We start from the raw sequence: 72,089 nt of genomic DNA on the forward strand, positions 1-72,089 counted from the left end.
TCCTCTGTGGTTATGAGAATTGTAATGTGCTAATTGCACATAAAGCACTTAGAACTGCACCTTGCTAACAAATGGAATCTATTTTCATTAGTATTTTTCTAATATGCTCTAGTTTCAATAAATTTGTGGTAGTACAATACTGAACATTATTACATTAGTTATATTTTTATGAAACTATCATCTTAGAGAGGAGGTGAGACATACTAGCAATAAATTTCAGAAAACTGGAAGAGCTGAGAAGAGTTAATAATATGAGCCAACACAGATAGCTCATGTATCAGAATTCAGGAAGCTTATTAGCACAGTTCCACAAATGAACGATGACCTATTGTTGATCTTAATTCAAAACACCTGTTCTCAAAGGGAGACTATTAAGGATTGGAAGGGAGATGGGGTTGAGTTGGCCTTTGTCCTTGAACTGATAGACTGCTCCTGATAATGTAAAACAAGTGAAACGTCTTATTAAAACTAAGATTCAGAAAGGAAGGTGAAAGTTGTAGGTAGGTTTTTTTCAGTCCAAATGTGGTTAGAGAGTGGCTATCCTATGCTAAGGAGACTTGGGACTTGGTAAAGCTCCTTATTACATTTACCAAATTTCTTAGCATTGAAAACCATTACTTTCTAAACTTATCCAATTTATTCTGTGTAATGAAATGAAGAAAATCATACTTACCAAAATTCCTCTCAGGGAGACTTTGTATTTATTCAAAAGAAATTACTTTCTTTGGAGTATGAGACCCTAAGGAAATGCTCAAGTAACACAGTACAGCAATAAAAGGATGAGGAAGTTTAACAAGAGAGAATTCTGGAGAGGGAGAAAGGGGCCAGTGAGGCATGTAGATGAGTGGGTGAAAAGAGTAGGAGGGAGAGACAACCCCTACTGACTGAGTGGCAGAGAAGGGAATTAAGAAAAGATTCGAGAGGTGTTAGGTTGTTTGCTTTGAGTGTGCAATGTAAACCCCTTCTTCTGCTTCCCCTAAGAAATCTTCAAGAGTGCCATCTTTATTGCTCACCTGTGATCTTATGGATTATTTTGTAGAACTGAAGAAGGTCTGAGTTCTGTGTTTAAGTTAGCACAGGGAGAAAAGAAAATGTTCCTGGGAATCATAACTTAGAGAACAGTGGGGATGGAGGAGGGAGAGCTAATTTCTAAGTCAGACATAATCATATTTCTTTATGGTTTCTCATATTTTTCATGAAGTTTTTTTTTTAAATTACCTCATCTGTACTAATATATGGAAAATTAAGACCAGAGAGACAGGAGAACTCAAAGTGTGATCCCAACTTAGAAGGTGGAGTTCAGGGAATAGTTCTGTAGCCTTCCCAACAGAATTCTCCCCACTCTGCCAGAGACCTTTCTAGCTTATCCCTTGGAGAATTTTATACTTACTTTATCTATGGCAGTGCTGTCCAAAAGAAATATCATGCAAGCTGTATATGTAATTTTAATTTTTCTAGCAGCCAAATTTAAAAAATGTAAAAATAAAGAAGTAAAATGAATTTTAATAATACATTTTATTTAACCCAATATCTCTAAAATATTACTGTTTCACCATGTAATAATCAGCACAAAATTATTAATGAGGTATTTTACATTTTTTACACAAAGTCTTTGAAATCCATTCTGTACTTTATACTTACAGCACAGTTTAACTCAGACTGGCCACATTCGAAGTGCTCAATAGCTACATGTGGCAAGTGGCTACCATTCTGGACAGCAATTAATTTAAGGTGTGAATTCTATACACAGTTATAATTTCAGACAAGTAGAGGTCATTTCCAACTGTACCCATGGACAAATTGATAGTGAATTCATGTTTGGAATATTAATTGTATAGCATTTGGACATGGAAAATTTATTCTTGAATTATGAGTAAGTGGTTTAAGTGAACCAAATGATTATTGCATATTATTACATGCAGCTACTGAAATAGGCACTTCCACATACTACCACATTTAATCATTTCAAAAAACACCTGATAAATGATCATTATTGAGATTGAAACAGTAGACCTGTGCCCAATATCCACTTCACCCTTCTTCTAGTTTGCCTTTCTGAAAGGCAGAGAGTGGAACACTGAACACTGTGTTTCCCAGACTCTCTTGAAACTAGGGTTCTCAATGTGATTTAGATTCAGCCAATCAGATACACATATGTGAGATTTGAAGGCTGGAAGTGAGGCAGAGACTGCATTTGGGGGGGGTTGCATTTTTGCCATTTCTACAGGCACAGGAACCGATTTTTTGGCAGCAGAATAAAAGACATGCCACTGCCCAGTCTCTATCTGGATATTGAGAAGCAAGGTCCTGGGCATCCATGTTGCTCAGGCAGATAAGAGCAAATACAGCATGGCTCTGGAGGAGGTGGCAATAGTGGCAGCGTCTTTCTAATTAAGTAAACTTCTGAAAGTTGTGGTTTCCCAAAGACAGCCATAAATTCTGTATGCCCTAGAGCATTCTGCATCCTAACTGTGAAAACAAAAACAAAAACAAAAAGCAGGAGTTTCCTGCATGACTCAATTCTGCAGTGTGAATGCAGAAGTTATTCCTCAGTGCTCATGGCTAGGTTCTGTTCTTCTCTCCCAATGGCTCCATAAGCCATTTCCACAGACTACCACCCTCACCCATCACATCAATGATATGTTGATTAGGCAGGGTGAGTTCAAGATGGATAGCAAACTTGAGGGCTTGGTAAGACACATGTACTACAGAGAAAGACAAATAAATCCTGAATATTGAGAAATTTGCCATTTCAGTTTGAGAGGTCCATTGGTCAGAGGTATGCCATGACATCCCCTCCAAAGCAAACAACAAATTGCTATATCTTGTATCCCTTACCACAAAGTAGAAAGCAGCGATGCCTGCTATGCCCCTTTGAGTTCTGGAGGCAATACAGTCCCACATGGGTGTAATGTTCTGGTTCTCACATTACATGAGAAGCTTCAAACTTTGAGCAGGGCCTACAATAGGAAAAGGCTCTGTTGCAGATCCAGGTTGGGGTACAATCAGCTGTCACTTGGGCTATACAATTTGGCACATCTTACTGTGTTGGAGGTGTCAGAGGTAGGAAAAATGCAGCGGCGAGTTTATAGCAAACTCCAGGAAAAGGATCACAACACAGGTCTCTGAGGTTCTGGAGAAAGGTCATACCATCTAGAGCAGAGAATTACACATTTTTGGAAAACCAGCTCCTGGCATTCTACTTGGACACTAGTAGAGACAGAATGTTTGACAATAGGACACCAAGTGACCATGCATCTAGAAATGTTCTTTAGGAGCTGGATTCTGTTTGACCCTCAAAGTCAAAAAATCAGTAACAATCCATTGTAAGATCCAATGGTACTTATGAGATTCAGCACAAGCAGGACCAGAAGGCACAAGCAAGCTCCCAAAACATGTAACCTAGATCCCGATGTCATCCACCATGGTTGCATCAGCATCACCCTCCCTTAACTCACTCTGATGGTTATGGTAGGGGGGTTCTGTATAGCCAGCTAAAAGAGGGGTGACAGGAGCCCCAGCTTGGTTTATGGATGTGTTGGCTCAATATGTGGGTGCAAGTAAAAAATACGTGATGACTGTATAGCATCACTCAGGAGTGGCCCTCATAGACGGTGAAAAAGGAAAGTTTTCCCAGTTGGTGGAGCTTTGGATGGTGCATCCAGTCATTCACTTTGTGCTTAATGAGAAATATTCCAACGTTAGACTGTAAATGGCCTCATGAACATAGCAAATAGTTTAACTAGTTGGCCAGGTACCTGAAAGGAAAAAGACTACAGACAAGGAAGTCTGGGATAGGGGCATGTCAATGGACATACAGGAATGGGCATCAGGTGTGAAGATCTTTGCATCACACATTTATGCCCACAAGAAAGCATTAACCATTAAGCAACCAAGTAGACAAAATGACCCAGCCAGTTGATATTAGCCAACCTTTGTCAGTGGCAACCCTAGTCCCGACTTGATGGGCACGTCTGCCACTGTTACTGATGTAGAGGTTATGTATAGGCCCAAAAACATGCGTTGCCACTTACCAAGCCTTTTGTAACTATGATCTCCTCTGATTAACCAATTTCCAGTAACTGAAACCAACAATGAACCCCCAGGATGGTACTATTTCTCAAAGAGACAAACCAGCTATTGAGTAATAAGCTAATTATATCGGGGTCTTACTTCCTGGAAGGGCAAGCACTTTGTTCTCACAAAAATAGAAGTTTATTCCAGCTAAAGGTTTGCTTTTCCTGCCTGAAGGGCCTCAGCTTCCACCGCTACCAGGTGATTTACAGAGTACTAGATCCACGAGCATGGAATCCTGCATCCATCCTGTATCCATTCTACACAGCATCCAACAATTAGACCTCCCTCACAGCAGAGTAGGTGCAGCAGTGGGCCCATGACTGTGGGATCCCCTAATTGTATCACATACAATTCAGAAGCAGCCTGACAGAACACTGAGATGGCCTGCCACAGATATAGCTGAAGTATCAGATCAGAAGTAACATTCTCCAAGGACAAGGGACTTTCTGCCAGAATGCAGCATATGCACTGGATCAGAGACTTCTATACAGTACCATGTCCCCAGTAGGAAGAATGCATAAGTCTAAGACTAAGGAGTGAAAGCAGAGTAACCTTACTTACCATCCTTCCCAGTGACCCCCTTGGGAGAATTTGTGCTTAAGTGTCTGTTTTATTCTGAGCTGAGGACCGTTGGAAGCCCTGGTTCTCAAAAGGGGAACATCCTGCAAAGGATACAGCAAGGGTGCTATTGAATTACAACCTATGATGCCACCTGGACTTTTTGCATCCAGAGACTAGCAGGCAAGAAAAGGAGTCATCCTGGTTGGGTAAATCAACCCTGATCATCAGGAAGAGGTAGGAATGTTTTTACATGATGGGGACAGGGTAGAAGATGTGTGGAACTTGATGATCCACTTGGATACTTCTTAGTACTCCCTTGTTCAATTGTGATTATAAATGGACAAGTCAGCAACCCCCTCTCTGTGAAGGATTTGATTACCAGGGACTCAGAGATCTCAGGTGTGGAGGTTTGTTGACATCAAAAGTAAGCCACCAAGACTATTAGAGGTGATAGCTGAGGATGAGGGAAACTTAGAATTGATAATTAAGGAAGGAAATGATTAGTATCAGCTGTGGCTCCAAGACCAACTGCAGTGATGAAGGTTGTAATTTTTTTCCACTAGCCTCCATCTTCTAGGTTTCCCTTCAAGAAGAGAGACTGAATGGAACCTTTGATGAGCTACCTCCTGAATGTACATTGAAAATGGATCTGTGCAATATAAGGGGTGGACTGTGGCAGACATGGAGATAGACTGCTCAGATTTCCCCTTCGGGAATGGATTTGTCACCTGCATTTGAGGAGTATAGATAGCTGAGAACCTCAAAATGTTAACTCCTTCAGATCCCCCTGGACTTGTGAGTCAGGGTGACACTCTTGTGGGGATCCATCCAACCAACACTGTGGTACAGTGGCCTAGGCATTTCCACCAATGTGGGATTCCTTTAATAATCATTAAATTCTCCAGTGTTCCCCACTGGGCTGGCAGAAACTGTCAAATATAATCTATGATGTGATGACTCACCCTCCCCAACCTTGCTTCTTCCCTTTTCCTTTCATAGATGTTTCTCTACAATAATCTTTTGCCTGCCTATCTCCAATTCAGATTCTGTTTACTAGAAGATCCAGCCAAAGCAAAGGGTTATCTTCTCTCTTGGTAGAGAGAAAGCTTATAAATAAATACATAAATATAAAAATATAATGTTAAAATGTGTTTTCTAATGAAATAATACAGGACAAGGAGACTGTGAGTAATAGAGGTACTATTATTAATGGGCTGGGCTTTTAAGGTTTACCTGAGAAGATAGGATGTGAGTAGAGACCTGAATAAAGCACAGATATGTAAGACATACAAATAAATATTTGAAGATAGAAAGAGTCTGCTTGTCTTCTCCCACATTCATCACACTGAATTTTCCCAATCAACCTTAGCCCTGTTTACTCCATTCTTAGCTAATGGTCTGGTATTCTGCATTACTAAGACTATTTGACATGGATTCCTTCAAATCACTTCTCTTAACTCAAATATCTCTCTGCATCCTTATTCTTTCTTTCTTTGCCTGTGACCATCTCTCTGGGGATGAAGTGTCTGCTCTCATGGCCAACACTAATCTCTCCATTTGTAACCAAAGACAAGCAATGTAGTGGTGTTCTCAACTGCCAAGAAAAAAAATATGCATTTCTGCCTCCAGGGAACACTGCCATTTTCACAGAGTGTGAATCAGAAACTGCTGATGCTTCATAAAATAAAACAGATGAATCTCAGCACCACACTGCAAAGGACATGTTCATTAAAGTGTTCGTTAATTCATCACGTAGTGAGCACCTGTTTATGTGCCTGGTTTTAGCAGTGATAATAGAAAGATAGCCAGGACCCCAAATCTCCCACCAGCTGTCTCCTGCTATAGATTCTTAATAGGGTATATTAAGAATTCTTAATAGGACATATTCTTATAGATTCTAATAGGACATATTTTGCACAGATGACACTCTAGGGAAATGCATACAATACCTTATTCTGATGACCTGGGTTGCCTCACATGTGCTGCCTGCAATATCCTTCAGCAAATCTAACTTAAAGTCTAGACTTAAAGCCTTAGAATGACCTCTTGGCTTTTTTTTTTTTACCAGGTTTACTCTAGGAATTTGACTGGATGATATTCTTTAATGGAATAGTACAATAAAGGACAGAAAGATGATCTTAAGCGTGAGAACCTGTCTTCCTAAGGCCCAGAGAAAAATGACCTAAGGAGCTCACTCTAGGCTTTCCTCTGTGCCCAGTACTGTTGGCCTTTACTTGTACAGGGATGATCCAAAGCCAGGGCAAGTGGATGCTATTGTTGGTCCAGCCTCATAGGAAATAAGACAGAAAGCAGCAGTAATAATCTCAACTCACAATCTTCTTGACAAAACATATCTAACCTCTTTGATCCATCTGTTGTAAAATAAACCGGTAAGATAAACCCACTCTTATCTCTCCAACATCAACACTGAATCATAGGTCCCCAAGAAATTTAAGAACTTCTTTTATTTTTTTATGGCTGATAGCTACACCTGTTGTCAAGGATTTATCCTGCTTTTCATGACCTGTCAGAAAATAAATATCCATATGATAAACAATTGAGAAAGCAATATTATATGAAGTCCAGTATTTTCTATGTCTAAGTGGATCAGAATTTAAATTCAGTTAGTACTCTTGCTATTGTTGTCTGGATCACTCTGAAGGGTGGCCTCCACTGACAAACATCACCCACTTAAAACCTGCAGCTCCAGCTTCTTCCTCTCTCCCACAATGACTTCATCCCTATTTCTGAAATTGTGACTTCCTGCCATTGTGGGAACAACGAAAACTTTGGGAACCATGGAGATGAACTCTTAGAAAACCTTTATCCACTTCACAACTGGATGAATCACTTTCTCTAGTAAAAAAAAAAAAAAAAATCAAGTCTGCTACTTGTCCAGAATCCAAACAAAGCACCATAAACTTTAAAACAATTCCTTCAAGTGTATAATACACAACTTGCAATGTGTGTCTTGGGCACGATGTCTACTCTGATCCTAAAAAATCTTGTGAACTGAGCACATTAGGAACTATTAGCTCCATTTTATTGAAGGGAAATATGGTACACATTTTTGTGAATCTCCCAAACTCCAAATTCTTTCCTCAGGGTAACTGCCTGAATCCCCAATCTCTATGGTCTTCTCTTCAAAACCCATCTTTGTATAATATGGCGCTATCACTGGTCAAAGTTGGTTGAATTAGGAAAGATCCCAACTGGATCATTCTTATTCCCTCTATTAGTAATCTGGAACTGGGAGAGAAATGGAGATGGGGAGAGAAATGTGTAACAGAAATGGAAACAAAAGAAAGAGAGAAGAAGTGGTGGGGAAAGATGAGAAGAACCTGTCCATGTAGGTGGAACTGTAACATTACATTTGAGGGCTTTCATCAGAAAAACAGTCATGGGGGGGTGGGGAAGAATTACCTAGACTTCAGAGAAAAATAGAGACCAAAAAATGAGGAAGAGTGCTAAAACTTCAACTCCATGATCTAATTTCTTCCTGAAGTCTTGACTATATTCTTGTCTGTGAGCTTTATGGGATGTTGCCATAACTCACATTGAACTTTTCCTTAAGCAAGGCCTGATTTCTATATTGGCAACCAACATGAAAAATAAGATTCAGAGTGATTAAATTTATCCAAGATCACAATGTCAGGTAATAGTTCAAAAATTCAAAATCAAAGTCCAGGTCTCAGACTTCCAGTCAATTAATTATGAAGAGTTATTCTATGCTAGAGACATCTATTATACTTACATCAAGAGATAGTTAGCACAGAAAGTCTTGTGTATTAAACTCAGAAGGAGAAAGACAGCACAGAAATGGAAAAAAGCTAAGATGATTGTAGTAGGTGGAATGGTGTTCCCTCAAAGATATGTCCACCTGGAATCTGTAAACGTGACTTTATTTGGAAAAAGTCTTTGCAGATGTAATTAAGAATCTTGAGATGAGATCATCCTGGATTAGGACGGGCCTTAAAGCCAGTGACAAGTGACCCTATAAGAGGAGGAGAATGTGTAAGAAGATACACAGGAGAAGTCAATGTAAAAAGAAAGGCAGATATTGTGGTGACGAATCTATAAGCCAACAAACACCAAGGATTGTCAACAGCCACTGAGCACTCAAAGCCAGAAGAGAGGCATGAAATGAACAAGCCCTGTGGATGCCTGGATTTCAGACTTCTAGTTTCCAGAATTGTGAAAGAATACATTTCTGTTATTTTAAGTTACCAACTTTGGGTAATTTGTTACAGCAGTAAACTAGCAATGATTATAGTCACAGTAAACTAATGCAATGATTAAAAATATAAATAAATATAAAGAATGGAAAGAAATTAGAGACTGAGAAGTTAAGAATAAATTATGGGGGAAGCTTCAAGATGGCGGAAGAGTAGGACGCGGAGATCACCTTCCTCCCCACAGATACATCAGAAATACATCCGCATGTGGAACAACTCCTACAGAACATCTACTGAGCGCTGGCAGAAGACCTCAGACCTCCCAAAAGGCAAGAAACTCCCCTCGTACCTGGGGAGGGCAAAAGAAAAAACAGAGACAAAGAATACGGATGGGACCTGCACAAGTGGGAGGGAGCTGTGAAGGAGGAAAGGTTTCCACACACTAGGAAGCCCCTTCGCGGGCAGAGACTGCAGGTGGCGTGGGTGGGGGAAGCTTCGGGGCCATGGAGGAGAGCACATCCACAGGGGTGCAGAGGGCAAAGCGGAGAGGTTCCCACACAGAGGATCGGTGCCGACCGGCACTCACCTGCCCGAGAGGCTTGTCTGCTCACCCGCCGGGGCGGGCGGGGCTGGGAGCTGAGGCTCAGGCTTCGGAGGTCAGATCCCAGGGAGAGGACTAGGGTTGGGGGCATGAACACAGCCTGAAGGGGGCTAGTGCGCCACAGCTAGCCGAGAGGGAGTCCGGAAAAAAGGTCTGGAACTGCTGAAGAGACAAGAGACATTTTCTTACCTCTTTGTTTCCTGGTGCGCGAGGAGAGGGGATTAAGAGTGCTGCTTAAAGGAGCTCCAGAGACGGGCGCGAACCTCGGCTATCAGCGCGGACCCCAGAGACGGGCATGATACGCTGAGGCTGCTGCTGCTGCCACCAAGAATCCTGTGTGCGAGCACAGGTCACTGTCCACACCTCCCCTCCCGGGAGCCTGTGCAGCCTGCCACTGCCAGAGTCCCGTGATCCAGGGACAACTTCCCTGGGGGGAACGCACAGCGCGCCTCAGGCTGGTGCAACTCATGCTGGCCTCTGGCACCGCAGGCTCTCCCCGCACTCCGTACCCCTCCCTCCCCCCAGCCTGAGTGAGCCAGAGACCCCATATCAGCTGCTCCTTTAACCCCCTCCTGTCTGAGCGAAGAACAGACACCCTCAAGCGACCTACACGCAGAGGCAGGGCCAAATCCAAAGTTGAGCCCCGGGAGCTCTGTGAACAAAGAAAAAGGGAAATCTCTCCCAGCAGCCTCAGGAGCAGCTGATTAAAGTTCCACAAGCAACTTGATGTACCCAGCCTCTCTGGAATACATGAATAGACAACGAATCATCCCAAATTGAGGAAGTGGACTTTGGGAGCAAAGATAAATTATTTTTCCCCTTTTTCTCTTTTTGTGAGTGTGTATGTGTATGCTTTGGTGTGTGATTTTGTCTGTATAGATTTGCTTTCACCATTTGTCCTAGGGTCCTGTCCGTCTTTTTTTTTTTTTTTTTAACTTTAAAAAAATTTTTAATAATTATTTTTTACTTTAATAACTTGATTTTATTTTACTTTATTTTATTTTATTTTATCCTCTTTCTCTCTATTTTTTCTCCCTTTTATTCTGAGCTGTGTGGATGAAAGGCTCTTAGTGCTCCAGCCAGGAGTCAGTGCTGTGCCTCTGATGTGGGAGAGCCAACTTCAGGACAGTGGTCCACAAGAGACCTCCCAGCTCCATGTAATATCAAACAGTGAAAATCTCCCAGAGATCTCCATCTCAATGCCAAGACCCAGCTTCACTCAACGACCAGCAAGCTATAGTGCTGGACACCGTATGCCAAACAACTAGCAAGACAGGAACACAGCTCCATCCATTAGCAGAGAGGCTGCCTAAAATCATAAAAAGTCCAGAGACACCCCAAAACACACCATCAGACGTGGACTGGCCTACTATAAAGACAAGATTCACCCACATCCACCAGAACACAGGCAATAATCCCCTCCACCAGGAAGCCTACACAACCCACTGAACCAACCTTAGCCATTGGGGACAGACATCAAAAAACGGAAACTACAAACCTGCAGCCTGCAAAAAGGAGACCCCAAACAGAGTAAGTTAAGCAACATGAGAAGACAGAAAAACACACAACAGATGAAGGAGCAAGGTAAAAATCCACCAGACCTAATAAATGAAGAGGAAATAGGCAGTCTACGTGAAAAAGAATTCAGAATAATGATAGTAAAGATGATACAAAATCTTGGAAATAGAATAGAGAAAATACAAGAAACATTTAACAAGGAACTAGAAGAACTAAAGTGCAAACATACAATGATGAACAACACAATAAATGAAATTAAAAATTCTCTAGAAGGGATCAATAGCAGAATAACTGAGGCAGAAGAATGGATAAGTGACGTTGAAGATAAAATAGTGGAAATAACTACTGCAGAGCAGAATAAAGAAATAAGAATGAAAAGAACTGAGGACTGTCTCAGAGACCTCTTGGACAACATTAAACTCACCAATATTCTAATTATAGGGGCCCAGAAGAAGAAGAGAAAAAGAAAGGGACTGAGAAAATATTTGAAGAGATTATAGTTGAAAACTTCCCTCATATGGGAAAGGAAATACTTAATCAACTCCAGGAAGCACAGAGAGTCCCATACAGGATAAATCCAAGGAGAAACACACCAAGACACATATTAATCAAACTATAAAAAATTAAATACAAAGAAAACATTAAAAAGAGCAAGGGAAAAACAATAAAAAACACACAAGGGAATCACCATAAGGTTAACAGCAGATCTTTCAGCAGAAACTCTGCAAGCCAGAAGAGACTGGCAGGACATATTTCCAGTGCTGAAGGAGAAAAACCTACACTCAAGATTACTCTACCCAGCAAGGATCTCATTCAGATTTGAAGGAGAAATTAAAATCTTTACAGACAGGCAAAAGCTGAGAGAGCTCAGCACCACAAAACAAGCTTTACAAAAAATCCTAAAGGAACTTCTCTAGTAGGAAACACAAGAGAAGGAAAACACCTACAATAATAAACCCAAAACAATTAAGAAAATGGTAATAGGAACATACATATGGATAATTACCTTAAATGTAAATGGATTAAATGCTCCCACCAAAAGACACAGACTGGCTGAATGGATACAAAAACAAGACCCATATATAATGCTGTCTACAAGAGACCCACTTTAGACCTAGGGACACATACAGACTAAAACTGAGGGGATGGAAGAAGACATTCCATGCAAATGGAAATCAAAAGAAATCTGGAGTAGCAATTCTCATATCAGACAAAATAGACTTTAAAATAAAGACCATAACAAGACACAAAGAAGGACACTACATAATGACCAAGGGATCAATCCAAGAAGAAAATATAACAATTGTAAATATTTATGCACCCAACATAGGAGCACCTCACTACATAAGACAAATACTAACAGCCATAAAAGGAGAAATCAACAGTAACAGAATCATACTAGGGGAGTTTAACACCCCACTTTCACCAATGGACAGATCATCCAAAATGAAAATAAATAAGGAAACACAAGCTTTAAATGATACATTAAACAAGATGGACTTAATTGATATTTATAAGACATTCCATACAAAACAACAGAATACACTTTCTTCTCAAGTGCTCATGGAACATTCTCTAGGATAAATAATATCTTGGGTCACAAATCAAGCCACGGTAAATTTAAGAAAATTGAAATAGAATCAAGTATCTTTTCTGACCACAATGCTATGAGACTAGATATCAATTACAGGAAAAGATCTGTAAAATATACAAACACATGGAGGCTAAACAATATACTACTTAATAACCAAGTGATCACTGAGGAAATCAAGAGGAAATAAAAAAATACCTAGAAACAAATGACAATGAATACACGACGACCCAAAACTTATAGGGTGCAGCAAAAGCAGTTCTAACATGAAGTTTATAGCAATACAATCCTACCTTAAGAAACAGGAAACATCTCAAATAAACAACCTAACCTTGAACCTAAAGCAGTTAGAGAAAGAGGAACAAAAAACCCCAAAGTTAGCAGAAGGAAAGAAATCATAAAGATCAGATCAGAAATAAATGAAAAAGAAATGAAGGAAACGATAGCAAAGATCAATAAAACTAAAAGCTGGTTCTTTGAGAAGATAAACGAAATTGATAAACCATTAACCAGACTCATCAAGAAAACAAGGGAGAAGACTCAAATCAATAGAATTAGAAATGAAAAAGGAGAAGTAACAACTGACACTGCAGAAATACAAAGGATCATGAGAGATTACTACAAGCAACTCTATGCCAATAAAATGGACAAGCTGGAAGAAATGGACAAATTCTTAGAAATGCGCAACCTGCCGACACTAAAACAGGAAGAGATAGAAAATATGAACAGACCAACCAAAAGCACTGAAATTGAAACTCTAATTAAAAATCATCCAACAAACAAAAGCCCAGGACCAGATGGCTTCACAGGCGAATTCTATCAAACATTTAGAGAAGAGCTAACACCTATCCTTCTCAAACTCTTCCAAAATATAGCAGAGGGAGGAACACTCCCAAACTCATTCTACGAGGCCACCATTACCCTGATACGAAAACCAGGCAAAGATATCACAAAGAAAGAAAACTACAGGCCAATATCGCTGATGGACATAGATGCAAAAATCCTCAACAAAATACTAGCAAACAGAATCCAACAACACATTAAAAGGATCATACACCATGATGAAGTGGGGTTTATTCCAGGAATGCAAGGATTCTTCAATATCTGCAAATCAATCAACGTGATACACCATACTAACAAATTGAAGGAGAAAAACCATATGGTCATCCCAATAGATGCAGAGAAAGTTTTTGAGAAAATTCAACACCCATTTATGATAAAAACCCTGCAGAAAGTAGGCATAGAGGGAACTTACCTCAACATAATAAAGCCCATATATGACAAAATCATAGCCAACATTGTCCTCAATGGTGAAAAACTGAAACCATTTCCACTAAGATCGGGAACAAGACAAGGTTGTCCACTCTCACCATTCTTATTCAACATAGTTTTGGAAGTTTTAGCCACAGCAATCAGAGAAGAAAAGGAAATAAAAGGAATCCAAATCAGAAAAGAAGAAGTAAAGCTGTCACTGTTTGCAGATGACATGACACTATACATAGAGAATCCTAAAGATGCTACCAGAAAACTACTAGAGCTAATCAATGAATTTGGTAAAGTAGCAGGATACAAAATTAATGCACAGAAATCTCTAGCATTCCTGTACACTAATGATGTAAAATCTGAAAGTGAAATCAAGAAAACACTCCCATTTACCACTGCAACAAAAAGAATAAAATATCTAGGAATAAACCTACCTAAAGAGACAAAAGACCTGTATGCAGAAAATTATAAGACACTGATGAAAGAAATTAAAGATGATACAAGCAGATAGAGAGATATACCATGTTCTTGGATTGGAAGAATCAACATTGTGAAAATGACTCTACTACCCAAAGCAATCTACAGATTCAATGCAATCCCGATCAAACTACCAACAGCATTTTTCACAGAACTAGAACAAAACATTTCACAATTTGTATGGAAACACAAAAGACCCCAAATAGCCAAAGAAATCTTGAGAACAATAAATGGAGCTGGAGTAATCTTGCTCCCTGACTTCAGACTATACTACAAAGCTACAGTAATCAAGACAGTATGGTACTGCCACAAAAACAGAAATATAGATCAATGGAACAAGATAGAAAGCCCAGCTATAAACCCACACACATATGGTCACCTTATCTTTGATAAAGGAGGCAAGAATATACAGTGGAGAAAAGACAGCCTCTTCAATAAGTGGTGCTGGGAAAACTGGACAGGTACATGTGAAAGTATGAAATTAGAACACTCCCTAACACCATACACAAAAATAAACTCAAAATGGATTAAAGACCTAAATGTAAGGCCAGACACTCTCAAACTCTTAGAGGAAATCATAGGCAGAACACTCTATGACATAAATCACAGCAGGATCCTTTTTGACCCACCTCCTAGAGAAATGAAGTAAAAACAAAAATAAACAAATGGGACCTAATGAAACTAAAAGGTTTTGCACAGCAAAGGAAACCAAAAACAACACCAAAATACTACCCTCAGAATGGGAGAAAATATTTGCAGATGAAGCAGCTGACAAAGGATTAATCTCGAAAATTTACAAGCAGCTCATGCAACTCAATATCAAAAAAGAAACAACACAATCCAAAAATGGGCAGAAGATCTAAATAGACATTTTTCCAAAGAAGATATACAGATTGCCAACAAACACATGAAAGAATGCTCAACATCATTAATCATTAGAGAAATGCAAATCAAAACTACAATGAGATATCATCTCACACCGGTCAGAATGGCCATCATCAAAAAATCTAGAAACAATAAATTCTGGAGAGGGTGTGGAGAAAAGGGAACCCTCTTGCACTGTTGGTGGGAATGTAAATTGATACAGCCACTATGGAGAACAGTATGGAGGTTCCTTAAAAAACTACAAATAGAACTACCATATGACCCATCAATCCCACTACTGGGCATATATCCTGTGGAAACCATAATTCAAAAAGAGTCATGTACCAATATGTTCATTGCAGCTCTATTTACAATAGCCAGGACATGGAAGCCACCTAAGTGTCCATCAACAGATGAATGGATAAAGAAGATGTGGCACATATATACAATAGAATATTACTCAGCCATAAAAGGAAATGAAATTGAGTTATTTGTCGTGAGATGGATGGACCTAGAGTTGTCATACAGAGTGAAGTAAGTCAGAAAGAGAAAAACAAATACCATATGCTAACACATATATATGGAATCCAAGGGAAAAAAAAAAGTCATGAAGAACCTGGGGGTAAGATGGGAATAAAGACACAGACCTACTGGAGAATGGACTTGAGGATATGGGGAGGGGGAATGGTAAGTAGTGACAAAGTGAGAGAGTGGCATGGACATATATACACTACCAAACGTAAGACAGATAGCTAGTGGGAAGAAGCTTCATAGCACAAGGAGATCAGCTCGGTGCTTTGTGACCACCTAGAGGGGTGGGATAGAGGGAGGGAGACGCAAGAGGGAAGAGATATGGGAACATATGTATATATGTAACTGATTCACTTTGTTATAAAGCAGAAACTAACACACCATTGTAAAGCAATTATACTCCAATAAAGATGTTTAAAAAAAAAGAATAAATTATGATAGCCTGGGATATTCAAACTACAATGTCCACATGAGAAGGCGAGGGGTTAACAGTCACTTGATTCTGCTTTTGTCATCTAGCCTTTATTTAACAGCTATGAAATGCCAGGTGCAGAGTGCGTGTAGAGGATATAGAGAGTGGGAGGAAAGCTGGGCCTTGAGGAGCTCACAGTTTGTGAGTCTGTATTGGAGTTGGGCTATTGAGGTCCAGCCTACAAAAGAGTAAGTATTATTCTAAAGGTTTTTTTTTTTTATAAAGGATTATTGAGTTTTTTTCTCTTTTCTTCTGCTATGGCTTTATCAGGAATAAATAAAACATCTCCTTTTTTCTCTTCTTCATTAACACCCACATATATATTATTTGCTCCTCCACCAGTCCTATTACCCCCCCAAAAAAGAAACAGTGAGATGTTTCTCACTCTAGAAGCTCCTTGATGTGGGAGAGGTAAACAGTGCTTTTTGCATAAGTTTCAGAACTAGAAACTTTTGTGTTTCAAAAATGGAGCCCACCACGGTGATCAGAATGGTTTGCCCACAAATAGGAATGATGGAGACTGTGGCTTTAAGGGGAGAATTAGGTGGCACAGCTCCAAGGGAGTTTAATTCCCTAGAAACAGGAAAGGATTTGACTGATTGAAAGTGCTTGATATATGGAAATCTGCATGCTCCGCGTACACAGCAACCCATAAATAGAAAGATCTCAGAGGGAAAACAGTTGTATGAATACCCCTGGAAACTAAACTCTATAAAAAAACAGTTTCATATTATTTTGAAATTAGAATATCTAAGGGCATCCTTTATTTGTTGCTTGCCGAAAGGAGAAAAAGTAGATCATGGGACATGAACGGTTTTCTTTCCCTCCTCTTTCTCTTTTACAAAAAAAAAAAAAAAAAAACAACCTATATGATTTGCAGTGTAATGAGTCAGATTAACATATGGCTGGGGCTTCCCTATTGGCGCAGTAGTTAAGAGTCCGCCTGCCAATGCAGGGGGCATGGGTTCGAGCCCTGGTCTAGGAGCATCCCACATGCCGTGGAGTAACTGAGCCCATGAACAACAACTACTGAGCCTGTGCCCTAGAGCCCGCTAGCCACAACTGCTGAGCCCACATGCCACAATTACTGAAACCTACGCACCTAGAGCCTGTGCTCTGCAACAAGAGAATCCACCACAATGAGAGGACCGCACACTGCAAAGAAGAGTAGCCTCCACTCGCCGCAGCTGGAGAAAGCCCACACGCAGCAATGAAGATCCAATACAGCCAAAAATAAATAAATTAAATAAATAAATTTTAAAAACATATGGCTGATTAGTTCATTTGCAATTGGAATGAAAAATTCAGTCTTCTATAACGTATAATGTGTAACATTTTGTACATAAAATGAACACAGTATGTATTATATGCTCCCCAAGTGATGTTTACATCTCAGGGGAATTTACATAACTTACATAGAAGTTAGGTATTTAATAAAAGAATATTCTGGGATGAATTTGTGACAAATAGCTCCAAAAGAACCTGTGAATATCTTAAGAATCTTCTTGCTTCTTCTTAACCTCTTCTCATTCACCTTACTAAGGAAAGAAATGACCAGCTATATACCTTGAAAATACAAACAACCTGACACAACAGAAATCTTTCTTCCTAGGGTTTTCCATTATAAATTACACTTAAAAATTTTTTTTGATCATAGCTAAATGAAAGATTTTAAGATTATAATTTCTACCCATAACACTAGTAAATAGGGGTCCCTGTGGTCAAGCTGGCACAGACGTGAGCTACTTCAAATTAACTCGCAGGTGAGGCATGAAACGTCTACATCACTGCCCAAAATTCAGTCTGCCCACATTTTCTGGACTGCATAAGACCTGAGTTCAGTACAATCCAGCAGAGGGAAGGGAACCAACTCTGCAACCTCTCATGGGCTTTGATGACTGGGAATTTGGTGACAAATTTAATTTGATTCAGAAAAATAAAGATATGTGACATTTATTGTCCATAGAGGCTTCTGAATTGATTCAAGCCTATTACTGTTGCATGTGGTGGATCTATGCTTAAGAAGGGTAAAAAAGATAATTGGAGCAAAGTTAAACAATATTGAATAAAGACTCATCTTTTGATCTCTCATAATGATTTACTCATTATACTTAATAAAAAAAATTAAACTCTGTTTGATCCGTCCATAGCTTTAAAAACTGTGATCTACTATTAGTCTATAAATTCTCATTGGTATTGGATCTTCTAAGAGCATGTGTGGAATACATACTTCCTTAGTCACCAAGTTTGAAAAGAAAACCCACTGGTACCCAAACCAATTGTAGTAAGCTGGGCCGTCACCCTTATAATTACTGCCACCCCAACTTCTACACACTCTCTCCTCCCTAACAGACCACTAGAGCAATGTGTCATCTCTGTGTATTACGGTGACAAGCACTGGTCACTCTGATCACCAGCTGAGTCTCTCTGGGCCTTGAGCTTAAGTAAATTTGTTTTGTTCATGATTCTCTTCTTCTGGTTGCTGAAAATACAATCCTACAGACTCAGTACTGTGACATTTCCTATTTGCTTCCATTGCTGCTGCTGCTGCTACTGTCTCTCCCCACTATCCCCACTGGCCTTGCTCTCAATATCTAGGAACTGACTCTTAAGGCATCCAAGATCCCAACCCCTATGATCCAAGTCCCACCCCAGCCCCTTTGGTCAGGTTTAGAAAATGCATATTTTATTGCATAAAATATCAGTTGCCTTGAACACAATAAAATCCTGAGAAGTGTTTGTTGCCTAGCCTTTAAAAAGTATACATTTATTGAGCACCTATTGATCTGTTAGTGAAACAAATTTACTGTGCATATTTTGTTATGGGCAAAGAACAAAATGCACAAAGTCTCTGCTATTTTTCTAGTAGATGGAGACATACAATAAATAATTGGTGAATAAATATATAACATGTTAGATGGTAATAAGTGCTAAGGAGAAAAACAAAGTAAGTCAAGGGGGACAGGAAGTGCTAAGGTTGGAGCTGGGGGAGTCCTATTTTACACGGGACAGTTCAGAAAGGCATTACTAATAGATATCTGCAGCAGAAACTTGAAGGAATGAGGAAGCCAACCATTCAACTTTCTGGGGGAAAAGTATCCCAGAAGAAAGAGAGAATCATGTAGCAGAACTGTTCTTGGAATGTTGGAGGAATAGCAAAGAAGCCTGTATGGATGAAAGTCATGTCAAAGAGTAAAGGAGTGAATGGGTTAGGGCAGTGCTTCTCAAACTTGGCTGTGGAGTTTTAAAAAAAACACACTGATGCCTGGGTCCACTGCTTCAGACTGTGATTTAATTGGCCTAGGGGCATGGCATGACATCAGGATTTTTTAAAAGCTTGCCCAAGAGATTCTAATGTATAAGAAAATTTGGACTACACAAATATGGTAAGGTAAGGTTGCTTAGCAATACTTTGGCCCACAGAGGGTAGTGTCATAGAGTGAGATTAGTCAGAGTGGTTGTGTATTTTTCTCCAACTAGTTCTGCTGCCTGTGTTAGATACAAAGTAGTTGGAAAGTTGGATTTAACTAGGCTTGGAGGTTTTCCAGGTGAGTGCAATGGAGAAGGAGAGAAATAAGGGAGATGAGAATCTATGCAAGAGAGTGATTATAATGAGGGACCAAGGAATCTAAGCTGGGTAAGGAGAGAAGTTAGGACTGCAGGGGAGTGAGGAACAGTGTTAAGATCAATGAACCTATACCTCTGCCCCCGATTCTGATGTGTGGGAGTTTTCCCCACACCACAAAGCAATTCCCCACAGAAGCTGGATGTCCAATTCAACCCAATTCTGACACTATCTGCCCAGATAGCATCAGATTCCAAGGTTAAGGGCTCAGTCCCACAAGACTGCTTTCTACTTCAGATGCCAATCACAAGTCCAGGGTGTCACTTGTGCTTTGGACCAACAACCTATAGATCAGAGATTCCCATGACCCATTCCTCACGTTCAATTAATTTTCTAGAGCAGCTCACAGAACTCAGAGAAACATTTCACTTATTAGAACAGGCAGAGGTAAGACATGCATAGGGCAAGGTATGGAGAAAATGCACAGAGCTTCCATGCCTCCTCCCTCCAAGAGTGCCATGCTCCCCCAAATCTTGCATTGTTCACCAATCTGGAAGCTCTCTGAAGCTAGTCCTTTTGGGTTTTTATGGAGGTTTCATTGCATAATAGATTAAATCATTGGCCACTGGTAACTAAACACAATCTCCAGCCCCTCTCTCCTCCCTGGAGGTGGGCGGTGAGACTGAAAGTTCCAACCCTCTCATCACATGGTTGGCTTCCCTGGCAACCAGCCGCCATCTGTAGGCCCTTTCCAAAAGTCACCTCATTAACATAACAAAAGACATCTTTATCGCTCTCATCACAGGAAATTTGAGGGCTTTGGAAGCTCTGTGCTAGGAAAAGGACAAAGACCAAATATATACTTCTTAGTATAAATTACAATAGCACAGAGCTCAAGTCCTATTTGGGCTGAAATTTTGCTCCCTTGGGTACTGGAGAGTTGGAAAGGGAGGCAATGGTGGGTTTAGAGATTACAGAGGGGATACAATAATTGATAATGGAAAGATCTAGTGTACAACCACAGAAGTATGTGATGGAGGTAGAGTGAGAACAAAACTCAATGGGGGCTAAGACAAAAACCAAGGGGCCAGAGTTTTGGAAGGACAGTCTATATGCTTATCAAAATCACTAAGAATTAGGACAGTAGCACTATAGAGAGTGAGTAATCTAGGAGTTAAAAATATTCAAGGAATGGAAGGGAGTAACCAAGAGTGTCTACAAATGACAACAAAGAGATGTCCAGACAGTAGAGTCTGACAGAAGGAACTTCAAAGCTGAAAGGTTTTTGAGGAAGAAGGTGGGGAATTGAACTGGAAGCAGCAATGAGGAGCAAATAACTATCCCATCCCCAAGTTCAATTACAACAAAGGATGAAGGAGAGACAATGCCTGCTACATAAGGCTGCGGAAGAAGCGGTGCCATCAAGGAAGAGCCAGGTTTCAATGTGAGGAAAAAGGTAAAGGAAACATCCAAGAGAAGAGGTTTAACATACAGGGCTTTTGCCAGTGATGGGTCATGGGTTCCCCAAGGGAAAGGTTTGGGAGTTAAAAGCGTGGGAGGGCAGGTTAGACTGTAACTAAAGATCTGGGTCATGAAGGATGACTTGGTTTACTTGCTGTCGGTATGTGTAAAGCCTTTCAAACAGTGCCTGGGTTAGAGTAAGTGCTGTATAAGTGTCAGATGTTATTAATATTATGGTGACTCATTTGAACAGGGATATAGGTCACGATGGCATTAGTCCCAACAGACTTTTGGGATGATGATATTCAGCCATCTATGATTAGGGGTGAAAAGATAAGGATAGAGATCTTTACAAAAGCATGTGGAATTCTGGTGTTGTATCAACAAGGAAAGGGAATGCAGAATACTGGATAACCAAAATCTCATAAAATGAAAGAAAAGCTATTAAGAAAAAAAATCCATAAACCTTTGGCGAAAAAGAATGCCTTCAGGAGACTTGAAATTTTTAGAAATTCCTGAAAGCTAGAAAACAACTGGGCAGCAGAGAGTACTGGATGGTGATTGTAACTTATGTACACACATTCTCTGATACTCCTCCATTCAAAAGGTGGAACTGATTCCCCTCCTCTGGATGGTGGCCCATACTTAGTGACTTGCTTCTAACAGAATAGAATGTACAAAAGCAATGGCATGTGACTTCTGAGACTTGGTCATAAAAGACATTTTGGCCTTCTCCTTGCTCTTCTTCTTGGATTGCTAGCTTTGGAGGAGTCCAACTGCCACATCATGAGGATACTAAGTAGTCATATGTAGAAGCACACCTGGGAAAAACTGAGGCCTTTCTCCAACCACCAGCTCTAACTCACCAGCCATGTGAATCAGCCAACATGGAAGCAGATCAGATGGGCCCAGGCTAACACCTTGACCTCATGAGAGTCTCTGAGTCAGAACCACCCAGCAAAGCCACTCCCAGAGTCCTGACCCACAGAAAATGTGAGATAACATTTATTGTTGTTTTAAACTGATAAATAACTTTTAGGGTAATTTGTTATGCATCATTTGAGGGCCAATATTTTATCTTTGAGCTTGATGTTAGACAGGACTTACTTTTTTTTTTTTTTTTTTTTTTTTGGCCATACCACGTGGCATGCAGAGCTTCCCTGACCAGGGATCGAACCCATGTCCCCTGCATTGGAAGCAAGGAGTCTTAGCCACTGGACCACCAGGGAAGTCCAGGACTTACATATTTTTAAATAGAAATTTTTCCTCTTCCCCTTACTCTCTTTTGGGGGGTATGACACATTATTCTCTACACCCTTAAGCTAGATAGATACCAATTTAGGAACAGGATGGTAGTGGGGTATGGGGAAGAGATATTTTTCTTCACCCACTTACTGAGCTTTAACTAACAGACGTCTCATCCTGAGGTAAGCCATGCCCCACGTTCGGAGAGCAGAAGGTTTAATTTCTTTTTTATAATATCCCTCAAAACATAGAAAAGAAACGAATTTCTTAGTCTAGTAATGCTCAAGGGTTACACTAAGAGACAGTCACTCTCAGCAGTATAAAAGGTCTGATTATCTATAGATGTTTGACCCTGGGGCCATACCTCTTCTGTTGTTTTCATTTCTACTACAATTTATTGAATTTTCCTTTCAAGCTACATACTTGTTGCAGCAAAACAATTGCTACTGTATAAAGAAAACACCAACAATTTTCCCCTTTTGCCCCAGCCCCAAGGCAGTCAATGTTAATGGTTTGTTCTGTATCTTTTTACTCCCTTTCTCTATGCACATGGACAAAGATACATGTTTTCCTTTGTTTTATTTTCATCTGTCCTACACCACATGCACTAGTCTTCAATATGCATTTTACCTTATTTTATAAATGTCACTTCATATTAATACAAATAAATCTAATGCATTGTTTTGTATAACTGCATAATATTCCATAGTATATATTGACTATAATTTATTCAACCATTCTATTGATGATTAAAAACATTTATGATTAAAAATGCAGTACAGGGCTTCCCTGGTGGCGCAGTGGTTGAGAGTCCACCTACCAATGCAGGGGACACAGGTTCATGCCCCGGTCTGGGAAGATCCCACATGCCGTGGAGCGGCTGGGCCCGTGAGCCATGGCCGTTGAGCCTGCACGTCCGGAGCCTGTGCTCCGCAACGGGAGAGGCCACAACAGTGAGAGGCCCGTGTACCGCAAAAAATATATATATAATAATAAAATAAAATAAAAATACAGTACAAAGTTTTAGATATATTTTTACCTACTGGAACGTATATGACTTTAGATCTTATCCTTCAGTGATCTATGAGTCGATGGTAAATTTTAAGTTTTATAATAACGTTCCAGCTAATTGTTAAAAATGTGGTAGCCTTTCACAGTTGAACCACCACTGTGTAGGAGTTCCTGTTTCTCCATATTCTTGACAGGGCTAAAGAGTTACAAAGTTCTGCAATTTGGGGTAAAAATGGTATCTCAATACTCTCTTGATTTCCATTTCCCTATTAGTGATGTTGAACATCTATTTATGTGTTTTGGGACACTGACCATTCTTTTTGTCTTCACAAATTTTCTGAAAGCAGCAATGAGAAGGTAAATGTTTTATTTTGTTTTGTTTTTGCATTTTTAAATTAATAGGCTTTAGTTTTTAGAGCAGTTTTAGGTTCACAACAAAGTTAAACACATAGTACAGAAGTTCCCACATACCCTTACCTCCCCTACACACACACACACATCCAGCCTGACCCACCATCAACATTTGTTACAATCCATGAACCAACACTGATACATCAATATCAACCAAAGTCCATAGATTACATTAAGGTTCTTTGCGTTGTACACAAAATTTTGACAAATTTATAATAACATATATCCACCACTGTAGAATCATACAAAATAGTTTCACTGCCCTAAATAAAATCACCTGTGTTCCACCTACTGATCCCTCCCTCATAACCCGTGTGTATGTGTGTGTGTGTGTGTGTGTGTAATATATAGTATATAATATATATAAATATATTATATACTATATTGTGTCATATAATATATAATTATATATGTATATTATATATATGGCTTATATATATGGTGTGTATACACACACACACACACAAACATACACTTAAGTTTTCCAACACACTTTTAAGAGAAAGTTAGGTTCTGAAATAGACAGATGTGGTGGAAGTGACTCTCAAGGGCCTCAGGCTGTGCTCCCCAATAGGATGGTGCCACTGGTTGGATTCCATGTACTGGATAGACCACAGGCATGGCTTCAGGGTCAGACAGAGCCTCAGGCTGAGCTCTGCAGTCAGACAGGGCCATAGGCTGAACCCAAAGTTGGCTGGGGCCACAGTCTGGGCTTTGCAATCAGGTAGGCCACTGGCGATGCTCCACTGTTGGGCAAGGTCACCGGCTAGGCTCTCTGGTTGGACAGCACATCTGGCTGTATCCTGCAGTTGGGTGGGTCTGGAGACTATTCTTCATGGTTGGGCACGTCACTCTCTGGGCTACCTGGTTGGGTGGGGCCACAGGTTATATGCTCCATGATTGGATGGGTTCATCAGTCGGGCTTTCTGCCTGGATGAAGCCATGGAACAACAAGCTCTGTTCAGCAATCATGCAGGGCCATAGGCTTGGCTCTGAGGCTGCCCAGGGACACTGTTTAGGCTCCCTGATTGTGTGAAACTAGAGGCTATGCTCAACAGTTTGGTAGGGCTGCTGGCTTGGCTCTTGGCTGTAAGATGGGCTCCAGGGCTACCTGGGTTCTCGGGCCAAGCCTTCCTCTCTGATTGGATGGGGAGGCTATGATCAGCAGTTGTGTAGGACTGCAAATTTGCATCCCTGCCTGGGTGTGGCTATAGCATAGACTCCATGGCCAGTAGAGCCCATTGGCTAGACTCTACAGATGGGCAGACAGAGTCACTTGGGCACTGCTACAAACAGGAATATGGTCCACCAAGATATGACTGAATCTCTTCTCTATCTCTATCTGATCCCCAGTGATCCCCATGACACAAGATCTGAGTCGGCCTCCCAGAAAGTATACCCAAAGCTGGGGAGGTAGATGTCCACCTTGCTCTCTGTTCCCAGTGGGGCAAACTTAGATCCCAGGGAGCCGTCCCTCAGTGTGGTGCTGTGCCAGTACAGGGAGGGGTGATGCCGTCAATGTAAAACCTCTCCTCTTACCCTTCCAATGCAGTCCTTCTCCATCTCTGTGTTCTAGGAGGTCACTTCAGCCTTACTCCCAGGGATTTTTACAATTGTGTCCTGTCTATGGATAGTTGATAGTTGGTCTTCTTGTGAAGGAGACTAAAGTTGGGAATGACCTATGTTGCCATCTTGATGTCACCTCCAGGGGCTCCCAGAGCACAGCCAAAAGGGGCAGGAGTCGGTAAGTCCACTTCCAGGTCCACAGCCAAGGCCAAGGTCTGTATGCATATCACCTGATGCACGGGGGGGTATGACTCCTCCTGGGTCCCTTGGTGTATGGTGCTGGTGCTAGAACCAAAGTCAAACAGGACTGTAAGACTTCTCTGGTGGTGCAGTGGTTAAGAATCCACCTGTCAAGGCAGGGGACACGGTTCAAGCCCTGGTCCGGGAGGATCCCACATGCCACGGAGCAACAAAACCCGTGTGCCACAACTACTGAGCCTGCACTCTAGAGCTTGCGAGCCACAGCTACTGAGCCCACGTGCCATAACTACTGAAGCCTGTGCACCTAGAGCTGGTGCTCTACAACAATAGAAGCCACCGCAATGAGAAGTCCACGCACCGTAATGAAGAGTAGCCCCCGTTCACCGCAACTAGAGAAAGCCTGCATGCAGGAACGAAGACCCAATGCAGCCAAATGTTAAATAAATAAATAAACTTAAAAAACAAAACAAAACAGGACTCTAGCTAACTTCACAGGGGGACAGAGCTGTTTCCAGATCTGCAGTTGGGACCACAGTCAGAGAATCAGCCACCTCAGTAAGAGACTGCCTCAGTCTTGGATTGCACTGGGATTTCACAATCTCCTAACTGGATCCGAAAGCTCGCACAAAGGCCCTTTTGTCTGAGGATGGATGCCTAATTATTGTTGTTGAGTAGGGAATATAAATGAGGGATGTCTTACTTGGCCATCTTGCTGACATCACCCTCCCCAACTTATTTTTGAGAGTATGACCTTATATTATAACCTGGCAAGGACAACAGCAATATTTAAAACTGGTAATACATCAAAATCATGTTGTATTTATTCCAGGAATACAAAATTGGGTTGACACTTCAAGTCAATCAATTTATTTCACCACAATTACAGAAATAAAAACTGTATCATCATCTCAATGGATGCAGAAAAAGCCTTTTATGAAATTCAGCATCCAATCAGGATGAAACTCTTAGTAAACTAATACCATATGAAAATATTGAAAATACATTGTAGAGCACAGATTTATTTTGTGACATCATTCTGGCTGTTTGAAATGTATTTTGGTTAACTCCTTAATTTTCCTTTCTTCAGGGAAATGAAGAACTGATTAATGAAGAGCTTAATAATTATATGTGAAAGAATTGTTTACACAAAAAAAAGCATTTCACAAGCTTGACAAGGCATTTGAGAAATTAACTGAGTTGAATGGGCAACTTGAAACATAAGCAATGCAAAAAAAGTATTAGAAATATAAGGAAGACATTCTAATAGCAATGCCATTCAAATGCCAGTCATATTTATTTCCCAGTTTGTGGAAGGGGCTTGGTGACACAAAACATTTCACCCAGAGTTCAAAGGTAAACTCTTTTCTACTACCCTAGAATATCTGAACTGGACAGAATCCCAGTTAGTCAAATCTCTAATCACTTCCACAAAGAATGGCCCTTATGGAACCCATTCCCAAAGGAATCCTGCTCCTGTCCCAGAACAGTCTTAGGATGAACCCCTACAAAGTGTCTCTGCCATAGACCCTTCCTCACCAAGGCCTTCCCACTGACCAGAGCCTATCAATGGGCCAGGAAGACTCCCAACACTAGCACTGATGAGCACTGGAGTGGCTAAGGCTTTGAGGATTTCAGAGGTGATATTGTAACCCCATGGTACAAACTGTATTCTCCAATTCTAGTCCTAATGAGAACTGATTCACCATCCTTGCTGGAAATGCTAGAGACAAGGAGCCTGCAGTTAAGGGAGAAGTCAGTGAAGGCTCAAAAAGAAAGTATACGTTTCTGCTGAAGTTTCTCCAGCTGTAGAATCAAGCTCATGCAGAAAATAATAGATTCTCTAGGGGACAAAGTCCCCTTCTTATCTACCCAAAAAAGACAGAAGTAGAAAAATATTTACCCAATAAAATGTCAGGTAGCAGAAAGAATGTATGAAAACTTTTTTATGATCAATTGCTTTCCTCCTTTTCCTGCACATCCTCTGGCCCACTCCACCACATCTCCTACCTGTCTGAGCAAAGACTAAGGCCAAAGGCAGTGTGGGCACATGTGACATAGCTCCACCACAAAGTGTTATTAAGCTTCTCGCCAGTGAGTAGGAGCTTCTGTCACAAAGCTCAGACCTTTCAGGGTTTACACACATGGAATGGGAGGTGGGAAATGTTGCAGAGTATCAATAATCTGTGAATGATTTTTTTTTACTTCTGTACACAGGTGCCAAGTACCTGAGCTTCTGAAAGGGAGGAAGGGAATGACCCTTGGCTGAGAAATCAATGATGGTTAATTATTTAAAAATATCAGTTACTGCATACATCCTAACCTCTGTAGCCCAGATTCCAGTAATGAGAAGACCCAGAATCATTTGAAAGCATTCCAGTCCAGGTAAGAGCCAGAATAGAGAAAGGATGGATACAGCTAACAGCGCAGGGTCCCAGGAGCCCAAGTTTGGAGGTCCCTGTTTCACTCTCAAAGTACTGCTCTGCTTGACTTTCCCATTGTCACTGTTAAGTCCTCTTTAGCAGTAGGAAGGTATCCCTGAACTCTGGCCTGTTGGCTGTGGGCTGTGACTCGTAGGGCATGCATGCTTGCTTCTCTTTTCCTGCTCAGAACAGTCATTCTCTGAAATAATGCCCTCCATCTTCCCCCCCTTCCTCGTGCTTTCTGAGTACTCACTATGTATCTAAGAATTACTAGGTGCAGAGGTGGATACCAAGAAATACACAACCTGATCTCTGGCCTCAAGAGGCTTACAATTCCTCTGTCACTATAAATTAACTATAAATTCCCTTTTAAAGTTCCTGTCATGCCCTTCATTGCACTCAATCCCCTTTCATCATCGTCTTTACAGTTATGCAAGAACCTCTCCCTCTTTTCTTAAGAGCTAAATAAAAATCTGATTCAGAGCCATTTTTTCTCTTTGTCAGGCTCATTGCAGTATGGTTGGCTGTAAACTCTGATTCACCCACATCTAAGCTGTGAAGCTGAGGATTCAGAGTGCACTGGATGCTCAGGGTGGAAATGTGTGATTAGTCTCTTCTTCCCATGTCACTGGTCCCAGGGAGAGACTTGGACAGCCCTGTCTTCAGTCTTCCGGATGGCATCCTTTGGTTCATTTCTTCTTTGCACACCATTCTTGCCCTGCATCATCCTTAAGGGGTCTCCCAGTCTCCCCTGTACTCAGCCCCCAACCTCATTCTGTACTCTCACACTCAGCATATTGTGTCACCTCCTATTTTATAAAGAAGATTTAAAGGGTCTTTCCATTTGGAACCCAAATCCTCATACATTAACCCTCCCTCTCTGGCCTGCTCTTCCCTGGAGAAAACATGTCCCTACTCCTGCTCAAAACCTAGAGATAAGAACAAACAGCCCTACAAATAATTTCTGCTTCACAGAGCATAGAGCATAGCCTGAGGAGGACATTGAAGCTGCTGATATTTCATATATTAGGCTGTGGAGTCAGCATCAGGTTAGGGGGGAAATTCACTAAGTTGCTAATTCTGCAAATAGTATTCTCTATCATCTTAAACTTTCATAGCTTAATTGTAATAAATTTAAATTTCATAATTTAATAAATTTCTGTTCTCAAGTTTTAAATCTTGCTATTAATGAACTAATAAAGACTTATTGGTGCCTAGCACAAAGTTGCATATTGTAAGATACTCAATAAATTTCTTAGAAAAATGTATTTCCCGAGTGCAGCTACATTTTGCTTCTTTTCTAATAAAATTTTGACATTTAAAATGTTTTAATGTAAACATAACTGTAATCATATGACTAAATCCATAATGGTTCTTAAAGATTATTGCTTCTGGGCTTCCCTGGTGGCACAGTGGTTGGGGGTCCACCTGCAGATGCAGGGGACACGTGTTCATGCCCTGAGAGGATCCCACATGTCGCGGAGCGGCTGGGCCCAGGAGCCATGGCCACTGAGCCTGCGTGTCCAGAGCCTGCGCATCCAGAGCCTGTGCTCTGCAATGGGATAGGCCACAGCAGTGAGAGGTCCGTGTACCGCAAAAAAAAAAAAAAAAAAAAGATTATTGCTTCTTTTTCTTCTTACTACATCAGAGTTCCTTCTACTACTGCTGTGATCATATGTAATTTTGGGGAAAATCTGGAAGCAGATAGCAGTGGATTCCCAGAAAAATTTTTTAAACTCTCAATATTCAACAGTAAGGAAACAAACAATCCAACTGAAAATAGGCAAAAAAAAAAAAAAAAAAAAAAATACATCCACCCCATGGAATACTACTTCTACATGCAATAAAAATAGAATGAGCTGTTGAAGTATGCAACAACTTGGTCAGATCTACTTACATTGGGTTTAATTGCCCTTCATGATCTAGCTTTTTACAAGATGGAAAGATAGACTGTTGACCTTCCTGCTAACTTTTTAAATCATATATAAAACTTTAACACTATGATTACTCCCTGAGCACTGCTTTAGCTGCATCACACAAATTTTTTTATGTTTTGTTTTTACTTTCATTCAATTCAAAATATGTTCTAATTTTCCTTATGATTTCTCCTTTACCCATGGATTATTTAGGAAAGTGGTGTTTAATTTCCAAATATTCAGGTATTTTCCACATGCATTTCTGTTATTGATTTCTAATTTAATTTCATTATGGTATTAGGAGATACTCCATCATTGTAATCCTTTTTAATGTAGTCAAACTTGTTTAAATCCCAGCAAGTGATCTTGGTGAATATCCTGTGAACACATGAAAAAAAATGTGTATTCTGTTTTTGATGAAATGTTCACTGTCAATTAGGTCAAGTTAGTGGAAACTGTAGGTCTTCTTTTTTTATTCTTCAATCTATTTCTTTTTTCTTCTATGTTTCTTCTATGTCTTCTTTTTCTTTATATTTGTACTTATGTCTACTACATGTTACATCAATTATTAAGAAAGAAGTGTTGAAATCTCCAACTACAATTGTGGATTTGTCTATTTCTCCTTTTAGGTATATCAGTTTCTGCTTCATTTATGTTAAACTCTGGTATTAGGTGCACAGACATTTAAAATTGTTATGTCTTCTTGATAAACTGACCCTTTTATCATCTTGAACTGTTTTTGTTTATCTATGCTAATATTCCTTATCCTGAAGTCTACTTTCCCCAATATAATTTATCCTCTGAAGCCTATTTTGCTGAGTGTTTGTATGGCATATATTTTCTATCTGTTTATTTTTAATCTATCTGGTATTTATATTTAAAATGCATTTCATATAAATATCATATAAGAGGCCCTGCTTTTTTATTCATGGCAACAAATTCTGTCTTTTAATTAGATGTTTAGTCCATTTATTTTAAAGTAGCTGTTTATACCGTTGAGTTTAAGTCTCCCATGTGGCCAGTTATTTACTATTTTATCAGTTTATTGTTCCTTCTTTCCTAGTTTATTTTGCAAAAATCATGCATTTTTAGTATTCAATGGTATTAGCTATCTTGGCTTTTTATCTCTTCCTTCTCCTCCTTCTCCTCCTCCTCATCCTTCTTCTTCATCATCATTGTCCTAAGGTTTACAATATGTACATTTAAATTACCAAAGTCTGCCTTGAATTCACATTATATCATTTTTACATATCATACAAGAAAACTGAACAGTATAATTTCACATGTCCCTTCTTATTTGTGCTTTTTGTCATTCACTTTACTTCTACATATGTTATAAACCCCATAAGAAATTGGTTTTGTTAGCATTACACAAACAGTTATCTTTTCAGAAAAAACTTAATGAGTATCCAAAATAATCTTGAAAAAGAAGAACAAAATTGGAGGACTCACATTTCTCAATTTCAAAAACTTACTACAAAGCTAGAGTAATCAAGATTGTGTGCTACTGGCATGAAGAAAGATATACAGATCAATGGAATAGAACTGAGGGTCCAGAAAGAAACCCATATACCTTTTAGGTCATTATAATGGTGTTAAGATAATTCAGTGGGGAATAGAGTCTTTTCATCAAATGGTTCTGGGAAAACTGGATACAATGGACATCTATAGACTATTTCAACAAATAGCAGATTACACATTCTTCTCAAGCTCACAAGTTCACCAATATAGACCACAATCTGGACCATAAAACACAATTTAACAAATTTAAAAGAATAAAAATCATACAATATCTGCTCTCAGGCCAAAATGGAATTAAACTAGAAATCAGTAACAAAAAGATAACTTTAAAATCTCAAAATACATGGAGATTAAACACACACTTCCAAATAACACATGGGTCAAAGAAAAATCTCAAGATACATTTTTAAATATTTTGAACTAAATGGAAACACAACTTATCAAAATTTGTGGGAGTCAACAAAAACAGTGCTTAGAGGGAAAATTATAGCATTGAATACATATATTAGAAAAGAAAAAAAAATCTGAAATCAATAATCTAAGTTTCCACCTACAGAAACTAGAAAAAGAAGAGCAAATTAAACCCAGAGTAAGTGGAAGAAAATAAATAATAATGATTAGAGCAGAAATCAATGAAATTGAAAACAGAAATCAACAAAGAAAAATCAATGAAACCGAAAGCTGAAAAGGTCAATAAAATCAATAAGCCTCTAAGAAGGCTAATCAAAAAAAAAAAAAAAAGAGATAGGACCCTAAGTACTAATATCAGATAAAAACAGAGGAGATCACTACAGACCCCATAAAAGGATAATAAAAGAATCCTTTATTGAACAACTCTATGCCCGCAAATTTGATAACCCAGATGAAATGGACCACAATTCCTTGAAAGACACAACCTGTAAAAATTCACTCAAGAAACAGACAATATGAATAGCTCTATATCTATACAAGAAATTGAATCAAAAATTAATAACCTTTAAAACAGAAAGCACGAGGCCCAGATGCTCAATGTAAGTTCATCAACTGCAACAAATGTACACCCTGATGGGGGCTGTTGATAATAGGGGAGACTATGTATATGTGGGGATAGGAAATATATGACAAATTTCTTTATCTGCCCCTCAATTTTGCTGTGAAATTAAAACTATTCTTAAAGAAGTCTTTTTTAAAGATTTATTTTTATACAATTTTTAAAGGTTAGAAATAAAGTCAGTTAAAAAAAAGACAACCCAGAAAGGACCTTCAAGGTGGTGGAGGAGTAAGACATGGAGATCACCTTCCTCACCACAAATACATTAAAAATACATCTACATGTGGAACATTTCCTCCAGGACACATGCTGAATGCTGGCAGAAGACTTCAGACTTCCCAAAAGGCAAGAAAATCCCCAGGTACATGGATAGGTCAAAAGAAAAAAGAAAAAACAGAGACAAAAGAATACAGATGGAACCCGCACCTGTGGGAGGTAGCTGTGAAATAGGAAGTTTCCATACACTAGGAAGCCCCTTCACTGGCAGAGACGGGGATGGGGGGTGGGTGGGGGAAGCTGCAGAGCCACGGAGGAGAGCACAGCAACAGTGGTGCAGAAGGCAAAGTAGAGAGATTCCCGCACATAGGATTGCTGCTGACCAGCACTCACCAGCCTGAGAGGATTGTCTGCTCACCCACCAGGGCGGGTGGGGGCTGGGAGCTGAGGCTTGGGCTTTGAAGATCAGACCCCAGGGAGAGGACAGGGGTTGGCTACATGAACACAGCCTGAAGGGGGCTAGTGCAGCACAGCTAGCCTGGATGGAGTCCGGGAAAATGTCTGGACCTGCTGGAGAGGCAAAAGACCTTTCTTTCTGGGTGTGCAAAGAGAGGGGATCCCTTCCCACCATGCCCACAAAAGGCAGAGCACTGCCTAAGGGAGCTCCAGAGACAGCAGTGATCCGTGGCTATCAGCTCAGACCCCAAAGAAGGGAATGAAATTCTAAGACTGCTGCCACTGCCACCAAGAATCCTGTGTGCAAGCACAGGCCACTGTCAACAGCCCCCAGGGAGCCCATGCAGCATGCCACTGCCAGGGTCCCAAGATCCAGGAACAACTTCCCCGGAGAACACATGGCACACCTCGGGCTGTTGCAACGTCAGGATGGCCTCTGCCACCTCAGGCTCACCACGCATTCCAATTATGACTACTGTACCCCCAGCCTCCCCCCGGCCTGAGTAAGCAACAGAGCCCTAATCAGCTGCTGCCTTAATCCCTGCTATCTGGGCAGGGAACAGACACCTGAAGGCAACCTACATGCAGAGGCAGGGCCAAAACCTAACCTGAACCTCAGGAGCTGTGCAAACAAAGAAAAGGAAGGGAAATTTTTCTGTGCAGCCTCAGGAGCAGCAGATTAAATCCCCACAATCAAACTGATAAACCCTGCAACTGAAGAATACCTGAATAGACAATGAATGTTCCCAAAATTGAGGCAGTGGACTTTGGGAGCAACTGGAGACTTCAGGTTTGCCTTCTGTGCCTAATTTCTTTCTGGTTTTATGTTCACCTTCGTATACTATTTAGTGCTTATTATCATTGGTGGATTTCCTGGTATGGTTGCTTTCTTCCGTTTATATATTTATATATATATATATATATATATATATGTATATATATATATTTATATTTATATTTATATTTATATATATTTATATTTATATATATATATATATATATATATTCATTCTTTCCTTTTTCTCTTTTTCTGTGTATGTGTATGTTTCTTTGCATGATTTAGTCTGAATAGGTTTGTTTTTACCATTTGTGCTAGGGTTCTGTCTGTTCATTTTGGTTTTTTTGTATTTTTTCCTCTTCCTTTCGTTCTGAGCCATGTGGCTGGCAGGGTATTGGTGCTCAGGCTAGGTTTGGGGCCTGAGGCTTTGAGGTGGGAGGACCGAGTCCAGGACACTGGACCACCAGAAACTGCCCGGCCCCAAATAATATCAATCAGTGAGAGCTCTCACAGACAAATTCGTCTCAACACTAAGACCCAGCTCCACCCAGTGGCTAGCAAGCCCCAGTATTGGACGCCCCACGCCAAACAACTAGCAAGATAGGAACACAACCATACCCATTAGCAGACAGCTGCCTAAAGGCATATTAAGTTCACAGACACTCCAAAACACACCACCGGATGCGGCCTTGCATACCAGAAGGACAAGATCCAGCCCCACCAACGAGAAAACAGGCACCTGTGCCCTCCACCAGGAAGCCTACACAAGCCCCTGCACCAACGTCACCCACTGGGGCAGACACCAAAAATAACAGGAACTATGAACATGCAGCTTGAGAAAAGGAGACCCCAAACACAGTAAGTTAAACAAAATGAGAAAGCAGAGAAATATGAAGCAGATCAAGGAGCAAGGTAAAAACCCACCAGACCAAACAAATGAAGAGAAAATAGGCAGTCTACCTGAAAAAGAATTCAGAATAATGATAGTAAAGATGATCCAAAATCTCAGAAATAGAATGGAGAAAATACAAGAAACATTTAACAAGGACCTAAAAGAACTAAAGAGCAAACAAACAATGATGAACAACAAAATAAATGAAATTAAAAATACTCTAGAAGGAACCAAGAGCAGAATAACTGAGGCAGAAGAATGGATAAGTGACCTGGAAGATAAAAGGATGGAAATAACTGTGTCAGAGCAGAAAAAAGAATGAAAAGAATTCAGGACACTATCAGAGACCTCTGGGAGAACATTAAACACACTAACAATAAATTATAGGGGCCTCAGAAGAAGAGAAAAAGAAAGGGTTTGAGAAAATATTTGAAGAGATTATAGTTGAAAACTTCCCTAACATGGGAAAATAAATAGTCAATCAAATCCAGGAAGTGAAGAGAGTACCATAGAGAATAAATCCAAGGAGAAACACGCCAAGACACATATTAATCAAACTATCAAAAACTAAATTCAAATAAAATATATTGAAAGCAGCAAGGGAAAAGCAACAAATAACATACAAGGGAAACCCCATAAGGTTAACAGCTGATCTTTCAGCAGAAACTCTGCAAGCCAGAAGGCAGCAGCAGGACATATTTAAGGTGATGAAAGGGAAAAACCTACAAAAAATATTACTCTATCCAGTAAGGATCTCATTCAGATTCAATGGAGAAATTAAAACCTTTACAGACAAACAAAAGTTTAGAGAATTCAGCACCACCAAACCAGCTTTACAACAAATGCTAAAGGAACTTCTCTAGGCAGGAAACACAAGAGAAGGAAAAGACCTACAATAACAAACCCAACACAATTAAGAAAACAGTAACAGGAATATACATATCGATAACTATATTAAAGATAAATGGATTAAATACTCTAACCAAAAGACACAGGCTAACTGAATGAATACAAAAACAAGACCCATATATATGCTGTCTACAAGAGACCCATTTCAGACCGAGGGAAACATACAGACTGAAAGTGAAGGGATGGAAAAAGATATTCCATGCAAACGGAAATCAAAAGACAGCTGCTGTAGCAATACTCATATCAGATAAAATACACCTCAAAATAAAACTATTATAAGAGAAAAAGAAGGACACAACATAATGATCAAGGGATCAATCCAAGAAGATATAACAATTGTAAATATTTATGCACCCAACATAGGAGTACCTGAAAACATAAGGCAAGTGCTAACAGTCATAAAAGGGGAGAACGACAGTAACAAAATAACAGTAGGGGACTTTAACACCATACTTGCACCAATGGACAGATCATCCAAAATGAAAATAAGGAAACATAAGCATGAAAAGACACATTAAACCAGATAGACTTAATTGATATTTATAGGACATTCCATCCAAAAACAGAATACATTTTCTTCTCAAGTGCTCATGGAACATTTGAAAGTATAGATCAGATTGGGTCACAAATCAAGCCTTGGTAAATTTAAGAAAATTGAAACCTCATCAAGTATCTTTTCTGAACAAAACACTATGAGACTAGATATCAACTACAGGAAAAAAAACTGTAAAACATAAAAACACATGAAGGCTAAACAATACGCTACTAATTAACCAAGAGATCACTGAAGAAATCAAAGAGTAAATCAAAAAAATACCTAGAAACAAATGACAATGAAAACACGATGACCCAAAACCTATGGGATGCAGCAAAAGAAGTTCTAAGAAGGAAGTTTATAGCAATATAATTCTACATTAAGAAACAAGAAAAATTTTCAAATAAAAAACCTAACAGTACACCTAAAACAATTAGAGAAAGAAGAACAATAAAAGCCCAAAGTTAGTAGAAGGAAAGAAATCATAAAGATCAGATCAGAAAGAAATGAAACAGAAATGAAGGAAACAACAGCAAAGATCAATAAAACTAACACCTGGTTCTTTGAGAAGATAAACAAAATTGATAAACCATTAGCCAGACTCATCAAGAAAAAAAGGGAAGACTCAAATCAATAGAATTAGAAATGAAAAAGGAGAAGTAATAACTGAGACTGCAGAAATACAAATGATAATGAGAGACTACTACAAGCAACTATATGACAAAAAAAATGGACAACGTGAAAGAAATGGATAAATTCTTAGAGAAGTACAAACTTCCAAGACTGAACCAGGAAGAAATAGAAAATATGAACAGACCAATCACAAGCACTGAAATTCAAACTGTGATTTAAAATATTCCAACAAACAAAAGTCCAGGGCCAGATGGCTTTGCAAGTGAATTCTATCAAACATTTAGAGAAGAGTTAACACCTAACATTCTCAAACTCTTCCAAAATATAGCAGAGGGAGGAAGACTCCCAAACTCATTCTATGAGGCCACCATCACCCTGATATTAAAAACCAGAGAAAGATGTCACAAAAAAAAGAAAACTACAGACCAATAACACTCATGACATTGATGTAAAAATATTCAACACAATACTAGCAAACAGAATCTAGCAGCACATTAAAAGGACCATACACCATGATCAAGTGAGGTTTATCCCAGAAAAGCAAGGATTCTTCAGTATATGTAAATCAATCAATGTGACACACCATATTAACAAACTGAAGGATAAAAACTATATGATAATATCAATAGATGCAGAAAAAGCTTTTGACAAAATTCAACACTGATTTATGATAAAAACTCTCCAGAAAGTGGACACAGAGGGATCCTAATTCAAGATAATAAAGCCATATATGACAAACCCACAGCCAACACTGTTCTCAATGGTGAAAAACTGAAAACATTTCTTCTAAGATCAGGAACAATAGAAGGTTGCCCATTCTCACCACCATTATTCAACATAGTTTTGGAAGTTTTAGCCACAGCAATCAGAGAAGAAATGAAATAAAAGGAATCCAAAACCAAAAAGAAGAAGTGAAACTGTCACTGTCTGAGATGACATGATACCATACACAGAGAATCCCAAAGATTATACCACAAAATTACTAGAGTTAATCAATGAATTTGGTAAAGTAGCAGGATACAAAATTAATGCACAGAAATCTCTTGCATTTCTATACACTAACAACAAAAAATCTGAAAGAGAAATTAAGGAAACAATCCCATTTACCACTGCAACAAAAAGAATAAAATACTTAGGAATAAACCTTCCGAAGGAGAAAAAAGACCTGTATGCAGAAAACTATAAGACACTGATGAAAGAAATTAAAGATGATACAAATAGATGGAGAGACATACCATGTTCTTGGATTAGAAGAATCAACATTGTGAAAATGATTATACTACCCAAAGGAAACCACAGATTCAATGCAATCCCTATCAAGCTATCAATGGCATTTTTACAGAACTAAAGCAAAAAATTTCACAATTTGCCTGGAAACACAAAAGACCCCGAATAGCCAAAGCAATCTTGAGAACGAAAAATGGAGCTGGAGGAATCAGGTTCCCTGACTTCAGACTATACTACAAAGCTACAGTAATCAGGACAGTATGGAACTGTCACAAAACCAGAAATATAGCTCAATAGAACAGGATAGAAAGCCCAGAGATAAACCCACACACATATCATCACCTTATCTTTGATAAAGGAGGCAAACATATACAATGGAGAAAAGACAGCCTCTTCAATAAGTGGGGCTGGGAAAACTGGACAGCTACATCTAAAAGAATGAAATTAGAACACTTTTTAATACCATATACAAAAATAAACTCAAAATGGATTAAATACCTAAATGTAAGACCGGACTCTATAAAACTCTTAGAGGAAAACACCTGTAGAACACTCTTTGACATAAATCACAGCAAGACCCTTTTTGACTCACCTCCTAGAGAAATGGAAAAAAAACAAAAAAAATAATAAACAAATGGGACCTAATGAAACTTAAAAGCTTTTGCACAGCAAAGGAAACCATAAACAAGACCAAACGACAACCCTCAGAATGGGAGGAAATATTTGCAAACAAAGCAACTGACAAAGAATTAATCTCCAAAATATACAAGCAGCTCAATATCAAAAAAGCAAACAACCCGATCCAAATATGGGCAGAAGACCTAAATGGACATTGCTCCAAAGGATATGTACAGATTGCCAACAAACACATGAAAGGGTGCTCAACATCGCTAATCATTAGAGAAATGCAAATCAAAACCAGAATGAGGTATCACCTCACACCAGTCAGAATGGCCATCATCAAAAAATCTAGAAACAATAGATAGTGGGAAGCAGCCGCATAGCACAGGGAGATCAGCTCGGTACTTTGTGACCACCTGGAGGGGTGGGATAGGGAGGGTGGGAGGGAGGGAGATGCAAGAGGGAAGGGATATGGGGATATATGTATACATATAGCTGATTCACTTTGTTATAAAGCAGAAACTAATAAAAAAAAGGCAAAAAAAATCTAGAAACAATAAATGCTGGCGAGGTTGTGGAGAAAAGGGAATCCTCTTGCATTGTTGGTGGGAATGTAAATTGATACAGCCACTATGGATAACAGTATGGAGTTTCCTTAAAAAACTAAAAATAGAGCTATCATATGACCCAGCAATCCCACTGCTGGCTATATACCCTGATAAAACCATAATTCAAAAAGAGACATGTACCAAAATATTCACTGCAGCTCTATTTACAACAGCCAGGACATGGAAGCAACCTAAGTGTCCATCGACAGATGAATGGTTAAAGATGTGGCACATATATACAATGGAATATTACTCAGCCATAAAAAGAAACAAAATTGAGTTTTTTGTAGTGAGGTGGATGGACCTAGAGTCTGTCATACAGAGTGAAATAAGTCAGAGAAAGAAAAACAAATACTGTATGCTAACACATATATATGGAATCTTAAAAAAAATGGTTCTGATGAACCTAGGGGCAGGACAGGAATAAAGACACAGAGGTAGGGAATAGACTTGAGGACATGGGGAAGGGGAGGCTGGAATGAAGTGAAAGAGTAGCAATGACCTTTATATACTACCAAATGTAAAACAGATAGCTAGTGAGAAGCATCCTCATAGCATGGGGAGATCAGCTCAGTGCTTTGTGACCACCTAGAGGGGTGGGATAGGGAGGGTGGAAGGGAGACACAACAGGAAGGGGATATGGAGATATATGTATACATATAACTGATTCAATTTGTTATACAATAGAAACTAACACAACACTGTAAAGTAATTATACTCCAATAAAGATGTTTAAAAAATTAAATTTAATTTAATTAAAAAAAAGACAACCTACAGAAGGCAAAAAAATCATTTTCAAATCATATCTGATAAGGGTCTAGTACCCAAAATATATAAGGAACTCTTACAACTCAAAAATAAAAAGATAACCCAATGTAAAATATTTAAAATCATCACTTTGTACTGAAATATTTCAGCGTTATTGTTGAAAAGTAGTTTATATGCATGGATCTAATAATTCTGTATTCTCCATTCTGTTACAACAATTCATATGTATTTTATTATTCCATAGTCATGGCATTTAGTTTAATGTAGATTTATGGTAAACCTTTTTATTCTCCTTTCTTCTTTTTAAAAATTGTTTTGGCTGTTCTAGGTCTTCTGCATGTACATATAAATTTTAAACTGACTTGTCAACTTCTATTTTACAAAGCCTGCAGGAATTTTGGTTGAGACTGTTTGAATTTATACACTAACTTAGGGGGAATTGACATGTTAACAATATTAAACTTCCAATCCATGTGCATAATACATATCTTTACTTATTCATGCTTTCTTCAATTTCTCTCAGCAATAATGTATAGTTTTCTGTGCAGACATCTTCACATATTTGTAAAAGTTATCACTAAGTATTATTTTAATGACATTTAATGATATTTAAAATTGTTTTCTAATTTTTGCTATTATTTAGAATACAATGTATTTGTATATGTTGGTATTGTATTCTGAAAACTTGTTAAATTTGCTTTTTAATTCTAGTACATTTTCTATTAATTTCTTGGGCTTTTTCTATAAACAGATGAGATCAGGCACATTCAGAGTGGTATGGCCGTAGAATTTTTCTGTAAACGAAAGCAGAACATATGTGAACAAAGACAATTTATATTTATTCCTTTACAATTTTAATGCCTTTTTTAAATGCCTTTAATTTCTTTTCCTTACTTTGTTGCGCTAGTTAGAAACAGGACAATATTGAATATACGTGATAAAAGGTACCTTTGCATTACTCTTGTTCTAAGAGATAAAACATTATCTTTCACCATTAATTACAGTAATAGCTGTCGTTTATGAAAATTCCCTTCAATTGCTACATTGCCAAGATTTTTTTTCATGGAGTCTAAACATTATCTAATTTTTTTCTGAATCAATCAAGTTAATCATATATGATTTTTTCCCTTTGTTATGAATATCGTGAATTTCATTGGTTGATTTTCAAATGTTAAGCCCATCTTTTATTACCAAAAGGAAACCTACTTGTTCATGGTGCATGATCCATTTACATATTGTTAGATTTTATTTACTAGCATTTTCTTAACGATTTTTGCAAGTATGTTTATGAGGGATATTTTTTTTTCGTTATCTTTTTATGTGTGTTATGTGTAAAGACCGTCTGGTTTTGAATTTGAACAAAGCTGGCCTCATAAAGTGAAAAACACTCTCACTTCCTCTCTAATCTGGAAGTTTGTGAAGAAACTGTACAAGTTCTGTAAATTTTTGATAGAATTTACCAGTGATGCCATTGAAGCCTGGAATATTCTTTGTGGGAAAATCAAAATTAATTTAATTTATTTAATAAAAATAGGACCACTCATATTTCTTTTCTTTTCTTTTCTTTTTTTTTTTTGTGGGTCTCACAGGTACATTTATTCATGCACAAGGGCAGCAGCACTGCTACAAGTCAACACAATGTCCCATGTTTGTGTTCTGCCTACAACACAGCCAGACCAACATCCCATTCAAAGAAAGCTGGTTAATGATGACCATGAGCAGGCACAGGACCAGAAGCTTTCAAGGCTTTACTTCTTTTATCAGCATTCCTGAGTTTATAAAAGATGAAGCCCATCAACCCCATTCCTACCCAAATCTCCTGGTAAACTTGGGTATAGTAGGGCATCATGGGGATCCAAACGTTCTTAATAAGGCTTTGAAGCATCTCAGGCAGAGGATCAGCATCTCAGGCCACCCTAAGTCACAACAGACTACTTGGAAAGGTCACTGAGTGCACAGGAGCTGCATGGGGCCTGCTGGGAAAGCAGGACTACTCATATTTTCTATTTTTTCTTGGGTCAAATTTGATCATCTGTGACTTTGGAAGATTTTAACGACTTCATGTAAGTGGTTGAAGTGATTTACACAAAGTTTCTCATAATCTTCCTTTCTTAACCATTTAATACATACAGGATCTGTAGTAATGTACCCTCTTTAATTGTGACTTTTCTTTCTTGGTTAGTCTGACTAGAAGTTTATCAAATTTATTTTTTAAAAAGCTTTTGGTTTCATTTATTTTATTTTGTTTTTGATTTAATTCATTTCGGTTTTCATCTTTATTATTTATTTTCTTCTTTTCAATTTGGTTTTAACTTCCTCTGCCCTTTTAAGCTTCTTAAAGTGGAAGCTCTGATCATTGAATCTGGACCTTTCTTCTTTACCAATATAAGCATTCAAAGCTATAAAACTCTAAGAACTGCTTTAGTTCTATCACACAAGTTTTTATATCTTGCATTTTCATTCAGTTTAAGTTATGTCCCAATTACCCATGTGATTTCTTCTTTGACCTATGAGATATTCAAAAGTATGTTGTTTAATTTTTTAATATTTGTGGATTCTTCCATATTCATTTGTTATTTATTTCTAATTTAATTCCATCATGATCGTGGAAGATATGTTATATAATTTTAATCCACTTATATTTATTAAGACTTATTTTAAAGCCCAGAAAATGGGGCTTCCCTGGTGGCACAGTGGTTAGGGGTCCGCCTGCCAATGCAGGGGACACGGGTTCGTGCCCCGGTCTGGGAAGATCCCACATGCTGCTGAGCGGCTGGGCCCCTGATCCATGGCTGCTGAGCCTGCACGTCCAGAGCCTGTGCTCCACAGCAGGAGAGGCCACAACAGTGAGAGGCCCCCATACCGTAAAAAAAAAAAAAAAAAAAAAAAAAAAAAAAAGCCGAGAAAATGGTCTACTTTGGTGATTGCTTCATGAACACTCAAAACATCTATTTTCTCTGAATATGAAATTTTAAGTTTGTAGACTTTTTGGTTTAGCTTGTTAAAGACATTGTTCCATTGTCTTCTGACTTGCATTGTTTTTAAGAAGAAGTCTGAATTTTTTCTACATTCCTCTATACATAAATTTTTTCTCTTGCTGCTTGTAAGATGTTTTCCTCTTCTTCACTGGTTTCAGCAATGTGATTTGGCTGTGTCTTGGTATGTATTTTGTGTGTGTGTGTGTGTGTGTGTGTGTGCATTTCTCTTACTTGCACTTCATTGACCTTCATTGTTATGTGGGTTTATAATTTTTTATCGTTTTAAAATAGTACTGCTGTTATTTATCCAAATATTTTTACTGCACTCCTCAGTCTCTATTCTTTCCTTCTGGGATTCTAATTGGTTTTATATTGGGTTGTTTGAATTTTTTTCCACAGGTTCCTGAAACTGTGTTTCTAATCTTTTATTTATGTCTTCCTTTCTGGGTAATTTCTATTGCTTTTTCTTCAAGTTAAATTAGTTTTTCTTCTACAGTTCCTAATCTGCTATTAATCTAATCCAGTGAAATGTTCTTTGCAGATAATGTGTTTCTTTTATGTCTAGAAGGCACATTTGTTATTTAATATCTTTCATTCTTCTCATTACATTCATGATTTCTTTTAATCCTTGAATATATATGTAATATATGTAAATGTTAACATTCTTGCCTGCTAATTCCATCACCTCTTTCATGTATGTATCTCTTTCTTCTGACTATAAATGACATTTTCTGCTTCTTCATATACCTAGTAGGTTTTTTTTTTTTTTCGGTACGCAGGCCTTTCACTGTTGTGGCATCTCCCATTGCGGAGCACAGGCTCCGGATGCACAGGCTCAGTGGTCATGGCTCATGGGCCCAGCCACTCCATGGCAATGTGGGATCCTCCTAGACCGGGGCATGAACCCGTGTCCCCTGCATTGGCAGGCGGACTCTCAACCACTGGGCCACCAGGGAAACCCTATCTAGTAGTTTTTTAGTGAATGCTGGAGATTTTGAATTTCATGTGTAGTGTGCTGCATTTTTTAACATTGAACATTGTTCTGTTGTATATAGGTTACTTGTGGATCCTGTTGAGCTTGACCTGATTGAACTCTCTGTTTGATAGGGCAGGACTCAGTCTTTACTTTAGAGTTAGAGTGGCTCTATTCCTTAGGTATGGTCTTACTAGGGCTACAATTGAGGGCCCAGGACGTTCAGTTAAGCTTTTCTGCTCTAGTTTGTCAAACACCAATGTCTCGCAGCCACATGTAAACATCAGAACCTCTGTTTAGCTCACATTTCCCCATAATAGTTCTATGCCAGCCTTCTAATGCCTGGCTCCACATACATATACCTTAGTATTCTGCAAAAGACCAAGAGATGCTTATGCATAGTTCTGCAGGTTTTATTTTGTGCAGCTTCCTCTTCTCTGCTACTCTGCCCCACAAGTTCCAGCCACATTGCCATCTCTAAATTTCAACATTTGTCTCCTCAGCTCATGCTTAGACTCTACTTCCCTATGTCATGTTTTGCAAAGATCCTTTAAGCAAAAGCTCAGGGAAATCATGGAGCTTAAATTTTGTGTTTTTATTTCCTCCAGAATCACAGTCTTTCACTGCTTATGGTCTAAAATCTGAAAACAGTTGATTCATACGTTTTTCCCACTTTATTATTTTTTTTATGGTGAAAGGACTAATAAAGTAGTAGTTGCTCCCTCCTGAGTGGAAGGAGCAATATATAACTGATGTTACACTTTTCTTTGTGTGCCATTTATCAATTTATTGGCCTTCAACTTCAAATTTGCCTTCATTGCTTGCTCTAAAGAAACTGAGCTGGGCCCTTGACAGCTGGTACAATGTTAAGCTTTGTCATTTCAGAGCACTGTTAGACACACTGCAGGAAGAAGGGACTTTCCATTTCCATTAAGCTCCATTTGGCAGTTTTCTTCAGCATGACTTGGCTTCACCAGCAGCAAGTTCCTGAAACATGGGCAGATATTCCAACATCCAGCTCTGCAGTGCATGGCAATCAATAGCACCCAAAAATAAGCAAATTTCCTCAGCATCCTTCTTTACATAGTAAAGTGTCTCCAGGAAGACACTACCTTCAGAATAGCTTTCCCCAGTACACTAGAGGGCAGATTTCTGGTACATTCCAAAGTGTGAATTTCCATCAAGTTCTCCCAGCATGGCACATTGCAATGTCTCTGTCATACAGTGGGTTGATGCTGTGCCCTCTCTAATAAGGTCTGGATATTAGCCCTTATGCAGGAAGGGTTGTCTCTTCCTCAGGTGTTTGTTGAGTTTTTAACATTCATCTTTATTAAATTTTCTTGAATGCACACATGAGGCTTCTGAATCAGAGCAGATTTCTTATTATGCTCACCACACAATCAACAGTCAGAATAACATTGGATCACTAGTCTCTCCACATTTGCAACCCTGCAAAGTGATATGATAAGAACCAGATGGAAAATGTATCCTACACAAGTGGCAGGACCATTCTGTATGCTAGAGATGGAGAAATATAAATGTCTTCCATTTATACAGAGGAAAGAGTTTATTTTTCTCTCTCTCCTTCTGAGAGTCTCCTTGGAGACATGATGCAAAGAATCCTTATTCTAATCTTTTGTTATGCCCATAAATCTTTCCAGGAAGAAGATAATAGACTGTCTATGGCTTTTACAACCTAGAAATTTCTTCGTGGCTCCAGGTTCCACCCCTTTTGAAATGTAAACAAGCAGAGAGATAATGCTACAATTTAGGTGCCTTACCAGAAATGTAACCGTATGGCTCTTGGGGAGATAAGAGAAGCTTATTGTATGGAAGCAATTAGCTCCACCATCAAAGAAACAAATGGTGTCAGACCTAATCCTCATTGTAAGGAGTAAAATGTTCCTAGGAGAAATGAAAGCAAACCTTCTACTCTGATAGTGTATGCATTTCCATGGCTCAGGAAACTGAGGTTTTTATAAGATCACTAAAAAAATCTAGAGAAAATTTATTTCCCACAATACCCTATCTTAGCCCTAGGGATAGTATCTGTTCCTTATATCTACTATTCTTGTATTCTTTAGAATTATCCTAATTGCTATCCAATATCTTATTGCTCCAGTTCCTTGTTATAGCTACCAATTCTTTATGTTAAACTCCCTATTCAAATTACCGAGTGACATTTGTCTAACTGGGCCTTGACTGATATAGAATTATAACTTACCCTCTCATACTTATGAAGGCAACGAAGTAATTGCTACTTTCTGTTCAACAGATCCAATTTGCACAATGTCATCAATACACTAGTACATGTGATATTCTATGCAATGTCATGACAAACAAGATTTCTGTGGTCTATATTATGAGAGGGGGCAGTAGAATTGTCATAGCCCTAAAACAAGACTGAAAATACACTACTAGCACTGCCAGGTAAAAGCAACTCCTTCTGAATGTACTTAAAATTTGTATGGAGAAAAAGTTATCCAGGTCAATAGCTACTTACCAAGTGTGACATGCTATGTGGATTTGCTCCAGTAATGACACTACATCTGGGACAGCAACAGAAACCGGCATCACAATCTGATTACGTTTACAATAGCCCATAGTCATTTTCCAATACACATCTGGCTTATTCACAGGCCAAACTGGAGGAATTAAATAGGGATGTGATGAGTATTACAACCCCTGCTTTTTCAATTCATCTCTACAATTCCCACAGTAATGTGATATTGCTTCTCATTTACTATCTTGAGAGGGGGAGGAAATTCTAGGGGCTTCCACTTAGCACTTCCTACCACATGGCCTGTATGTCAGGGAGCCACTGTGGGGAATTCTACCAGTTACTGAGCATGTCTATTCTAATTTTACATTAGAGAACTGAGGAAATAATGACCAGGTAGGTCCCTGAACCAACTGATCCACTGTGTGTGAGACCAGAGCTAACACTACACCTATTACCTGATTTGAGTCAACACAGTGGAGCATCATAGTCTATCAACCAGTTTCCAAACCTATGTCAATTCAAAGATCAAGAGCCCCTTTACTGAAAGGGAGGCCAAGTCTCCTTGAGGAAGTACCCTGCATCATTAATACAAACACTGTAAATCTTCCACCAAACCTTCCCCCAAAGGGACCTATACCCATATACTAGAGTGACTTCACCAAGTAACAGGAAATACCAAGACCTTTCAAGGATTACTTGACACTGGCCCAAAATTTATGCTAACATTTTGGTACCCAAAATCTCACTATGGCTCATCAATCAAAATGATGGCTTATAGGGGTCAGATGGACAAAATGACATGCATGGTAGATATCAATCAGCCTTTCTCCTCAGCTACCTTAGTGTTTGTTCAAAGGCTCCCATGAATAAAATGGCCATGTTAGCAGAGATGAAACCTATACTTAGGCTCAACAATATGGACTTCCCCTTATCAAATCTGACCTGGATAACATCATTGCTGAGCACCCAATCTGCTAAAAGCAGCAACTAATAATAACCCCTAAATATGACATCATTTCTTTTTAAGAAACAGCCTGGTGGCAGGTTAATGATAACGGCCCTCTTTCATCATGGAAGGGGCAGAAATCTATCTTTGCTGGAATAGACACAAATTCTGAAAACAGATTTGCTTTCCCTACCCGTAATGCTTTCTGCCAGTCCTACCACCTGTGGACACTCAGAATGCCTTAACTACCATCATGGCATTCCCCGCAGCATTGCATCCAGTAAAAGAACTCATTTAACAATACAGGAAGTACAGCAATGGACTCATGCTTATGGAATTAACTAGTCTTACTGCATATTCCATCATCCAGAAATAGCTGATGTATTTGAAAGATGAATGGCTTACTAATGACTCAGTTATTCCACCAGTTTTGAGATATCTTAAAATGATAGTGTTCTGTTTTAAATCAGTGTATGTTCTGAATCAGACAATTATATAGCCAGAATTCATGGGTCCAGGAGTTAAGGGGTGGAAGTGGTAGTGGCTCCTTTTACTCCCATTTCACCTAATAACTCACTTGCAGGATTTTTCTTCCTGTCCCAGCATCCTTAGCTCCACTGGTCTTAGTTCTCATGGGCAAAATATTTCTAACCAGGGAATGGAACAGAAATAATTAAATTTAATTAGAAGGTGAGACGGTCACCTGGCCATTTGTGACCCCACACATCACTGAACCAACAGTAATCCCATGTTACAATTAATCCATTATATTAAACTTTCATTATTCAAATTGTTGTGTGATTTCTATCTCCTGAATGGACCATGACTGATAACACTTCTTTTTTACACTAAGCAATCATATTTTCTAAGCACTTCTTTAGCTGAATCTCACAAGTTTTAATATCTTACACCTTAATTTCTATTCAATTCCAAATATTTTCCAATTTCCCTTATAATCTATTCTTTAACCCGCCAGTTTTTAGGCCGTGTGTTAATTTCTAAATGTTTTTCCCAGATTTTTTTTGTTTGATTTAGAATTGAATTCCACTATGGTCAGAGAACATATTTTTATGATTCCAATCCTTATAAATATATTGAGTCTTATGATTCATATGTCCACTCTTGCTTCCATGTGCACTTGAAAAAAGAGTGTATTCTGCTGTTGTTGGTTGGAAGGTTCTATAAATATCAAAATGTCAAATGTACTAAAACGTGGAACAGCTGTTTTATATGCTTATTTACTGTCTACTCATTCAATCAATTGCTAAGCGAGTATTGAAATCCCCAATCAGAATTGTAAATTTATCTATTTCTCTCTTTAACTTAGTTTTTGTTTATCTATTTTAGAACTCTATTACTAGGAGCATGTATATTTAAGATTGTCATGTCTTACTGATGAATTAGCTTTTTATTTTAATAAAATCTCCCTATTTTATTTATGGTAATATTTCTTGCTTTAAAATCTACTTTGTCTGATATTAATGAAAAATGAAGGTGAAAGTAAAGGCATTTTAAGATAAGTGAAAATTGGGATAATTTCTACACTACCAGAAATTGCTAAAGAAGTTCTAGAAGATATAACCCCTTCAGTACAATTAGAGTTTGCATGGTATATCTTTCCCTACACTTTTTCTTTTAATTTATCTGTGTATTTTTGTCAAATTTCTCTTTTAAATAGTGTATAGTTGAGTCTTGCTTGTTTTTATCCATTCTGACAACATCTGCCTTTTCACTGACATGTTTAGTACAGTTGACCCTTGAACAACACAGGTTTGAACTGCACAGGTATACTTATAAATGGATTTTTTTCAATACATATATTACTATGTTTACAATCTGAGGTTGGTTGAATTCACAAATGCAGAACCACAGACACAAAGTGCCAACTGTAAAGTTATATGTGGATTTTCGACTGCTGGGACGGGGGTAGTAGGGGCGTGTTGTGAGCACCCTGAACCTCCACATCACTGAAGGGTCAACCATATACCTAGGTTGAATACAGTTCTCTATACCATTGAATTTCAGTCTACTCTTTTACTATTTTTTCTATTTGTCTCATTTGTTAGCTGTTCCTCTGTTCCTTTATTCCTTCTTAAATATTAATATACTTCTTAAATATTAAAATACTTAAATATTTTTAGTATTCTATTTTATTTCTGTACTGCCTTCATAGGTATACCTCATTGCATTATTCTTTTCATTATTGTTCTATGGGTATGCATTCTTAACTTATTACAATCTTTCTTAGTTAAAATTGTACCACTTCTTGTTAAACAAAGGCATCTTATAAAAATATAGTTATATTTACCTCTTTCTTTATGCTATAGTTGTCATGTATATGACATCTATATATGTTATAAGCCTCACAATACTATACCATAATATTTTCTTTAACTTATAATATATTCTTTAAAACAGCTGAAAGAAAAACAAGATACCTTTGTTTACTCACATATTAACATATCTTCATTCCTCTTTATATATCCATAGTGATCTTCATTCTTCTTTATATATCTATAGTTTGCATCTGGTGTCATATCCCTTCAGTCTTAAGAAGTTCCTTTATCATTTCTGGTAGTGTATAATTATCTCAATTTTTACTTACCTGAAAATATCTTTATTTCACATATATATGTAATTTTTGAATGATATTTTTTACTGGATATAGAATTCTGACTTAACACTAAAAACGTCACTCAACTGTTTTCTGGTCTCCATTGTTTTCAATTAGAAGTCAGTGAAATTATTATCATTGTTCCCTTATATGTAATTTACCACGTTAACCTGGTGACTTTCAAGATTTTTTTAAAATTAATTAATTTATTTATTTTTGGCTGCATTGCATCTTCATTGCTGCCCACGGGCTTTCTCTAGTTGCAGCGAGTGGGGGCTGCTCTTCTTTGCGGTGCACAGTCTTCTCATTGGAGTGGCCTCTCTTGTTGTGGATCATGGGCTCTAGGTGCACGGGCTTCAATAGTTGTGGCACTTGGACTCAGCAGTTGTGGCTCATGGGCTCTAGAGCGCAGGCTAAGTAGTTGTGGCACATGGGCTTAGTTGCTCCACGGCATGTGGGATCTTCCCAGACCAGGGCTCGAACCTGTGTTGCCTGCATTGGCAGGTGGATTCCCAACTATTGCACCACCAGGGAAGCCCTCAAGATTTCTTTATCTTTGTTTATTAAAGATTCAGCTCTGATGTACATAGATTTGATTCTTTTTATTTATCCTGTTTGGGATTCACTGAGATTCTTGGATCTGTAAGTTTACATTTCTCACTAATTTGGCCAATGAATCTCCAGATATTTTTGTGACATATTCTACTCTCTGAGACTCCAGTTACATGGACATTAGACTTCTTGTATTGTTGCATGAATCATTGAGACTTTTCATTCATTTCTTTTCTGTTCTTAGATCAATAGAAATTATTGAATTTGATCTTCAAGTTAATTGACCCTTTTACCAATTACAATTTTCTGTTAAGAAGATTAGTAAATATTTCATTTCAAATATTTTAACTTTCAGTTCTATAAATTCTATTTCTTTCTTATTACAGCTCTCATTTCTTAACTGAGATTCCACATCTGTTTGTTCAATAAGAGCATGGTTTCCTGTAAATCTTTGGACCTATGTGTACTACCTGCTTTTAAGTCCCTGACTACTAATTTGGGCCATCTTAAGGTTAACTTATACAGACTAGCTTTCTCTTGATTATGGGTCATATTTTTCTGTCTATTCCAATGTTGAACATTTAATTGTATACTGGGCATTGTAGAGGATACATTATAGAAATACTTGGATTCATTAATCTTGGTACACTTGCCATCTTTGAGTAGGCACAATGTCAGGAAGTCTCCCTACAGCACAGTATTTGGACTTGCTAAATTCATTCACCTTGACCTGAATCTTCCAATACATGAACGGATAAAGTCACCAACTGAGTCATGTCATTTTCTTCTTTAGGGTTACATGGTACTCTGTGTATAGCACTAATCGCACTCTACTGAAATCAGCTGCAAGCAGATTGGGAGCTACTCAAGAGCAAGGCTCAGGTCTTATCTCTGCATCTAGTGCCTAACCCAGTGCCTGATACTCAGAGTGGATGTGTATGTCATATTTGTTGATGTAACAAAATGAATCATTTAAAAAGTCAGAAATCATATAATGCTAACACAAAATTCACAAAATACTGTTAATATGTGGGTCATTTAACTCTTTGTTAACTCAGAGACTCTAACATAAGCTCAGTTTCAACTGACGATATCAATGGACCACAATACAAGGTAATTTTAAATGTTTATGGTAAACATTTAAAGAAATATATTCATGAGGTTCAATATACTTTGTTTACAAAGGCAGGAATGAAAACAGAACATTTCAGGAAGAGTCTATCAATACTGACTGAAATGAAGCTCCAGCATCTAAAACATAAAGTTTACTCATTCATCATAACTTATTCCCTGATTAGAATAAATTGTGTGTGTGAGCGTGTAAATTCCCTGAGTAGAATAAATTGTGTGTGTTTGTACATATGGATGGAGTAACAGAAAGAGCATGGAATTTAGGATTAATAGATCTGTAATTGAGGCTCCATTTTTAGTCCTACTTCTATCTCTAATGTTGTATGTGCCCTTAGGAAAGTCCCTTACTCTACCCCCAGTGTATTTCTCTGAAAATGAGGTAGTAATATTTATCTTACACAGTGCTGTTATTATCAAATGAGGTCATGAATGTGAAAGACCTTTGTGAACTGTAAAGAGTTACATAAATATTAGGGATAGCTATAAAATAATTCAAATAAAGCATTATTATCAATACCTTTGACCATAGCATTCATCACATCTAAAACTCCCAAATGTTATCTCTCCCCTCACAAAAATATGCATGCATACTTACACACACACACATGAATACATATGCTACCACACATGTGTACATACTTCATTCAGCAGCAACATCAAAACTGATCTGGGATCTTGCACCTTTTAAATATGCCTTTTTAAAAATTAAGCCCTGTGAGTCACTTACTTACTGTCTTAATATGGCTTAATTTTATCCCTCCTGCCTACCTCCCTCCTCTCTCCTCCTGGAAACATTTATACTCATTAAGAAAATGTTTTATTCTACTTATTGTTGGTAGGGCTGCAACTATATTCTCTAATCCATCATGCATTGCAAGTAGGGAGTGTGAAAGGATATCAGGTGAAACTGGTTTTTCTCTAGAGAAGCTACAAAGTCAACACTGAAAATCCTATTTCAGAATGTTTAAGATCCGTAATAGTCTGTTTCACATTTTTTTTCCTAAGAGGTTAAGTATTAAACTATCTTAACTCTTGGTTTTATATGTCAAGCTATCAAGCAATCAGTTTCAAGTCTGTTATTTTTCTGGTTATGGCTAAAACATATTATCCTAGTATTAATCCAGTTTCCTTCCAAAGAAGGATTTTTTTCCTCCAGCCCAGTTTTAAGTGACTAATTTTAAAAAATGCATGAATGTCAACTGAGCTTATGGAGCAAGTGAGAACTGTTTATAGGCAATCCTGCAATGGGGAAAAGTAATTTCAACTATGCTCCCAAGGTTGTCACCTCTACTTTGTCATTTTCTGTTAGTTTACTTTACGTGAGGGAAGTTTATATGGCAGGCAGAGGGAATATGATATGATATGTCTATCCAAACAAAAAACTAGAAATTCCTGGAAAAGACCTTATACTTAATATTTGTTCACACATGCATGTTTCCAAAGGTATATTAAGTACCTATTATTTGTCAGGCTAATATTCAATACAGCAATGGGCATACAGAGATGAATAATACCCACCTGCTAGTACATCTAGTTTTTCAGGCTTGTGTGTCTCTGCTCAGGCTCTTTTCTTTCCCTTGACTGTCCTCCCTCATCCCTCTCCCAGACTTCAAATGACCCAATGCCACAAAAAGTTAGTTAACTATTACCTCTCTGAATTATTTTCTGACCTTCTAAATAGATTTGACCAGTTCTCTTTTTTGCACAACACTCCTGACCCCAAACAACAATCCTGTATGTATGCCTAGAGCAAGTTTTGGTATTCTTTGCTATTTTGTCTATCTTCCCCATCGGACTGTGAATAACTTGAAACAGAGTCCCTGTAATACTCGTTACTGTAACCCCACAGCTAGTTAACTGCTTATCACCCAGTGCTTGAGAAATACACAGACTGAATAAATAACTGATATTATGGTTATTTTTCTGATGCACAGAAGAGATAAACAAAAAAAGTGCTAAAAGAAAAGAGGTATTTGCAATGCACAAGAGAAGCAAGATAAAGAAATATGGGTAGAGTGAGACATTAGAGAATTATAACAAAAAGAAAGAAGATAATGAAGATAGCCTCCACATTAGCCATCAATCTAAGTAACATGCATAATTACAGGAGAGAGCAATAAAACGATTCACTGTTCCTGATTCATCATACTGGAAGGATATGAGACCACATAGGCCTACCCACTCTTGTACTATTTGTTGCACTGCTCCTGTAGGAGCTGCTTCCTCCAGTAAGTCTAAAGTCATGCAAAGTGTGTAAAACAACTAACATTAGTGGGCAATTCACTCATGCATGAGGTGTGAGGGAGAGGGACAAGAATGATATCTAAACACTTAGGGAATGGAGGGGACGGGATGAGAGAAGACCAGAAACCTTTCAACATAGAAGACCACACATGCCTTCTGATATCTTTCCACCCCCCATTATCCCTCAGCTTCCCAGCTGAGAACCACACACACCTTCTATTTCCCCCAACTTAATGAAAAATAGCAGTGCCCACGTAGGCAAAAGTGGACAGGGTCAAAGAGTGCTTCTCTAAGAGAGTTTAAGGAAATTATGGAAGCAAATGATCTATAAAAGAATAAAATTGGATTCTGTGGTATATTTCTGCTAGGGTTTGAGGGAAGAAATACTTATACCAGAGAAAATTCTTTGAGAATATGATGGAAATGACACATTCATACTTGTGCACAAAATCTAGTAAATAATTCCATAAAGTGCAAAACCCCTCTAAGCCCTTCCAAACACTACTCCTCAAGGCACTATGAACCTCAGGTTGAGATACCTCTCCTAGAGGGATACCCAGCAATGTTTATCACAGAGACTCTGACATCAGCTATGATGTCACCCAACTGTGAGAGCCTGCAACAAGGGACACTGGACAAAGAACCCCAGCCCTGTTGACCTCCTCACATCAGGATCTGTAGAACACAGAATAAATTACAGGTCACCTAGAAGATGCAGCAATACTATTTCTGTGGTTCAGAACAGAAAAATAAAACTGGAAAGTAAGGGACAGGAACTACCCTGGGGATGGAATCACAATAGAAGTGTGTGGAAAGACATGTTGCCGTATCAGTGTCTCTTCGTATCTTCCAGCTCTGTCTCACAGCAGAGATAAACTAGTAGTAAGATCCACAAAAAATATTCCCACATGGACTTCCCTGGTGACACAGTGGTTAAGAATCCACCTGTCAAGGCAGAGGACACAGTTTCGAGCCCTGGTCCAAGAAGATCCCACATGCCGCTGAGCAACTAAGCCCACACATCACAACTAATGAGCCTGCGCTCTAGAGCCTGCAAGCCACAACTACTGAGCCCACATGCTACAACTATTGAAGCCTGTGCTCTAGATCCTGTGCTCCACAGCAAGAGAAGCCACCACAATGAGAAGCCCGTGCACCGAAACGAAGAGTAGCACCCGCTCACACCAACTAGAGAAAGCTCGCGTGCAACAATGAAGACCCAACACAGCCAAAAATAAATAAATTAAATAAATTTGAAAAAAGAAAAGCCTATTAAAAAATATTCCCACAACCTTCCTCATTGAGGATATAAAATAACGTAGCATGAATATGCTTATTTTGATAAAAATTGTATTGGGAGAAGGATGACTTTGCACTGTTGCTGATAGAAGGGAATTCAATGACATTTGCCTTAGACTCTGCAATCAGAATAGCCAGTATCTAAGACAACTACTTCAATGCCACTGCAGTTACTACATAGAAGTTTTAAATCTGAAAGCCTTCCATAGGTTGAAAAAAGAAGTGTGTTTATAAAAAGTACATCTGGATAAAAGTGCAGTTACAGAGAACAGCCACCAATACATTCTCTCCCAGCTTAGCCTCTAGGAACGACAGAGATTTTTGCCTTGATTGCAAAGAAGGAAGGGAGACACACAGAAATGAATACTAGCTAAGGAGCTAACATGGCTGGATAATGAAAGAACTGACCCTTTTTGCTGAGGCTGTTCATTCTTCAATCAGCAAGAATTAAGAAAATCGTTTCTGAAATGACTGTCACGGGGTAATTGAGTTAACTTCTGAGAATGAAAGCCATCATCAGACTGTCTCTGCAGCTTCACTTCCTAAGACCTCTTTCACATCTGTTCCAACTGCCTCTTCTCCACTCCTCCTTACCAGACTAGGTTAAGGATTTGACTGTCTGAGAGGAGCCAGGTAAAGTGAGGGCCAAAAGAGGTTTGCAAGCAGAACTCCTCAGGCACAGAAACAAGTAGTCTTAATCTGGCTTGGAATGATTCTTGTATCTGGTAACAAAATTTGACAGAGCAAAAACCTTGCTTTCCGCTTTGCCCTTAGAGCATGAGAAGGAAAAGCATTTCAACTCTTTGACATTATTCTCCACATTGTATTTGATGAACTTGTGAATCATGGCATGTTTATGAGTAGACACACATTACACTGGACCAAAGTTTTCCTGACAAAACAATTCAATCTGTTAAGAAATGTTTCTGCCCACAGCTCTACGTAGGGCATCTTTGACCTCCTTGTTCCTCAGACTGTAAATAACAGGGTTCAGCAGAGGAGTGATGATGGTATAGGTCACAGAGAGAAGAAGATATTTTTCTATTGCATTTTCTGACTTGTACTTGAGGTAGGCAATGGAGCCACAGCCATAGTGGACCATGACCACAGTGAGGTGGGAGGCCATGTGGCGAAGGTCTTCTTCTAGCCCTTGGTTGAAGGCATCTTAAGGATGGAAGAGATAATGAGGATATAGGAGGTGAAGAACAGGCCCACAGGAACAAAAATCACATATTGAACTTACACCATAATTGATAATCTCATTGACAGTGGTATCAACACAAGAAAGTTTCATGACTGGGTAAATGCCACAGAAGTGCAAATGGAACATGGCCATTATATGGAGAAATGCCATAACCAGACCAGTGCCAAAGGACACACAGACTAACCTAGCACACACTCCTTTGTTCATGACAACTGCGTACCTCAGGGGTTTGCAGATGGCCACATAGTAGTCATAGCCCATAGCTGTGATCAAGAAGCAATTATTAGTCGCAAGATGACAGAAAAGAACATCTGGGTTCCAAAGCCTTACAAGGAGATAGGCTGGTTATGAAAAATAAGACCAGAAAGCACTCGTGGGACGATGACCAATGTGTACACAGTCTCAGAACTAGCCAGCATGCTCAGGAAGAAGTACATGGGTATGTGGTGGTGAAGGACAACACAAATGACGGTCACAATGATGATGTTCCCAGCCAGAGTGAAAATGGAGATGGTAAGGAAAACCACAAAGAGGGTTATCTGGTGCTTTCCAAAGATAGAGAACCCCAGGAAGATGAATTCTGCTACTCTGTGAGTTCTTTCTCTGCATTTCACTATATCAGTGCCCTAAAGCAATAAAAGGAATCAGTCATCAAGGGGAAAATTCCCATCAGCAATTGGACTTCACAGCAAGGGACAATGACAGCTGAACTGAGAGAGTGAGTCCAATTCCCCCCTTGTGACCAACAAGCTCACGTGTATGGCCCTGGCACAGAAAGAAAGAAAACTACTTTTGTTTCTTTGGGGCTTATACATGTGAACATGATCACTATGGAGCAAACTTCCCCTGTGCATGAAGACTTCCAAGCAAATGCTCACCACACACCCATCATAGTGATGTTAGGAAGGGGAAGAGAACAGCCAGGAAAGAGTAATGCTCTGTGTCCCTATCAGTAATGATATCCACCACTTAAAACAAACTCTAGGAACAAAGGGCTCACTAATAAAGTGCATGTCAAGAAAATGATAAAGATGAGAGTTTCGAAGGGGATATATAGCAGAAGGAAGTAGACTTGAAGATGACGAACTGTGATAAGCAGTCCCTGGATCTGGAAACAGGGCCACCAAGAACTTTTACACAGTATTTCAGTTGAGTTCTGAATCTAGAAACCTCATTTCAGAGAGAGAATGTGGTCCAAATATGTCACCACACCCTCAAAGAACAACTACAAAACAACTTCTGTTGTGATCACTCTACTGAAAGAGTTCACTCAAGTCCCGCCACAGTAATCATTTTTGCTGACTCCAGTAGTACTTTTAAGAATGAAGTCAGGAAAAGAGTTGGGTAATTGGGAGAACATTGTCTAGTTTCCACTGTAATAGGAAAGGATTAGGACAATTCAAGGTGTGGACAAGGGAATGTAAGTACCAGAGTTGAGAGAGGAGGAGAAAGGAGTCTGCCAGCTACTTGGAGCTGAACTGGCCTACCAATTTTTATTTTAATTGGAGTAAAACTGCTTTACAATGTTGTGTTAGTTTCTGGTGTACAATGAAGTGAATCAGCTATATGCATACCTATATACCCTCCCTCTTGGACCTCCCTCCCCCCCCTTCGATCTAGGTCACCACAGGGCACTGAGCTGAGCTCCCTGTGCTATACAGCAGGTTCCCACTAGCTATCTATTTTTAAAAATCTGGTGAACACAGAATTTGATATAATTACAAGAAACAGAGTGCACTAGTCCCCTCTGTTGAAAAGCAAGAGTACACAGCCTGTATGGACAGCATACATCTGATCCTGTGGTTCTCTACAATGACCATTCCATTGTTCTCCCTCCTTTCATTTTCAGAATTACTGAAATAGACTTCCTCTCCCACCTCCCATAATTCCCTGAAAGTCAGCTTCATCATGGTCCCTCCCACAAAACTGTTCTCTCAAATGTCAAAGAAGTCTTCACTGCTAAAACTGTCAGACTTTGCTTTTTCCTCTTTCTCTTGTCCTTCTGATTCATTTTACACTTCTGAAAACCCTGCCTCCTGGAAACATTCTCTGACCTTGGTTTCCATGACACCACACTATTTTTTCTCTTTTCTCAGCACTCAGTTCTCTTCCATGAAGTTGCTCATTTCACCTATATTGTAGTTGGAAATGTTGTTCTTTGGTCAATCCTTGGCCCTTGCTATTTTCTCTTCATGCTCTCCTCAATTTTTTCAGTTATAATTTCTAAATTAATTGCTCTCAGATCTCTATTTCCATCAACAGTCTTTTCTCCAAGTTTATGATGTACCTTCCTCTGGACTTCTCTATTTGTGGGTCTTGCTGACATAATAAATTTTATTTTTTAAAAAACTAAACATCTACCCTCTTAGATTTGGAAAAGCCTCTCCATCTCAACTTCTCTGTCTTCCTCGATGACCTCACCCATATTCCAGTCAATCAAGGTCAGCATTTTGGAACCATATCTACCTCATCATCACATTCAATGGAACTCTTCCTTAAATAATGTCTACTGTCTATTCCATTTTCTAGATTCATAATGACCCTCATAAGATTAGGATACCAAATCCTCTAGTCAGGATAATAAAACATATGCCCATTCTAAAATGTATATGGAAATGCAAAGAACCAAGAATACTACAGCAATTTCAAAAAATTTTTAAAAGTTAAAGAACTTACACTACTACAGTTGAAGACTACAGTAATCAAGGCAGCATGGTATTGGTGTAAGGATAGACATACAGATCAATGAAAAAAAAACACAGTTCAAAAATAATCCACACATATACAATCAAGTGATTTTTGATAAAGTTCTAAAGTATCTCAATAATAGTATTTTCAACAAATGTTTCTGGAACAACTGGATATCTAGATGGAAAAAAAATAAACCTCAAACTTTACCCTCATGCCATACACAAAATAACTCAACATGAACCAAAGACATAAATATAAAAGCTAAAACTAAAAATTCTAGACAAAAATGTGATAAAATCATGACCTTGGAATAAGCAAAGTTCCTAGATACAAAATAAAAACAATAAACTATAAAAGGACAAAATCACAAATTGAACTTCATAAAAATAAATCTTCTATTCTTCAATAGACATTGTTAGAAAAACGAAAAGGAAAGCCACAGACTGGGAGAAAATATCCACAATATACATTCTAAATAAAAGTTTAGATATATGTAAAGAATTCTTACAACTCAATACTAAGATGCATTTTTGAAATTGGAAAAATATTTAAACAGACATTTTACATAAGAAGATATACAAATGGTCAATAAGTGCATGAAAGGATACTCAACATCATAACATCATTAGTCACCAGAGGAATGTAAAATAACACCATGAGATACCACTATACACTCACTCAAATGGCTAAAATTTAAAACAAAGCCTAATATTGTCAGGGAACTGAAAGAACTGGAACTCTTAAATATTGATGGTGGCCATGTAAAATGGTACAACCAATCTGTAAGAGTTTGGCATATTTTTAGAAAGGTAAATATATGCTTAGCTCATGATTCAATATTTTTGCTAAGTATTCACACAAGAGAAATTAAAATATGTGTCTACACAGAGACCTGTACATGAATGTTCCTAGAAGCTTTATTCCTAAAAGCCAGAAACTGGAAACAACTCGAATGTTTATGGTGTATCTGTGTAACGAAATACTGCTCAGCAATAAAAGGAACAGATTACTAATACAAACAACATGACTGATCTTTAAAAACATTATAATGAATCAAAGAAGTAGATACAAAAAAGCACATACAGGGTAATTCCATTTATAGAACACTCTAGAAAATATAATTTTATTCTATACTGCAAGAAAACAAGCAGTAGTTGCCAGAACTGTTAGGGAATTGACTGCAACAGAACACTAGGGAACTTTTAGGGATGAAGGAAATGTTCTTGATTATGATGGTAGTTATACAGGTACATAAATTTATCAAAATCCACCAAAATGTATACTTAAATTGGTATATTTTGTTGTTATTTACACTGCATGCTATTTATCATACTGCATAATATTGTATAGTACAATATTATGTAACCTATTACAGCTCCTCTAAGTTGATTTTTTAAAAGATTCTCATTTGGCCACAAATAAGATTCTATGCCTGCAAATCTGTCACTGCTAGATCCACAGTTCCATAAGGTCTCATTGTGATGTAAGAAACATGGGAATTGTCTAGGACTTGGAAAATCTGGAACCTGATCTGGAAACTGCCAATGTCAAAACATGTGGTCTTGGGTGAAACACTTAAAATTATTCTTGGTATACCCCTCTGATAGGAAGAGGCTACCCAAGAATTTGTAAAAAGTCAACAAAAACAAAGAAGAAAACAGTGTGAGACAATGAAAGATGAGACAGACAGAGAGAAATGTAATTGCAGATTCTCCTCTTGGGAAAATAAGAACACTGAAATGGAGTAATATACAATGAAAAGATAGTATAGCAAATGTTTTAATCATGAAGATTATATTCCAAATAAAAGAAAAGGAGAAAAAAAGTTTGAAGATGCAATAAGAATTGCATTTATAAGGGAAGACACTATTACAGAATTTATTGATACTTACAATGAATCATGTACATTACTTATATTTTTAAACATCTTTATTGGAGTATAATTGCTTTACAATTTTGTGTTAGTTTCTGCTGTATAACAAAGTGAATCAGTTATACATATACATATCCCCATATCTCCTCCCTCTTGCATCTCCCTCCCACCCTCCCTATCCCACCTCTCCAGGTGGTAACAAAGCACGGAGCTGATCTCCCTGTGCTATGTAGCTGCTTCTCACTAGCTATCTATTTTACATTTCGTAGTGTATATATGTCAATTCTACTCTCTCACTTCGTCCCATCTTACCCTTCCCCCTCCCCATATCCTCAAGTCCATTCTCTACGTGGGTGTCATTATATCTGTCCTGCCCCTAGGTTCATCAGAGCCTTTTTTGTTGTTGTTGTTAGATTCCACATATATGAGTTAGCACATGGTATTTGTTTTTCTCTTTCTGACTTCACTCTGTATGACAGTCTCTGGGTTCATCCACCTCACTAAAAATTACTCAATTTCATTTCTTTTTATGGTGAGTAATATTCCATTGTATATAGGTACCACATCTTCTTTATCCATTCATCTGTCAATGGACACTTAGATTGCTTCCATGCCCTGGCTATTGTGAATAGTGCTGCAATGAACACTGTGGTACATGACTCTTTTTGAATTATGGTTTTCTCAGGGTATATGCCCAGCAGTGGGATTGCTGGGTCATATGGTAGTCCTAATTTTAGATTTTAAGGAACCTCCGTACTGTTCTCCATAGTGGCTGTATCAATTTACATTCCCACCAACAGTGCAAGGGTGTTCCCTATTCTCCAGCAATTATTGTTTGTAGATTTTTTGATGATGGTCATTCTGATTGGTGTAAGGTGACATGTCACTGTAGTTTTGATTTGCATTTCTCTAATGATTAGTAATGTTGAGCATCCTTTCATGTGTTTTCTGGCAATCTGTATATCTTCTTTGGAGAAATGCCTATTTATGTCTTCTGCCCATTTTTGGATTGGGTTGTTTGATTTTTTGATATTGAGCTGCTTCTATATTTTGGAGATTAATCCATTGTCAGTTGTTTCATTTACAAATATATACTCCCATTCTGAAGGTTGCCTTTTCATCTTGTTTATGGTTTCTTTTGTTGTGCAAAAGCTTTTAAGTCTCATTAGGTCCCATTTGTTTATTTTTGTTTTTATTTCCATTTTTCTAGGAGGTGGGTCAAAAAGGATCTTGCTGTGATTTATGTCATAGAGTGTTCTGCCTATGTTTTCCTCTAAGAGTTTTACAGTGTCTGGCCTTACATTTAGGTCTTTAATCCATTTTGAGCTTATTTTTGTGTATGGTGTTAGGGAGTGATCCAATCTCCTACTTTTACATGTACCTGTCCAGTTTTCCCAGCACCACTTATTGAAGAGGCTGTCCTTTCTCCACTGTACATTCCTGCCTCCTTTATCAAAGATAAGATGCATGGGTTTATCTCTGGGCTTTCTATCCTGTCCCATTGATCTATATTTCTGTTTTTGTGCCAGTACCATACTGTCTTGATTACTGTAGTTTTACAGTATAGTCTGAAGTCAGGGAGCCTGATTCCTCCAGCTCTGTTCCTCTTTCTCAAGATTGCTTTTGCTATTCAGGGTCTTTTGTGTTTCCATACAAATTGTGAAATTTTTTGTTCTAGTTCTGTGAAAAATGCCAGTGGTAGTTTGATAGGGATTGCATTGAATCTATAGATTGCTTTGGGTAGTATAGTCATTTTCACAATGTTGATTCTTCCAATCCAAGAACATAGTATATCTCTCTATCTGTTTGTATCATCTTTAAATTCTCTCATCAGTGTCATAGTTTTCTGCATACAGGTCTTTTGTCTCCTTATGAAGGTTTATTCCTAGGTATATCATTCTTTCTGTTGCAACGTTTAATGGGAGTCTTTCCTTAATTTCTCTTTCAGATTTTTCATCATTAGTGTATAGGAATGCAAGAGATTTCTGTGCATTAATTTTGTAGCCTGCAACTTCACCAAATTCATTGATTAGCTCTAGTAGTTTTCTGGTAGCATCTTTAGGATCCTCTATGTATAGTATCATGTCATCTGCAAACAGTGACAGCTTTACTTCTTCTTTTCTGATTTGAACTCCTTTTCTGTCTTTTTCTTCTCTGATTGCTGTGACTAAAACTTCCAAAACTATGTTGAGTAACAGTGGTGAGAGTCGGCATCCTTGTCTTGTTCCTGATTTTAAAGAAAATGGTTTCAGTTTTTCACCACTGAGAATGATGTTGGCTGTGGGTTTTTCATATATGACGTTTATTATGTTGAGGTAAGTTCCCTCTATGCCTATTTTCTGGAGAGTTTTTACCATAAATGGATGTTGAATTTTGTCAAAAGCTTTTTCTGCATCTATTGAGATGATCATGTGGGTTTGCTCCTTCAGTTTGTGAATATGGTGTATCACATTGATTGATTTGCATATATTGAAGAATCCCTGCATTCCTGGGATAAACCCCACTTGATCATGGTGTGTGATCCTTTTAATGTGCTGCTGGATCCTGTTTAGTAGTATTTTGTTGAGGATTTTTGCATCTATGTTCATCAGTGATATTGGTCTCTAGTTTTCTTTTTTTGTGACATCTTTGTCTGGCTTTGGTATCAGAATGATGGTGGCCTTGTAGAATGAGTTTGGGAGTGTTACTCACTCTGCTATATTTTGGAAGAGTTTGAAGAGGATAGGTGTTAGTTCTTCTCTAAATGTTTGATAGAATTCACCTGCAAAGCTATCTGGTCCTGGGTTTTTGTTTGTTGGAAGATTTTTAGTCACAGTTTCAATTTCAGTGCTTGTGATTGGTCTGTTTATATTTTCTATTTTTTCCTGTTTCTGTTTTGGAAGGTTGTGCTTTTGTAAGAATTTATCCATTTCTTCCAGGTTGTCCATTTTATTGGCATAGAATTGCTTGTAGTAATCTCTCATTTGTATTTCTGCAGTGTCAGTTGTTACTTCTCCTTTTTCATTTCTAATTCTATTGATTTGAGTCTTCTCCCTTTTTTTCTGGATGAGTCTGGCTAATGGTTTATCAATTTTGTTTATCTTCTCAAAGAACCAGCTTTTAGTTTTGCTGATCTTTGCTATTGTTTCCTTCATTTCTTTTTCATTTATTTCTGATCTGATCTTTATGATTTCTTTCCTTCTGCTAACTTTAGGGTGTTTTTGTTCTTCTTTCTCTAATTGCTTTAGGTGTAAGGTTAGGTTGTTTGAGATTTTTCTTGTTTCTTGAGGTAGGATTGTACTGCTGTAAAATTCCCTCTAGAACTGCTTTTGCTTCATCCCATAGGTTTTGGGTCATCGTGTTTTCATTGTCATTTGTTTCTAGGTATTTTTTGATTTCCTCTTTGATTTCTTCAGTGATCTTTTGGTTATTTGGTAGCCTATTTTTTAGCCTCCATGTGTTTGTATTTTTTACAGGTTTTTTTCCCTATAATTGATATCTAGTCTCATAGCATTGTGGTAGGAAAAGATATTTGATACGATTTCAATTTTCTTAAATTTACCAAGGCTTGATTTGTGACCCAAGTTATGGTCTATCCTGGAGTATGTTCCATGAGCACTTGAGAAGAAAGTGTATTCTGTTGTTTTTGCATGGAATGTCCTATAAGTATCAATTAAGTCCATCTTGCTTAATGTGTCATTTAAAGCTTGTTTCCTTATTTTCATTTTGGATGATCTGTCCATTGATGAAAGTGGGGCGTTAAGGTCCCCTACTATTTTTGTGTCACTGTTGATTTCCCCTTTTATGGCTGTTAACATTTGCCTTATGTATTGAAGTGCTCCTATGTTGAGTGCATACATGTATGTTATTTAAATCTGAGTGAATCTGTTAAGGAAAGGGAAATAATTTAAAATATGCAACTTGGGCCAATCTCCTGAAAAATGATATTACAGGAGAATTACTCCTGCAGAAAATGAACAAACAAAACTCTATTGCCTCTTCTCCAGAGACCTTGAAACACAAATTGCAAGATGCCTGGGACTGTTTAAAAATTTGTGAATATTATAGGTATGTGAAGAAGCCAGAGAGAGAAAAACACTTGATCATAAGATGGGAAAGAATCTGCTAGGCTGTGCTATTTTTTTCTTTTTCCCAAGACATGAGCCTAATTGGCATATCTTTGTAGTTTCTCACCCCAGAACTCCAGATCCTGGCCCAAAAGATCTGCAAGAGCAGAAAGGACTAGAGCTTGCTTAAGTTAGAAAGACATACAGGTATCCCCAATGCCTTGCAAAATTAATCTGAAAGCATATACAAAAACAAAAAAAAAACAGGACTTCCCTGGTGTCCAGTGGCTAAGGCTCCACTCTCTCAATGTAGGGGACCCAGGTTTGATCCTTGGTCTGGGAACTAGATCCCACATACCACAACTAAAGATCCCGCAAGCCACAATGAAGATCCCATGTGCTGCAACTAAGACCTGGTACAGCCAAATAAATAAATAAATAAATAAATAAATATTCTTTAAAAAATCCAGGAACTTCTCTGGTTGTGCAGTCGTTAAGAATCTGCCTGCCAATGCAGAGGACACAGGTTCGAGCCCTGGTCCGGGAAGATCCAACATGCTGCAGAGCAACTATTCTTGTGTGCCACAACTACTGAGACTGTGCTCTAGATCCTGTGAGTCACAACTACTGAGCCCACGTGCCACAACTACTGAAGCCCACATGCCTAGAGCCTGTGCTCTGCAACAAGAGAAGCCACTGCAATGAGAAGTCCACCCACCACAATGAAGAGTAGGCCCCACTTGCCACAACTAGAGAAAGCCAACACACAGCAAAGAAGACCTAACACAGCCAAAAATAAAGAAAGAAAGAAGAAAGAAAGAAAGAAAGAAAGAAAGAAAGAAAGAAAGAAAGAAAGAAAGAAAGAAAAATAAATTAAAACAAATAAACAAGCCCTCATGCTTCTTCAGGGATTTATAATCTTATAATCACTTACTCTCTCTAGATAGGACTGTAGCCTAGAGAAAGAGAGACACATGATATGCACACTGGCCCTGAAAGCTATGTCCATAGAAGGAGGAGAAGGAAAACCTATAAACTCAGACATCATGAGAGGAATCTCCAAGGAAAAGTCATGTTGACTAGCCCTGCTCTCCTGGGTCTCTTTTCCTCAAAACTTCCTGAGTGTCTCAAGGGAACCAGTATAGTCAGATTCCAGACAGGTGTCAAGGGATCTTACTAAAAAGGGGACTTCTTTATTTTTCCAAGTGGTTGGTGCTTTGTGATCCTGAAACCATCTTCTCAGATGGCTTCTCTATCCCTATCCTGGACTTTAGAAGACAGAGGATTAGCCTCTATAGTGTTTCCAAGAGAGAGCATTTATGTAAATAAATCCAGTATTTCCCAACGACACACGTTTGTTAGTAAATTCCATTTTAGCAAGATAGATTTTCTTAGCCTGAGTATTAGTAGTTAGATCCCTTCTGGGAGACTTCCCAACGGGTATGGTATGTTCCTGGCATCTAGAGTTCCCTAAATTTGTCCCATGCCCACTCCTGTTGACTGATCCAAGTCCCTTTCCCCTGAGAATCCTTTAAGATTCTTCCGAGACTGTAGCAAATTATGTTTTAATATTTCCATTTGATCTATGCTTATTCTTCTTTTTCCTACATGGAAGTTATAGAATGGTATAAAGGCTATAATGTACTTTTCCTTCCTCCTTACACCTTATGGTAGAAGGCCATTTCGTCAGCCTAGAATTATGCACTCTGATTTAATACACACACACACACACACACACGCACACACACCAGGATCAGATTCAAGCAGTCATCTCAACTATGGTGTCTGCTTCTATCCAGTTAAATGTCCTTAAACCTCCAGAGCATTTCAGTGGAAGTCAGAATAAGGAATTATTGAGTAGTCCCAAATCCTACTCTACCTTATGTTTCAAATCCAGTAACCTCTTGTTTCAGTCTTTCCCAGAGCTTATAGTGACCTTGATATCTTGCATAACCCTTGACTTTACAAGCTATCTGAAGCACATTCATAAATTCTTTAGTTAATCCTCAGTTATCTCCAACATCTCTGCTTTCTCCTAGCCTAGGTTTCTCTCATCTCTGACAGAGACAATGCCATTACTGATTCCCTTTCCCCCACACTTTTTTGACATTTTTATTTTAAAAAGATTTCGAACTTATAGAAGGGTTGCAAGTATAATATAAGGAACTCGTATGTACCCTTTTCCTGGATTCACCAATTGTTTATATTTTGTCCCATTTCCCTCATCATTTCTAACTAAATTAAGTTGAGAGTAAGTTGGACACATCATGTCCCTACACTCTTAAATACTTCTGTGAGAGTTTCCTAAGAAAAAGGAAATTCTATTACACGGCACAATAAAACTACAAAAACACTGAGTCAAGAACCACTATCTCTCACCTCAACACTTACTGGCAGGAGACAGAAATTAAGGCCCAGAATTCAGTTTTGCACATCACAATTCCAATGCTTCTCCTTCTGAAATGGAGAATACTCTATTCCTTCTTTGATTCTTCCTGACCCAGTAATGTTTTCAACAAGGGCCACGAGAAAGGATAAATTATCCTAGAAAAGAAAGAGCAAGAGGAGACTTAGACACCCCCCCCCACCTTACCTCTCCTCCTTCCGCCTGATCAAGAACATTACTTCCCAAAGAAACTAGTCTCTTCGAGTGAATGATCACCCAATACGCATGTCCATCTAGAAAAATATGCAAGTGTTCATCCCCATTTTTTCCACGTCCCAAATAATTTCTCTTACTTTCCTTTTTACTGCGGCTCGTCTGCTTCCCAAGCAGGACTGAATACCAGTTTTTTCTTTCTAAATCCCTTTTTTTTCCCTCAAACTTACAGAAAACTTGAAGGTGCAATACAAAGAACTTTTTTTTTTCTTGAACCTTTAGAGTAAGTTGTTGACACAGGGCTCATCACCTTCAAATACTGTAGTATTCCCTACAAACAAAGGCATTCACCTACATACCACAAAGCAATCATCCCAATCAGGAAAGTAACATTGACTCATCACCATCATTCAGTCTTCAGATCCCATTCAATGTTTTGCCAGGTGTCCCAACCATACGTCCAGCTCAGATTCAAGCTTTGCATTTATTGGCATGCTTTATTAACCTTCTTTAATCTAGGAAAGTTTCTCAGTCATTCCTTGTCTTTCATAACCTGGATAATTCCAAAGATTACAGGTCAGGTATTTTGTTAAAAGTCCCTAAAGTTAACAGCCACATAGAACAGGGAGATCAGCTCAGTGAGCTGTGACCCATCTAGAAGTGTGGGATAGGGAGGGTGAGAGGGAGATGCAAGAGGGAGGAGATATGAGGATATATGTATATGTATAGCTGATTCACTTTGTTATAAAGCAGAAACTAACACACAACTGTAAAGCAATCATACTCCAATAAAGACGTTAAAAAAAGAGAGAGAGAAAAAAAAACAAAAGTTCCTAAAGTTTAGTTTGTCTAATGTCTTCTCATGATTAGACTCAGGTTACAGATCTTTGGCAGGACAGAAGTGATGTTGTGTTCTTTCACTGCATGCTATCAAGAGGCACATGGTTCTGAATTATCCCACTTCTAATGATGTACAGGTGGATTGCTTAAGGTGGTAGAAGTCAAGATTCTCTACTTTGAAGTTACTCTTTCTCTTTTAAATTAATATTTTTCAGGGAGGTAGTTTGAAACTATATAAGTATCCTGTTTTTTATCAAACTTAATTATTCATCTATATCATTTTAGTTTCATTGTTTACTGTTTTATTCAATGGGTTATAATTACTTTCAGTTTATATTGATTATTAAATTATCTCCAGTTGGATCCCCTTCAAGCTGGCTTTGGTGTCCTTTTGACAGGTCAACATTATTCTTTGATGATTTCCTTCCTTTCTGGCAAATAAATAAATAAATAATAGTCTAGGCTCTCTCTTGTACCTTCCCTGCCTCAGACACGGAATTAGCAATTTCCTCAAGCATCCCTGGTTCTTTATACTGACATACAGTATGTAGAACGTAAGGTCTGGATCTGCTTCCAGGCACTTGCATTGGAAACAGCTTTGGGGGCATGCACGTACACACACACACACACACACACACACACTGAAAACCATGAGCTCACAGCAATACCTCTAATTTCCACCTAACACTACAGGATATATTCAGGTTTTCCACATTTTTGCATTGGCAATTCTTTTCCAACAGTAAGAAATCAGATGCCCATTATCCTTCATATACTTTCTTATTTTACCAATTCCCTTGTGCATAGCTAACCTCCCTTCCTATCACTGTCCCTCACCTGCACAGATGTTCTCCTCACCCTGCTCCAGCTCCCAGTCCCTGGGCTGGCTCCTGCTGCCTGCAATACAAATGGTCATTCCTCGGCCCCCTACATTTGCACTTGGTCACCACTGTTCCCCACTTATTCCCTCCTCTGAGTGTGAGTGTCTTCTTTGCTGGGTCCCATATAATGGATTTAAGTCTAAATCTTTCAGTAAGGAAAGAGTTAAAGAGAGGAAAAGGAAGAACATTATTTGTTTGGGGTGTTTTTCACAAACTACACTGGTAATTTGTTGATCTACAATGAGAAATTGTAAGTATCAGGCATCTGCTATGTTCTCTGAACTCTGATAAGAATCTTTAATCCATGGGAATAAGCATAGCAAGGTGCCTGACTCAGTATTTTCCCTTCCTTTCTCTTAATTGTCTCTTCACTATTTTTTTTTAATTCTACAAATTTGCATTACTGCTTGTTTAGTTCAAGAAATATCTAATGAGTCCCTAACATACACGAGGCAAAGTGCTAGATGATGGGTGGGATCCAGAGACAAGAAGGATAAAATAGAATCTTTTGTAAGGTTTTGTAAGGATGTTCAGATTAATATACAAATAACTGTGAGACAATATTGTAATACCAGAAAATGTCATAATAATGATTTTTCAAGAACTTACTCTGTAAAAAGCACTGTATGCATTTACTACCTACTAAAACCCCACAAAGTAGGGCAGTTATATTACTGTCCTCACATGAGGAGCTGCAGGGTCAAAAAGTTTGAATGCCTGCTTAAGCTTCCAAATTTAGAAAATAAGTGAGCTGGATTTGGAATCCAAATTTGTCCAAAGTCTTTGCCTTTTATCACTATGGCATTCAGAAGATGGAAACATCCCATCTTATCAGATCAGGAGAGACTTCAGGAAGCAAATGGCATATAAGGTAGACTTTTAAGAACTGGGGTTTTAAGAAATAGATATGTCTGAAAGCTACTTTGGTTACAGAGAAAAGAATGAATCAAAGGATTTAAAGGAGAGACTCAGGGCATGTATCCACAAGTAGAAGAGGTTGAGTGCACAGTGGGATTTGTGGAAGAAGTAAGACAAGACCAGTAGATTGGGAAAGAACTGTGAATGGTACTAGGCCCCAGGATAATGAGCCTGCATTTCATTCAAGATGCAAAAGTTAACCTAAGCCCAACTCCAACTCTAAACCTCACCAGGGTTGTCAGAGGAATGACAATGTGGAGAACTGCTTCCAGGAATTGGCAATTAGGGTCTGGCCAGCTCAGAGGATTCGAACAGAAGGAAAAAAACGTTTCTGGATGGTGGTTACTAAATCAGGGCAATCAGTCCCAGAGGTTGGGAGGCAAGATGAAGTAAAGGGGATGAAGTGCCGACCAAAACAAAAGGGGAGCGGGCAGGAGGAAAATAACCAAAATAAGATGTAGAGCAGTTTAATGGGATTAAAAGTAGAATAGATGGAATAATGTCTATGTTTAAGGAATTTCAGTTTGAAATAGGGAGAGGAGAGCAAGGTTAAGTTATTGTAACTTCAATACATGATGGTTTAACTACAAAAGAGATGGAGGTCACTGGATGTAGCCCATCAAAAAAGTCACTCTCTTATCTGCAAAACCTAAGTACTGCATGGCACACAAGAGATGTTCACAAAAACTGTGTGTAATGAGTGCACACCGGAATGGATGTGAAGGCAGTATTGCCACAGATAGACATTGAACCTCACCTTGAGAGGCTGGAGGCAGAAGAAAACAAAACTATCAGATTCTGACATCTCTGAGGATAGTGAATGAGGGTCTGGGAGGGAAAGGGTCATGAGAAAGGGGAAAGGAAAAGGGACAGATGAAAGATGAGTCAGGACAATTCTCCAAAAATCAGAGGCAGTGTCCTCCATTGCTCTGAATCTCTGCAGCAAAGTGCTGGCATATCTTTTTTTTTTTTTTTTTTTTTTGCTTTATAACAAATTTAATCAGTTATACATATACATCTGTTCCCATATCCCCTCCCTTTTGCGTCTCCCTCCCACCCTCCCCATCCCACCCCTCCAGGCGGTCACAAAGCACCGAACTGATCTCCCTGTGCTATGCGGCTGCTTCCCACTAGCTATCTACCTTACGTTTGGTAGTGTATATATGTCCATGCCGCTCTTTCACTTTGTCACAGCTTACCCTTCCCCCTCCCCATATCCTCAAGTCCATTCTCTAGTAGGTCTGTGTCTTTATTCCTGTCTTAGTGGATTCAGTGTCTACAGCAGAAACCAGAATCCCAGAATGTCCCACAGACTACTTCACAGAAGAACAAAAAGAAGAAAAGGCCCTGCACCCATAGCCCATGAGAGGCCCAAGTTCAGAGAGACACCCCCTCCCACCCACGTGGCTCAGGAGCTCCCAGCAGAGCACACAGCCATCAGCAGAGGGGCCCCTGGAGGGTGGAGTCAAGCCCTCCTGATGTGGCCAGCATGGCCCTTCATCTCATCTGTAACACTGCAGCTCCACAGCACTCTCTTCCCAGCACCAGAATCTGGGTCACAGTGGGGTGGAGCTCTGGCAGTTCCTTGTATCTAATAAGTAACTCCCACTGATTTTTCAGCCCTTCATTCTCCACCAGTAGCTCTGACTGTCAGCACCAGGGGACAGGCCTGGAAAA

The 72,089-nt window shown here is 38.6% G+C and overlaps 1 protein-coding gene and 1 pseudogene across 2 annotated transcripts; both read right to left on the reverse strand.

The window, feature by feature from the left end:
- Positions 1-41,751: 41,751 nt before the first annotated feature.
- Positions 41,752-42,024, reverse strand: LOC309799024 (ATP synthase subunit ATP5MJ, mitochondrial-like). Its single transcript, XM_082612027.1, has one exon. The coding sequence runs from the start codon at positions 42,003-42,005 to the stop codon at positions 41,823-41,825; it is 183 nt and encodes a 60-aa protein (XP_082468153.1). The 5' UTR covers positions 42,006-42,024; the 3' UTR covers positions 41,752-41,822.
- A 14,249-nt stretch (positions 42,025-56,273) lies between these two features.
- Positions 56,274-57,173, reverse strand: LOC309799023 (olfactory receptor 10J5-like; annotated as a pseudogene). The gene has a single exon. The product of its transcript is annotated as an olfactory receptor 10J5-like (transcript).
- Positions 57,174-72,089: the final 14,916 nt, after the last annotated feature.

The sequence above is a fragment of the Mesoplodon mirus genome (genome assembly GCF_964341445.2).
Source record: "Mesoplodon mirus genome assembly, chromosome: 3".
Classification (NCBI taxonomy): domain Eukaryota; kingdom Metazoa; phylum Chordata; class Mammalia; order Artiodactyla; family Ziphiidae; genus Mesoplodon; species Mesoplodon mirus.

What these genes read in the sequence shown, in the direction of transcription:
- LOC309799024 (XM_082612027.1), bottom strand. Translation starts at nt 42,005, where the DNA reads ATGCTTCAAAGCCTTATTAAGAACGTTTGGATCCCCATGATGCCCTAC.